This window comes from Anabrus simplex, chromosome 1 (genome assembly GCF_040414725.1).
Source record: "Anabrus simplex isolate iqAnaSimp1 chromosome 1, ASM4041472v1, whole genome shotgun sequence".
NCBI classification, from domain to species: Eukaryota; Metazoa; Arthropoda; class Insecta; order Orthoptera; family Tettigoniidae; genus Anabrus; species Anabrus simplex.
The window spans coordinates 1,774,461,698-1,774,533,786 of record NC_090265.1 but is presented as its reverse complement, the minus strand read 5'-3'; positions in this window follow the sequence as shown (position 1 = coordinate 1,774,533,786).

The following is a 72,089-nucleotide window of genomic DNA, read 5'->3' as shown; positions in this document are numbered from 1 at the left end:
GCCAAGCATTACTCTGCCCCGATCTGCCCCCCCAATCGAGCACGTATGGGACATCACTGGACGACAACTCCAGCGTCATCCACAACCGGCATTAACCGTCCCTGTATTGACCGACCAAGTGCAACGGGCATGGAACTACAGCCCACAAGCTGACATCCAGCATCTGTACGACACAATACAGGTTTGCAAGCCTGCATTCAACAGTCAGGCGATTACACCGGTTATTAATGGACCAGCGTGGCATATTTGCGATGGCTCTTTTCGCGCGGATATTAACCTGTAGTCTTGTACCTTTAATTAATTAAATATGTTACCTCAACAAATTTATTGCCTAAATTTCCGTATTCTACATTCCTTATTTCATGGTGTTTCGATATATTTTTCTGCCAGTGTATTATTAGTAGTCCGTCTCTGTGGTGTAGTGGTTAGTGCCTCACAGATCAACCACTCTTGAATAGGACTCACGAGGCCGAGAGAGTCCATTTGCAGCTCTCAGTTTCCATCTCGAGTGTCCTGGATTCGAGTCCCAGCGGCACAGGGAGGAGGTTTTAACAGGATCAGTGTATGGGAAAACGAAGACCCACCCCCGGAGGCCCGGGTTCGATGCCAGGCTCTGCCACGAAATTTGAAAAGTGGTACGTGGCCTGGAACGGGGTCTACTCAGCCTCGGAAGGTCAACTGAGTAGAAGTGGGTTCGATTCCCACCTCAGCCATCCTGGAAGTGGTTTTCCGTGGTTTCCCACTTCTCCTCCAGGCAAATGCCGGAATGGTACCTAACTTAAGGTCACGGTCGCTTCCTTCCCTGGTCCTTATCTATCCTTTCCAATCTTCCCATCCCCTGATAAGGACCCTGTTCAGCATAACAGGTGAGGCCACCTGAGCGAGGTACTGGTCATCCTCTCCAGCTGTATCCCCAGACCCAGAGTCTGAAGCTCCAGGACACTGCCCTTGAGGCGGTAGAGGTGGGATCCCTCGCTGAGTCCGAGGAAAAAACCGACCCTGGAGGGTAAACAGATTAAGAAGTATTATTATTATTATTATTATTATTATTATTATTATTATTATTATTATTGCACATACAGCCCATACAGACGGCAGGTGATCAGCGTGATGATATCTTCAGTCATATTGCTTGGCTTTCGTGAAAAGGGCCCACTGCCTCACAGATCAACCGCTCTTGAGTAGGACTCACGAGGCCGAGAGAGTCCATTTGCAGCTCTCAGTTTCCATCTCGAGTGTCCTGGATTCGAATCCCAGCGGCACAGGGAGGAGGTTTTAAAAGGATCAGTGTATGGGAACACGAAGAGCATCCTGCCCTAAACCTTGTTAAAGACTTTTATATCCTGGTCTCGCCAGTTTTGGATACACCGTCCACATCTTAATTATTTACAAGAATTCCCATATTGGAACAGGCCTTATAGCTCAGTAACACTCACTGGCTTCTCATCAAGGTGGTCAATGCATCAGGAATTTGTGAAATGACTCGTGTTCTACATAAAACAGGAGATCTCGTGGTTAAGACTTTGTATCAACTGTCACAGAAGACTTTCAGCACAATACGAGGACAATGTTTTACCAGTGGATTGAACAGTTCAAACGTGGTCGCACAATCGTGAAGGATGAGGAAAGATCCGGGCGTCCATCTGCAGCCGTAACTGATGACAATATTGAACAAGTGGGTTATATGTTCCTGAATAACAGACTGTGACTGTTCTATGAATTTCCTCTCCTGGTACACCCTCAGACCACAAAAAAAAAAAAAAAAAAAAAAAAAAAAATTCCTTGGTGGAAACAGAGAGTGGCGCGGCCATCTTTACGTCGAAACAGCGCAAGCTGTACCGATCTGATAACGCTGAAACCTACCACAGACGTAGACAACGGTGCCATCTAGCGGCTGGTGAGCACACAACGCCACAGAGCCCACCTAAAGACAATTAGAGCACAATTGAAGATACTTATTGACTTGCCCTCGTATAATGATACAAGATCCCTTTGCAGAATGGAACACTGATTGAATACGATAGTAGCAGACGGCTGCCTGCGAAGTCGTCAGCCAGAAGGCTCGATCAATCCTCACATAGCTCCACCCAAGGTTATTCTATTGTAGGCACACCACAGAAACTGATAGCAGTGCTATGAGCAGGAGTGAGGTACTGTAGTTTGCAACTGGCTTCCTTAATGGGATTGAAACGGCCCCCTGAGCAGCACCTTCGATAACATCCAGACACAGTAGTTGTGCTCTGAATGTGATACTTATTAGTCAGCACCACTCATGCATGAGCAGCTTCCGTGTACAGCTCCATGACTAAATTGTTAGCGGGATGGCCTTGGTTCCGGGTTCGATTCCCGGTCCGCCGACGATTTTAACCTTAATACAGATTCTTTTCGTGTCTACCAATGTTTCGAGATACTTCTGGCAATGTATCAAATATCTTACCATTGTCCTACCTCATGATTTCAATGACATTAACAACATCTGGTTCATTAGTACCCAGTTCAACTCATAGAGGAATCTCTTTCTTCATATTCTGTTTTCTTCTGCTGGCCCAGAAATGCACCTCAATGTTTTCATTTGAAGATACCAAGCTGTTTTGCATCGTATTTTGACAGAGCCATCTTTTAGTACTGATCATACTCAAACCTTGTAAATCATCATTTTTGTTTCATGGTTCAACAATCAAGTCCTCAAAAGACCTGTTTGCACAGAGAAACTATTTGTAGATTTCATACTAAGAGTTATTTTTACAATTGACTTCTGATCCAATGTAAGTGAAAGAAGCTGCGTAATTTTAACTTTCCCGTCTACTGCCCCAAGTGTTGAAATGAATATTTCAGCTCTGAAGAGTATAAAATAATACCTTCGAGAAACAAAGGACAAATTAATATCAGAATTAATCTCTTTTATCATTAGGAAAGGAGATTCTGGTTTTCCTCAGGAGAACCGAGGAGGAGTGTCATCAGAAAGTTTAGCGAAAAACAAAGACGGCTCGAATTCACGTACAGATAAATTACGTATACGTAAATCAATATTTATTTATTTATTTATTTATTTATTTATTTATTTATTTATTTATTTATTTATTTATTTATTTATTTATTTATTTATTATTAGATTTTAAGAAAGTGTCTTGCGTCAACTTTGCCTGGTTAACATCGAAAAACCTACCAGTAATTCTGTTCGAAATGAAAATCCACAGCCTGTTTCCAGACATTGGACCGGGTCAAATGTGGAATCAATGAAGCTCCATCTAGCGGCGAGGATAGGAATTGTGCCAGCTGCGAAATCCTGCCACACTGCTCTGGGGCAATGATTGATGACTGATAGATGAAAGGAAATGATACTCGAGAGTGTTGCCGGAATGAAGGATGGCAGGAAAAACCGGAGTACCCGGAGAAAAACCTGTCCTGCTTCCGCTTTGTCAAGTACAAATCTCAAATGGAGGTACCGGGATTTGAAAAACAGAACCTAGCGGTAGAGGCCGGCGCGCTGCCGCCGTAGCCAAAATATACCTGTTCAAAATATACTAAGGTAGGTTGCGGTAATAAGGCCCAGCAGATATTAAGACCCACTGTTTGACTTTCGTATTTGCCACTTCTTTGGTCGGTAGTGAACCTACACGTCTGCTTATTGTCTATGCCTGCTACGTGTTGGAGAAAGTGAGATCTCGGCCGTCCTCAGTATTTGGTTGCTAGGCCAGTGTCAAGACTCGAGAAGGGGAGCTGATCTGATTTTAATAACTTTTCTTTGGAAAGGGAAATAGAAAAGGGAATGTTAGTGCTGGGATAGCATTAAAATAATATATGTATCTAATAGTGTATTAAATAAGTAATGAAACGGTGTGCATTTTATCGAATTTGGTTAAGAACTCAAAATGATGCAATCGAAAATCCTCAAAGTCACGAATGCAGGAAATAAGGCCCACGCTTTGCAACATGAGGGCCTTATTCCCTGCAGCTGCAACGAAAGATTAAGTTTCAATTTAATACAAAAATATGCGAACCTAATGTTATTTTAGGTCGTAAAGTTTCATAAGTATACTAAATAGACTAAACTTATTTTAAATAAGCAAATAATTACTGTATATATATATATATATATATATATATATATATATATATTGTATCCAGTGTACACATTGGGACTGATCTGAATTTGAAGTCGAAGGCATGTTCTTACACAAGACTTCTGTATTAAAGATTACCGCGGTAGTCTCAGGGTAGCATGCTAGCTCCTCGGGCTGGATTCGATTCCCAGTATTGGCACGTAATTTAGAAAAGCCAGGAGATCTGGAATGGTGTTATCCCAGCGTTGTGAGAACAATTGTGAGTAGTGGCTTCGGTCAAAAGACCAAGGGAAGCGTTAGGCTTCAGCCACAGTGCAAGTGGCGAGCGGAGCGTTGCGTTGTATGGCGGCATAGGTGAAACTCAAACCAGCGTTAGCAAATGCATGTGGCCATAGTACTAGCGGAGCGTCAGGAGCCGCTCACTCCTGTTCGAGATTTCAGCTGCGCCGCTGGTAGTGACCGTTACTGAATTAACAAGGGAAGAGATGAAAGTGTGTGTTGGACTGACTATAAACGACAAGGAGGATTGTTTTCAGACTTCGTTTTCAAAACACCAAAGATATTCATGCAGAATAAAATGTTATCTTAAAGTAAATAAGTTTTTAAATAAGTGAAAGGAAAAGTTAAAAATGACTGTCTGAAAATTAAGTGTTTTTAGAATGTTTGTGTGATTTAAATTTCAGGAATTTTATATATTTTTTAAAATTTTGTATGGTTATTTCTAGCCGGGTGCAGCCCTTGTAAGGCAGACCCTCCGATGAGGGTGGGCGGCATCTGCCATGTGTAGGTAACTGCGTGTTATTGTGGTGGAGGATAGTGTTATGTGTGGTGTGTGAGTTGCAGGGATGTTGGGGACAGCACAAACACCCAATCCCCAAGTCATTGGAATTAACCAACGAAGGTTAAAATCCCCGACCCGGCCGGGAATTTATAATTATTTATTTGTGATACCTGGTGAAAAGATATATCAAAGAACAGTTTTTATTTGAAACAAATTCTTGTATCTCTCTTACTTTAAGAGCAAACGGCCGTCTATCTGTAAGTGGACCTTATTTGCCCCCATACCTCAGTTAAATTTCTTCCAGCCAACTAGTGGTAGACCATGTCTACATACGTCACCGGCTGCTTTTTTTTTCACGTTCTAAGAAAGTAGATTGCAAGCTTTCAGAGAAGACTGCCATTAAAACCAAGTCGTAGACACAGGCCAAACTGCTCACTACATATTCACTCAGCTGAATCCCTCCCTGCCAATTTGCACCTTTCGGTAAATGATTCATGAACATAACACATTACTAAATAATAAGAATAGCCTGCCTCGCCAGGGTGTTAAAAGCCTGCTCTGTTTGGGAAATTCTGAAAACTTTATCTCATACCTATCAAGGGAATTTGCTCGTGACATTTCTGTAACTCTTATAGGATACTCTACATATGATCGACATGAAATATTACTTCAATTAGCTTTCTTAATAACTTACAACCGACGCTTAAACTTCAGTTTTCTTCCAATTATTTCCATGAGTTTCACGGAAATCTCAGTTTGAAAATAAGGTGAGAATAAATTACTTTGAGTTGCGAATCGCCATTCCTTTATTCCCGAAGAAGAAATTCTAAGAGAGTTTCTCGGGCAGACGAGAAAGTAGTGGGTTGACACGCAGTCAGTCAATCAATCTTGTAGGCTAATTTTAAAGATGGAGTGTGCAGATTTATCGCAGGAAGTAAGTTCTTTGCGAGAACGATCCATCATTTCGTCTCACGCGTGAGTCATTACAGGCTTGCAGCTGTTGGCAAACTGCTCTGGTCGCTTCATTAGTCTGACTAGGGCGGTGGTGGGAAATGTCACTTACCCTTGCTGGCTGATTCATCGCCAGTAGATCTATGTTTTAAGGTTTCACCTTCTAAGACCTAATTAACGGCCATACTAAAAAAAGAGTGGCATACGGAGTCTTTCTTAGTAACAACCGCAGTCATTATATTCAATATTTTAATTTACGGAACTTCTTCAGGACTGAAAAGTTCGTATGAGACCAGGTTCTATACCCTCTTGAACGAAATACAGCGGAACCTCGGTATCACGAATCACCTCGGGAGCTACATTTTATTTCGTGTTATCGAAATTTCAAGGTATAGAGAACATCGTTTTTGAGCATGTTTAGCACATAATTGAATCGTATGTACCTACGGGATTATACTGAACACATTATTCTTAATAGTATTTAAAATATAGAGATAAACTCTATTTTACGGCATCACTTTAATTATAATCCTTATTATAGTAACTTTTTAGAAGACAGGATACAGGAAACAAGAAACATACCTCGGGTAACACCTTTGGAACAATTCTGTTAGTCTCTTCTGTTTGTTTCTGTTAACATTTCCTTCCTTCGCGTTGAAACTTCTCGTCAGTACCACGGAGCCGAGATTCGTAAATGGAGCTTGTCATCCGCGGCTTCGTACGTGACCGGTAATTAATTCACACCTGAGAAACAGCGAGGCTTTGCCGATTTTCCGACCATTACAAGTTTTACTTTTTCGATTCCCGTTATATTAGCTCCCAGCATCACTATAACCCTTTATCTACGTGTTAACTGTTCCTCACAAACCACAAATGCTGTATTGCACAATTAATGTTGCACAAAATTCGAGTTACAAAGGTTGTTTTTTTTCAAGGGAGGAAATGTTTGCTTCAAGAAAGCGAGGAATTCGTGTAACCGAATTTCCAGTAATAGAGAAATAAATACATCTGGACCGGGCGAGTTGGCCGTGCGCGTAGAGGCGCGCGGCTGTGAGCTTGCATCCGGGAGATAGTAGGTTCGAATCCCACTATCGGCAGCCCTGAAGATGGTTTTCCGTGGTTTCCCATTTTCACAACAGGCAAATGCTGGGGCTGTACCTTAATTAAGACCACAACAGCCACTTCCTTCCCACTCCTAGTCCTTTCCTATCCCATCGTCGCCATAAGACCTGTCTGTGTCAGTGCGATTTAAAGCAACTTGTACACTTAAAAAATCCCCAGAAATGCCACCCTGGACTGTTTCGTTCGGCACTTAATTTCTGATGATTGATCCCCAACTGCGTTCATTGATATCTGCAGGTATGTACATATATTGATCCTCATTGCAAGATGATTATTCAACATCATCTGCGCAGGATGACAATAGATATATCTACGGGAATGAACCCGTAAACTTAAGTTAATGGGTCCACTGTGCTAACCATCCACACAACCCCCCCCCCCTCCTCCCTCCACCACGCCCCACCGATGAATCATGCAACACTGGCTATCGCAAACATAAACCGATTATCTGATAAAATTATTTTAACACACTTACGTTGATGGTGTGTGCCTCGAGCATACACTTTCAATAATAATAATAATAATAATAATAATAATAATAATAATAATAATAATAATAATAATAATAATAATAATAATAAGAGGATGAAGGCATACTGGCGCCAAGGAAAACTGAAGTCGTGAAGAGTTATTTATGTGGCCCATAGATGGCCAAAATCAATTAATAATAATAATAATAATAATAATAATAATAATAATAATAATAATAATAATAATAATAATAATAATAATAATGGCGTGTGGCCTTCGAAGAGGGCTGGTGCATGTCTTTCGAGTTGACACCGCATAGGCGACCTGCGCGTCTATGAGAATGGGGCCCTACTTGTGAAAATTCTAATGTTGAAGATGGCACACACACCCAGCCCCCGAGCCATTGGAATTAATCAATGAAGGTTAAAATCCTCGTCCCGGCCGGGAATCGAACCCGGGAAGGCTTCCAGAAACATGTAATTGTTATCTAACGTGGTCTCTAATGGCCGTAAACGAATATATATATATATAATAATAATAATAATAATAATAATAATAATAATAATAATAATAATAATAATCATAATAATAATCATAATAATCATAATAATAATAATAATAATAATAATAATAATAATATTAAAACCAAACACATTTCAGGGTGTATGTTCATAGGATATTTTTTCCCTTGCTTTGATGTTAAGAAATCGCCTCCACCGGTTTCCCACGTACTCCTGATATTTTACATCAAGGTACACAAAAGCAGAAGTATTACACTGCTTGAACACACACTCTGAGGAAAGAGGCGCTGAGCGTACTGCAGATGTAGCTTTGTACCTCCCCATACACAATCCTTCCTCAGAGATAAAGAGCCTCTTGCAGTCCTCACGCTGAAACTGGTCAACATACTATGGAAGGCTAATTAACAACGAACAAGACATTACACCGAGCAGTTGTGTTCTCTCCAGCCTGATTCACTGAGTAAGGTCAAGAGGACTGTTTAGCGCTGCACGTGTACTACTCCACTCGAGACTCCTGTGACGTTTAATCATTGCATGTGGTCACAGCAGCCTCTCTGCAGAACGCAGGGATAGCCACAACTCCAATAAGACAGTGGCGACTATCAGGCAATGGTCGAAAACTATTAATTGAAACAAAATATACCAGGTGACCCGTAAGCGCCGTACGTTCTACTTACAAGTGTCCCGCATGCACTAGTGATGAATGGGTTACCTAATAACTGGTTTCCATAGGAGTATTACTGCCTGCAGGCTATTTACGTCAGAATATGAAGCGGGCTGTTCACTGCATGTTCCTCAGCGCTACTCGTCTAATGCCCCCCTTGGGTTAGTAACCCTCCTTTTGGAACCATCAGTAATAGGCTGATATTCGGTTCAGTAGCACTATGACTGCTGTCAACATATCGACACTGGCTGCTGTGTTCAGCAACAACGAATACACAGCAAAAATTTTAGTCTATGAAGAATTTGGTCACAATGTAGCCGAAGCTCGCACACGGTATGGGCAAGAATTTCCAAATAGCCGCCTGATTTGTATACGCGTATTTCGCCGAACAAAGTTGCAATTAAGAGCTAATGGACCGTTCAAGGCACATACTACAAGCAACATTTTGGTATGGTCTGTACGTGCATAAATTAATGAGTTATTATACACAGGGGAACATGTTTTGTGAACGTTAATTTGGTAGATGAGGTTCCAAAGGTCGTACGGCATACCTTAGCTACTCAGGGTATGTCAAATCGAAGTTATACTCCATTTGTAGGCGTAGTCATGTATTAAACTGTCAGGTGACTCTTCAAAACAAAGTGAATAGCGACGTGTCCGCGTGTCGTTGTGAGGTATACAGACTACTGCGGTCATTTCAGCACGTTGTACGTAAACCAGAACATTCCATGAGACATCTTTACGAGGTTCAAGTCACAAGGACCGTCACTTTGATCCAGGAAGGATGAACTTTTCGTCGTGTTACTGTGGATTTCAATCTCTCTCCGTCAGTTTTTCATTGCTTGTGGAATCGCTACAATGAGACAAACTAGTTCACTAAGAGGGTTGCACAAGGTCGTGGACGCATGACAACCCCGGAGGATGACCGATATCTGACCATCTGTGCGTTGCGCCGTCGTTCAGCAACTGCCAGAGAACTGCAACAAGACCACGAGAGGATCACTGGAGTCAGGGTGTCTGACCAGACAGTAAGGAACAGATTAAGAGAAGTGTCCTTACGACCCAGACGTCCTGTTCGAGTACCCCGTTTAACACAGCAACATCGCGCAGCTCGCCTTCTGTTTGCCCGTACCCACACCAACTGGCAATTTCGCCAATGGAAAGCTTTGTTGTCCGCAGACGAGTCCAGATTTCCCCTGACACAGCGTGATGGACGTCAACGTGCATGGGGACGTCGTGGTGAGCAGTACATGCCAATCGTTGTCCAGGAAGGCGGCCGATTCGGACAAGGTTCTGTGATGGTGTGGAGTGGCATCTGTATTGATGGCCATACGGATGTTGTCGTCGTTCGTGGAAATCTTACCGCTGCGGGGTACATCGAGAAGATACTGCTCCAGCATGTGTTGGTTGCTGCATACGGTGTTGGCCCTGAAATCGTACTCATGCACGACAATGTCAGGGCTCATGTAGCGCGCATCACCAGAGCTGTCTTGCGAGAACTGGACCTTCAAGAAATGGAATGGCCAGCAGTGAGTCCCGATCGTAATCTTATCGAGCATGTGTGGGATAGGCTTGACAGAAGTGTTCGTGGGATCCTGTTCTACCACAGACTCTCCAAGACTACGAACAGGCTCTCATTGAGGAATTGGACCTAGTACCGCAACGTGACCTCCGTCGACTTATACGGAGCATGCCACGTAGGTGCTAGGCTGTGATAAATGCTCGTGGAGGACATACACCATACTGAAGATTTCTAGCTGTGATAAAAATCCACCCTGAAGGACTTTTATCACTTTGTTTTCGCCCCAATTTGGACATTTCAGTTTGTGTTCTGAAAATGAATGCGAATCCATCGATGTTCTTTTGTATACTTCAACGGTAAGGAATAAAGGTGATATCGGTCATCCTCCGGGGTTGTCATGCGTCCACGACCTTGTGCAACCCTCTTAGTGAACTAGTTTGTCTCATTGTAGCGATTCCACAAGCAATGAAAAACTGACGGAGAGAGATTGAAATCCACAGTAACACGACGAAAAGTTCATCCTTCCTGGATCAAAGTGACGGTCCTTGTGACTTGAACCTCGTAAAGATGTCTCATGGAATGTTCTGGTTTACGTACAACGTGCTGAAATGACCGCAGTAGTCTGTATACCTCACAACGACACGCGGACACGTCGCTATTCACTTTGTTTTGAAGAGTCACCTGACAGTTTAATACATGACTACGCCTACAAATGGAGTATAACTTCGATTTGACATACCCTGAGTAGCTAAGGTATGCCGTACGACCTTTGGAACCTCATCTACCAAATTAACGTTCACAAAACATGTTCCCCTGTGTATAATAACTCATTAATTTATGCACGTACAGACCATACCAAAATGTTGCTTGTAGTATGTGCCTTGAACGGTCCATTAGCTCTTAATTGAAACTTTGTTCGGCGAAATACGCGTATACAAATCAGGCGGCTATTTGGAAATTCTTGCCCACAACTCCAATAAGACAGTGGCGACTATCAGGCAATGGTCGAAAACTATTAATTGAAACAAAATATACCAGGTGACCCGTAAGCGCCGTACGTTCTACTTACAAGTGTCCCGCATGCACTAGTGATGAATGGGTTACCTAATAACTGGTTTCCATAGGAGTATTACTGCCTGCAGGCTATTTACGTCAGAATATGAAGCGGGCTGTTCACTGCATGTTCCTCAGCGCTACTCGTCTAATGCCCCCCTTGGGTTAGTAACCCTCCTTTTGGAACCATCAGTAATAGGCTGATATTCGGTTCAGTAGCACTATGACTGCTGTCAACATATCGACACTGGCTGCTGTGTTCAGCAACAACGAATACACAGCAAAAATTTTAGTCTATGAAGAATTTGGTCACAATGTAGCCGAAGCTCGCACACGGTATGGGCAAGAATTTCCAAATAGCCGCCTGATTTGTATACGCGTATTTCGCCGAACAAAGTTGCAATTAAGAGCTAATGGACCGTTCAAGGCACATACTACAAGCAACATTTTGGTATGGTCTGTACGTGCATAAATTAATGAGTTATTATACACAGGGGAACATGTTTTGTGAACGTTAATTTGGTAGATGAGGTTCCAAAGGTCGTACGGCATACCTTAGCTACTCAGGGTATGTCAAATCGAAGTTATACTCCATTTGTAGGCGTAGTCATGTATTGAACCTTCATGTCCTCTCTCAACTTCTCATTCCAGCTATCCAACTTACTATGCAACCTCTCATTACGAACTTTCATGTCCTCCCTCAAACTCTCATTATGAACTTTCATGTCCTCCATCATCTGCCTTAGCAGATCCTGAACCCTTGAACTTACCATTCCATCGTTGGTCGGCCACGGCTGCTATAGTAGAACAATTCAGAACTCTTAAATCTTGGGTCGTTGCGGGAATAAATTCGGTCACGATCTTAACCAAACGATGGGGTTCAGAAGAAAGCCTAACTACTTGAAATGAGGAGCAAAAATGTGCTTACTAACTTTTATTAAACTGAAAGAGCACGATAACATCGTTAATTTAATATACATTCTTGCCACAAAAATATAAAAAAATTTAATTATTGATTTTTGAAAAGTTCCAAACACAGTCACATTACATAACGTCACTTCGTTTCTTCCAATGTCGAAGAGTTGCTTCAGAGAAGCTACTATGTTAGTGGACAGCGAAACTGAAAAACTGAAAAAGGGAAGACCTGAAAACCGGGCACCTATTATTCCAAACGAGAACTGAGAGTTAATCCACACGATCCGTGGAAAATCTGACTTTCAACAAGTAGAACGCCTGATTTTCTCTTAATTAAGGTTATCCACCAGTCAAATACCCTTCACGGATACGGAACATCCGCCGAATGGACCCTTAATCGAACCAAACTGACTATCAGTTGCTTTGGATAGGTTGCGAAATATTATGGGAAAGCATGGTGTTCACTACAAGTTAATGGCATCATTCACAATTGAAATAAAATTCCACCATGTATTTGTCATTCATGACACCCTTAAGTGATACGTTAATCCCGATGCTAACTGTGCATCACCCAAACAACTGTTCGGAAGGAACCAACAACCACATGATCCGGGAGGATCTTACGTTAAGTCGTTCTAAAGGAACAAAACTGCGAAATGCAGGAAACACTTACTAATCATGCATTTAGAAGAAATGCCAAACACTGAAGTTAATCAAAAAGTGAAAAGTCACTTGAAAATATTATTATTGAACCGATTTTCAGGTTAGAAATGGGTTTATTATGCTTAATAAATTTACCAGTCCACGCTAAAATTTACTACAATTTTAAGGAATTCTTTCCCTTGAAAAACAATGCTACCAGTACAGATCTCTCTATTTACTGTCTGTCCCAATACACTACTGGTAAAGTGATTACTTACTTATTTACTATGAATAAGAATGAAAATACGACAAGGTGAAAATAAAATAAAATACTGGCTGACGAATCGAAACCGCATTCGCAACTCAAGTCTCATTCTAAAACACTGAGTGTCAATATGCCCACCATCAAACGAAAACGGACGTTAAAACGAGAAACAATGAAGTTCGTAAAAATAAATTAACATCTCAAAGTCATACAGCTTAACACGCACGAAGAAACACAGTAAGAATATTTAATCTAGATCGGGTCGGTGTCCCGCACTTGGACAGCCCTCGTTTATCAACAACAGTCCCGTTATCTCAATGAGAGCTTCGCATAGACCCTCTACAATAAATCATATCGTACTGTAACTGCTACCTTCCCCCAGGCCACTTCACAAAAGAAATAAAAGACAGGAACATCTAAACCGAGACTTGAGTGTGTACAGCTACCATCCCAGACCTATCGTCGGGCTCACTTGAAATCTGTACACCCTAAACCTAATCAGTATATACATGATGCCTTCCAAATCCTATCGTCGGGCGTGACCTAGGACGTCTCATCATCAATGACTCCAAGAATAAACACGTGACGTCCTAAATCTATCGTTGGGCGTCAAAGTGGGTCGCACCACGTCTCCCTTAACATATCAGGCGAACCGCAATTTCCAACAAACCTCCAACAGTAACACTGAATCTGGTCAGACAAAAATACGCACGACGGAACTACGTCTCTATTATCAAAAGAATGCAAGTCGAAACACAGTAAGTACCTACCTCTCGAAAAAAATACAACAAGTGTCTACCTCATCATAATATGTGAACTCAAAAATAAATAGACGTGACGAACGATTCTCCACCTCGAACACAATCTCAGCCTGTGCACTGAAGTGTCAGGGCAGCCAATGAAAATTCCCAACACACGTTTCCCTTTTAGTGGATGCCTTCAAAATAATAATCATCACCATCACATTCGAAATTCTCAGATCGCCTATCATCAATTCCAACCATCTTATCCATGACCTCTCCAATGAACAAATTAAATATGACCCAACCGTGTGTCAAAATTGCTCTTCAATCCGTGAGGCCGTACCTTATCTTAACAAAAATCACCGAATGTTTACTACCCAGACCTTTACATTTTACTAGAGTCGTTTACACTTGGAATCGTTCTATAAATTTACAATGCTTCACATCATAGTCGTCTCAAGTTCGGATTGATTGCGGAAAACAATACAGCCTGTTTCAACACAGCCTGTTCCTCAATACTTCCTCTACACAAATGTCTCAACACTCTTTCTCATCGCTTTATTCCAGCGGTAACACTTCTCTCTCATCTCCACGTACATATAAATCCATCGCTCTCAATCCCTTTTCCTTCAAGACCCTTTTTCATACTTCGATCCCCTGGTGAAAACGACGACCATTTTTAAGCACATCTCTGACTTTACTATAATTACGACTTTCGAACCTCAAAAATCCAAGAGCACACATCGACCTTTCGCAACATTGGTATACACGATGTCTCAAAATTTTCTTCCCATTAACGACTGTAACTCTAACAAATTTCGTTGACATTATCTAAATATGCTTACGATCCTTGTAAAAATAACTGGTTAAATGCAACTTGACATAGAAGAATTTCCTTATCCCGCGGTAGACATTATTATTATTATTATTATTATTATTATTATTATTATTATTATTATTATTATTATCGACCAGCATTTCTGAATGCAACTGACACCTGAAATTACAATATTCGCCACGACAAATTTACACTTATAACGTTCACAAATCCGCACTTTGAATGATATCTCATCTCAACACAAAATTTTAAGCGTCGCATTTTACCGTTCTTGACATGAACTTTACACACTGAAATTTTCACACGCTGACCAAAATTTACAACGCCTTTCGCCTGATAATTACGAATCTCACCCGACAATCATCTGGAAATTTGGTTAGGACAGACAGTAACTAACTACTAACTACAACATAATATAAAATAGACAGACCTGCACATTGGTGACATTCTCAGCATCCTGATTGCATCATCCCAGCAACCTCGTACTTAGCCCCTCATTTTCACAGATAACATTTTCATATTTAAAAACTCACTCATCCAAACACTACCCTTCACACACACACGAGATTAAAATTACCATAAATAATGCATTTTCTTTGTAACTTGCACCACGAACTTCCCTCGTTCTGCAGTCGGCTATAACTGTCTGATGCGTCTCCCAGAGTGGTTTCTCTCCCCGTTGTTTCAACAAGAACAGGTGTTCGGCCGATAAGGGAATCGAACTATTTTGAATCGCTTCCCCCAGACCTTCTTCACTTACAAGAGTACAGGAAATGATAAAAATAAAATCTGCTGTGTATTTTTCAACCAGCCTACACCTTCCCAGTTCGTCTGCAAACGTTCACAGCTTCTCCAATTCACTTTTCTTCTTACTAAATATATGGACTTTAGCCACGAACATGTATTGAATTATTGTCGGTCAATCTGGCGCGAATTTCTAATGACGACGGGCACGAGCTCCCGCGGCTTCAAGTTCCAGATCGACACTGAAAAATCTACGGTGGGGGGTTTCTTTTATAATTTCCGGAAGGACGCTATCCCCTCTATGAGGCTCGGTTGTGAAATCTGCCAAATTTGCTTCTAGTAGACCAATTTTGATAAGACTTGTCCCAGAACTCCGGACAGACTTGCACTTATGTTCGATGTTAATTTTATAATTTTTCTGCACTCACAACAGGAGAAATAAATTGTTTCTGCCCGTGCGTTTCGCGCGTTTTTCTTCTGCCCACGACCTTGGCACGTGTAACTAGCTCGCTGTTCTCACGCTAACACACACTTGGGCTTAACTGCATCTAAATTGTCCCTGGTGTCACTACCTCCACAGAGGGTATATGAATAATTTTGCTTATTTATTTCTTCCTTTACTATCTTGTCAAAATCCCTCGTTGTGCAGAATTCATTAATTTAGAAAATTGTCGGGCACTCGAGTTCCACCGAGGTGTCCCGGCAATCCACGAGCTCGCCTTGCGGGAACCTTCCCACGCAACATCGGGCTCTTGGGGAGCGCAAAATGGCTGCCCTCAAACATACAGTAGTTTCTGAATACCAAATAAATATTTGAGAAAAATAAAAAATTTCTCACCGTAGAATTATGGGTTCATAATCCACCTACAACAACGAAATGTTTACCCAGAAAGGGGAAATATTTAAACAAATATATTCCTTCAAAATTCTAAAGTATACATGGGAATTTTGATACAGATGAACCATGATTCTACGTAAAATTTCCCAGCCGATCTCACTCTTGACGTAGGGCTCTGTTATTTTCACGTATTTCCCTGTTTTCTTCTTCCAACAATAGGATTGCGTTACAGATGTCATCAACAAAGTCTTCTCTTAAGAATGAACATTGTAAACATTCAGCGTCTTCCTCTTCTTTACTCCCACTGCTTGCCTGTCCTTGGAGTGGTGCCTCGACCTGTCTTCCTCTCGACGTGACGATCATATTTACTGGTTGTACCTCTTCTTCTTCTTCTTCTCCTTCGGTGACCATTTCCCCAGCTGGTAAGACTGCGTCATCCTGTAGTGGAATTCTTTCTTCTGCTCTATGATAAACCTTTGATCTTCTTATCGGGTTGCGGTCATCATTTAATTGGGAGTTGCTCGAAGTCTGTTTCTTGATGTTACTGATGATATGTGCGTCATTTGGTTGTCTTTCCTTCAGAATCTGGGATGAAAGACTCTGAACCTTTTCCTACTGGGAATTTGAAGTTGTTTTTCTTCTATCAAGAGTAGACATTGACTCTTGCTCGAAATTCGGCGCAAACGGGTTCAGACCGGAGTTTCGTTGGTCTTGCCTATGTGCCTTCTGGAATTCCAAACTTTCAGCCCCGAAACAATCGGTGTTGACGTCCTGGCGCTGAATAGCCCCCTGCCATTTTTTCCTTTCGTGGTCCTTCCTCAACCCGTCGGCGTACTGAACACGTTCACGGTACCGTTCATCCTCATCACGGCGGAAGTTCTGGGTTCGATTATTTCCCCAGTCCCTGCGGTTATTAAGTCCATTCCTGAAATTCCTCTGGTTTTCTCTGTCCCCATCGTATCGCCTCCAGTAAGGGTTCCTCCTTTGTGGATAATTCCAATTACCCCTACGCCTTTTCCAATCCTCATTTCGTGGATGCGAGGGTTCCCAGTTATTCCGAAACTCACGCCTCCGCTCAGTCGGCTGTGGTTTTCCCTGCTCAGGTGCCTCTGGACTTCCCTCTGGGACCTGGCTAACAGTGTTTACATGTTGCTCGTGCGATCGTCCCCCTCTGGGTGCTATTTGATTATGGGTATGATCCAATTGCCTAAGGATCATTTCTGCCTGCATGGGGGTCTCTACCTTTGATGCAATGAGCATCCTTTGTACTTCAGGAGGTAGCTGCTTCTGGATGGCCTGTACCAACTCTTGCTCCGAGGGCGGCGCCTCAAGTTCTCTGAACTTTACCATTTGTGCAATAAAGTATTCACTGAACTTAGTAGGGCCTATTGCATTATACCGACGTGAGTATAGCTCTAATCTAAGACTCTGCTGAATTTCCGTACTCCAAAATTTATTAAGAAACGCCCTCTGGAACTCATCAAAGGTATCAAAGTGGTATCGGAAGCCTTTAAACCATAAAAGTGGTGCCCCCTCTAAATATCTTTCAGCTACCCTCAACTGACGTTCCTCAGGAATCTTGGCGTCCCGGATGTACTCCCTGAGATCCTTAAGAAACCCCTTCGGCGTGGTATGTGGACCTCCATTAAATTTCTTAGGCTGGTCCTCATGTAACTTGATCATGTTAATAACGTTGGTGACCCCTGAGCTTTGAGATCGACTGGTATCTACATTCGAGCTCTGACCGTTATTATTCACATGATTGATATTTGGCAATTGACCACTGAGGTCAGAGTTAACAGCTGTCGATGCTTGACTCAATACTTTGTCCACCTTGGACTGCATATCTACCACGCTGCTAATCCAACTGCTTACTTCGCTCTTAATGAACCCAACTTTCTTGTCTGTCTCTTCCTGGGCTGACGTGATTTCCCTTAAGTCCTGTTCTATACTAATTTGCCTGTCGTTGAATTCCCTGGTGTGTTCATTTTTCATTTCAACTAACTCCTCTTGAATTTCTTTAATTAAAACTTCAGAGTACTCATTAGCCGCTTGGAGTTTACTAATTGCTTCCTCATTAACTTGCAACAATTTCTTCTCCATGATTTCGGTTTTTGACAATACCTGACTCTCCCATTCCACACTAATTTTATCTACCTTGTTATTCAGTGACTGAATGTCCGCAGATAATATTTGACGTTGTTCCTCTATTATGGTTAGCGTTTTCCCCTTTTCCTTATCACTGGAGATCCGCATCTCTACGACCTGTTGTGTAATGTCGTCCTTAAATTCAACCTGACTGTTAATCAGCTGTTTATGCGCCGCCTGGCTCTCCAGTAAATGCTTGTCAAGTTCCTTTCTCATCTCATCCTGACTATCGCATAACCTACTGTACATGTCGTGGCTTTCGTCAAAACGCTTGTCCATATCGGTTCTTAAACTGTCATGGATTTTAGAAAACTGTTTGTCGAAATCGTTCTTTAAACTGACCTGCACTTCCGCAAATTGTTTATCAATCTCATTCCTAATTTCCACTCGGCTATCATCAAAACGCTGGTTGAGTTTACCTATCTCACCCCTAACTTCCTCTTTAAGTTCGGTGCACATAGTGTATGTCTCACGAACTACGTTCTTCAATCCAGCCTTCAACTCATCACTAGACTCTTTACACCTAGCCTGGGTATCCTCGATACTACTCTGTAACTCCTCACGAGTGTCTTTCAAACTCGACTGCAACTCCTCAATCTTACCATCCAAACTTTCATTATGAGCCTTCATGTCCTCTCTCAAATTCTCACTCTGGACTTTCGCGTCCTCCATCTTACTATCCAAACTATCTATCTTACTATCCAAACTATCTAACATTTGCCCTTTCGTATCCTCCATCTTACTACTCAAATTCTCATTCTGGACTTTCATGTCCTCTATCATCTGCATTAACTTCTCCAAGGTCGCCTGACCTTCCATCTCACAACACCACAAAGAATACAATAATGAGTACGCTGGCTGTTGATGCAACCAGAATACTCCAAACTACTAAGGAAAGAATTCACTATCTACTGCGTTTTCACATACAAACGCTATTATAATTTAATACCGAAACTGACAACATTCCAACAGTTGTCTTATAAAATTTTGTTTACATGGCTGGTATCACAAACTTGTTTAATGAAAAGAAAATTCTAAAGTTAATAAGTTACTCTGGATAAATATCCCAAATAGTTTCGCTTCCGTAAATTAAGTAAATAAAGAACATGTTAGCGCATAAACTTTGAATGTAATTCAGCATTACCACTTCCAAAACTTATATTGGCAACATGACATAAGCTTCAATACAGCTTTAAATACTGGTTTCCTAAAATGCATTGTGACTGTTATTATTATTATTATTTACCAAGTAGTTACGCTCCTCATTAAACGTGTTAATATCTAGCACTCTCATTGGGCATAATTCGTTTAACTGTGGCTCAGCCATAATTTTCACCCGCTTGTATTATTTATAATGTGGCTTAAGCCTCAACATTATTTTATATTTTTCTAACATTTATTTTCAATGGATAATTTCATTATCGTTATCGTGGCATCATATCGTTATCGTGACTTTGGGCTCCTCATCGTTATCGTGACATTAAAGCCCCAAAGTTGATGGCGCCACTTCTACTGAGGCCCAACGTGTACTATTATTCTACAATTGGTCATCATTTTACTGATGTCAACCAACATGACTCGTAGTTCTTCCTTTAATGCACTCAAGCCCTCTCTGCTAAGTGACTTAAGCCATCACGTTGGTGTTATTTCTTACTGTCCTCCAACGTGGAATATTATCGTCCTCCTCATCGTGACTTAAGCCCCACAGTTGGCGCGACACTTCTACTGAACCCTTGAACTTACCATTCCATCGTTGGTCGGCCACGGCTGCTATAGTAGAACAATTCAGAACTCTTAAATCTTGGGTCGTTGCGGGAATAAATTCGGTCACGATCTTAACCAAACGATGGGGTTCAGAAGAAAGCCTAACTACTTGAAATGAGGAGCAAAAATGTGCTTACTAACTTTTATTAAACTGAAAGAGCACGATAACATCGTTAATTTAATATACATTCTTGCCACAAAAATATAAAAAAATTTAATTATTGATTTTTGAAAAGTTCCAAACACAGTCACATTACATAACGTCACTTCGTTTCTTCCAATGTCGAAGAGTTGCTTCAGAGAAGCTACTATGTTAGTGGACAGCGAAACTGAAAAACTGAAAAAGGGAAGACCTGAAAACCGGGCACCTATTATTCCAAACGAGAACTGAGAGTTAATCCACACGATCCGTGGAAAATCTGACTTTCAACAAGTAGAACGCCTGATTTTCTCTTAATTAAGGTTATCCACCAGTCAAATACCCTTCACGGATACGGAACATCCGCCGAATGGACCCTTAATCGAACCAAACTGACTATCAGTTGCTTTGGATAGGTTGCGAAATATTATGGGAAAGCATGGTGTTCACTACAAGTTAATGGCATCATTCACAATTGAAATAAAATTCCACCATGTATTTGTCATTCATGACACCCTTAAGTGATACGTTAATCCCGATGCTAACTGTGCATCACCCAAACAACTGTTCGGAAGGAACCAACAACCACATGATCCGGGAGGATCTTACGTTAAGTCGTTCTAAAGGAACAAAACTGCGAAATGCAGGAAACACTTACTAATCATGCATTTAGAAGAAATGCCAAACACTGAAGTTAATCAAAAAGTGAAAAGTCACTTGAAAATATTATTATTGAACCGATTTTCAGGTTAGAAATGGGTTTATTATGCTTAATAAATTTACCAGTCCACGCTAAAATTTACTACAATTTTAAGGAATTCTTTCCCTTGAAAAACAATGCTACCAGTACAGATCTCTCTATTTACTGTCTGTCCCAATACACTACTGGTAAAGTGATTACTTACTTATTTACTATGAATAAGAATGAAAATACGACAAGGTGAAAATAAAATAAAATACTGGCTGACGAATCGAAACCGCATTCGCAACTCAAGTCTCATTCTAAAACACTGAGTGTCAATATGCCCACCATCAAACGAAAACGGACGTTAAAACGAGAAACAATGAAGTTCGTAAAAATAAATTAACATCTCAAAGTCATACAGCTTAACACGCACGAAGAAACACAGTAAGAATATTTAATCTAGATCGGGTCGGTGTCCCGCACTTGGACAGCCCTCGTTTATCAACAACAGTCCCGTTATCTCAATGAGAGCTTCGCATAGACCCTCTACAATAAATCATATCGTACTGTAACTGCTACCTTCCCCCAGGCCACTTCACAAAAGAAATAAAAGACAGGAACATCTAAACCGAGACTTGAGTGTGTACAGCTACCATCCCAGACCTATCGTCGGGCTCACTTGAAATCTGTACACCCTAAACCTAATCAGTATATACATGATGCCTTCCAAATCCTATCGTCGGGCGTGACCTAGGACGTCTCATCATCAATGACTCCAAGAATAAACACGTGACGTCCTAAATCTATCGTTGGGCGTCAAAGTGGGTCGCACCACGTCTCCCTTAACATATCAGGCGAACCGCAATTTCCAACAAACCTCCAACAGTAACACTGAATCTGGTCAGACAAAAATACGCACGACGGAACTACGTCTCTATTATCAAAAGAATGCAAGTCGAAACACAGTAAGTACCTACCTCTCGAAAAAAATACAACAAGTGTCTACCTCATCATAATATGTGAACTCAAAAATAAATAGACGTGACGAACGATTCTCCACCTCGAACACAATCTCAGCCTGTGCACTGAAGTGTCAGGGCAGCCAATGAAAATTCCCAACACACGTTTCCCTTTTAGTGGATGCCTTCAAAATAATAATCATCACCATCACATTCGAAATTCTCAGATCGCCTATCATCAATTCCAACCATCTTATCCATGACCTCTCCAATGAACAAATTAAATATGACCCAACCGTGTGTCAAAATTGCTCTTCAATCCGTGAGGCCGTACCTTATCTTAACAAAAATCACCGAATGTTTACTACCCAGACCTTTACATTTTACTAGAGTCGTTTACACTTGGAATCGTTCTATAAATTTACAATGCTTCACATCATAGTCGTCTCAAGTTCGGATTGATTGCGGAAAACAATACAGCCTGTTTCAACACAGCCTGTTCCTCAATACTTCCTCTACACAAATGTCTCAACACTCTTTCTCATCGCTTTATTCCAGCGGTAACACTTCTCTCTCATCTCCACGTACATATAAATCCATCGCTCTCAATCCCTTTTCCTTCAAGACCCTTTTTCATACTTCGATCCCCTGGTGAAAACGACGACCATTTTTAAGCACATCTCTGACTTTACTATAATTACGACTTTCGAACCTCAAAAATCCAAGAGCACACATCGACCTTTCGCAACATTGGTATACACGATGTCTCAAAATTTTCTTCCCATTAACGACTGTAACTCTAACAAATTTCGTTGACATTATCTAAATATGCTTACGATCCTTGTAAAAATAACTGGTTAAATGCAACTTGACATAGAAGAATTTCCTTATCCCGCGGTAGACATTATTATTATTATTATTATTATTATTATTATTATTATTATTATTATTATTATTATTATTATTATTATCGACCAGCATTTCTGAATGCAACTGACACCTGAAATTACAATATTCGCCACGACAAATTTACACTTATAACGTTCACAAATCCGCACTTTGAATGATATCTCATCTCAACACAAAATTTTAAGCGTCGCATTTTACCGTTCTTGACATGAACTTTACACACTGAAATTTTCACACGCTGACCAAAATTTACAACGCCTTTCGCCTGATAATTACGAATCTCACCCGACAATCATCTGGAAATTTGGTTAGGACAGACAGTAACTAACTACTAACTACAACATAATATAAAATAGACAGACCTGCACATTGGTGACATTCTCAGCATCCTGATTGCATCATCCCAGCAACCTCGTACTTAGCCCCTCATTTTCACAGATAACATTTTCATATTTAAAAACTCACTCATCCAAACACTACCCTTCACACACACACGAGATTAAAATTACCATAAATAATGCATTTTCTTTGTAACTTGCACCACGAACTTCCCTCGTTCTGCAGTCGGCTATAACTGTCTGATGCGTCTCCCAGAGTGGTTTCTCTCCCCGTTGTTTCAACAAGAACAGGTGTTCGGCCGATAAGGGAATCGAACTATTTTGAATCGCTTCCCCCAGACCTTCTTCACTTACAAGAGTACAGGAAATGATAAAAATAAAATCTGCTGTGTATTTTTCAACCAGCCTACACCTTCCCAGTTCGTCTGCAAACGTTCACAGCTTCTCCAATTCACTTTTCTTCTTACTAAATATATGGACTTTAGCCACGAACATGTATTGAATTATTGTCGGTCAATCTGGCGCGAATTTCTAATGACGACGGGCACGAGCTCCCGCGGCTTCAAGTTCCAGATCGACACTGAAAAATCTACGGTGGGGGGTTTCTTTTATAATTTCCGGAAGGACGCTATCCCCTCTATGAGGCTCGGTTGTGAAATCTGCCAAATTTGCTTCTAGTAGACCAATTTTGATAAGACTTGTCCCAGAACTCCGGACAGACTTGCACTTATGTTCGATGTTAATTTTATAATTTTTCTGCACTCACAACAGGAGAAATAAATTGTTTCTGCCCGTGCGTTTCGCGCGTTTTTCTTCTGCCCACGACCTTGGCACGTGTAACTAGCTCGCTGTTCTCACGCTAACACACACTTGGGCTTAACTGCATCTAAATTGTCCCTGGTGTCACTACCTCCACAGAGGGTATATGAATAATTTTGCTTATTTATTTCTTCCTTTACTATCTTGTCAAAATCCCTCGTTGTGCAGAATTCATTAATTTAGAAAATTGTCGGGCACTCGAGTTCCACCGAGGTGTCCCGGCAATCCACGAGCTCGCCTTGCGGGAACCTTCCCACGCAACATCGGGCTCTTGGGGAGCGCAAAATGGCTGCCCTCAAACATACAGTAGTTTCTGAATACCAAATAAATATTTGAGAAAAATAAAAAATTTCTCACCGTAGAATTATGGGTTCAGTATTAAACTGTCAGGTGACTCTTCAAAACAAAGTGAATAGCGACGTGTCCGCGTGTCGTTGTGAGGTATACAGACTACTGCGGTCATTTCAGCACGTTGTACGTAAACCAGAACATTCCATGAGACATCTTTACGAGGTTCAAGTCACAAGGACCGTCACTTTGATCCAGGAAGGATGAACTTTTCGTCGTGTTACTGTGGATTTCAATCTCTCTCCGTCAGTTTTTCATTGCTTGTGGAATCGCTACAATGAGACAAACTAGTTCACTAAGAGGGTTGCACAAGGTCGTGGACGCATGACAACCCCGGAGGATGACCGATATCTGACCATCTGTGCGTTGCGCCGTCGTTCAGCAACTGCCAGAGAACTGCAACAAGACCACGAGAGGATCACTGGAGTCAGGGTGTCTGACCAGACAGTAAGGAACAGATTAAGAGAAGTGTCCTTACGACCCAGACGTCCTGTTCGAGTACCCCGTTTAACACAGCAACATCGCGCAGCTCGCCTTCTGTTTGCCCGTACCCACACCAACTGGCAATTTCGCCAATGGAAAGCTTTGTTGTCCGCAGACGAGTCCAGATTTCCCCTGACACAGCGTGATGGACGTCAACGTGCATGGGGACGTCGTGGTGAGCAGTACATGCCAATCGTTGTCCAGGAAGGCGGCCGATTCGGACAAGGTTCTGTGATGGTGTGGAGTGGCATCTGTATTGATGGCCATACGGATGTTGTCGTCGTTCGTGGAAATCTTACCGCTGCGGGGTACATCGAGAAGATACTGCTCCAGCATGTGTTGGTTGCTGCATACGGTGTTGGCCCTGAAATCGTACTCATGCACGACAATGTCAGGGCTCATGTAGCGCGCATCACCAGAGCTGTCTTGCGAGAACTGGACCTTCAAGAAATGGAATGGCCAGCAGTGAGTCCCGATCGTAATCTTATCGAGCATGTGTGGGATAGGCTTGACAGAAGTGTTCGTGGGATCCTGTTCTACCACAGACTCTCCAAGACTACGAACAGGCTCTCATTGAGGAATTGGACCTAGTACCGCAACGTGACCTCCGTCGACTTATACGGAGCATGCCACGTAGGTGCTAGGCTGTGATAAATGCTCGTGGAGGACATACACCATACTGAAGATTTCTAGCTGTGATAAAAATCCACCCTGAAGGACTTTTATCACTTTGTTTTCGCCCCAATTTGGACATTTCAGTTTGTGTTCTGAAAATGAATGCGAATCCATCGATGTTCTTTTGTATACTTCAACGGTAAGGAATAAAGGTTTAGTTGCTAATATACCTGGGTGTGAGGTATTGATTTGTGGAGCATGACATACGTTCAAAAACTTGTTCCCCTATTTTTTTTAACCGAGTACTTTATTTTTTGCGTCTTTTGTGTGTTTTGAAGTGCACCCCGTTACAGAACGTGTGTGGTAAAATGACTGCTATTTGTTTCACATCCGAAATACAGCACGTTGTACTTCTACTTTGTAAAGCAGAGATTAGGCATCCTATTCATCAGTAGTGCATGCCGGACACTCGTAAGTAGGAAGTATGGGGCTGAAGGGTCACCTCATATAAGGAAAGACATCTAGATTAGCTGTAGAAAATACAGAAGAATATTACCAGCATCGTATCAGAAACATAGCTGTAGTAGAACATTTCTGTTTAGCCAAATAAGATGATGAGAAAAATCCACATGCAAGCAATTCCATATTGAAAACATGCCAGGGATATAAGCTACGAATCAAAAAGAAAACGAGTAGAGAAACAAGCTTTTTTAAGCGAGTGTTTTTACTTTAATGAGATATCCAAAAACTCACAATTTGATACCTTTTCGGGCACAATGAGGAAATTGCTAGTTGACAAATTTTACGCTTTTCGGAGTATGGGGACCTGTACTTTGTCTCCTAAGAAATGTTTTTAATATTAAGACCGAAACGATCATCCCGTTTAAATCTCAAAGGAAAAGAATGGCGGCAACTATAGCATGAAAAACAGGCCAGGAGTAAAGCTGTGGCAATCGACTGGAAGTTGAAATATCGAGACACGTCCTCGAAACTCAGGTTTAAATTATATGGAATTTCGTGAGCCAAATTGTCAGCACCAGCGCAAGAACCACCTGATTCCCCCATCACTAAAATGCTTGATCAGAACACAGACCACACATTCTTGGAACGAATTGTCGCACATATATCTGTAAACATTAGTTTTTTCATCTACCACTTTGTCCGGCTCCATGGCTAAATGGTTAGCGTGCTGGCCTTTGGTCCAGAGGGCCCCGGGTTCGATTCCCGGCCGGGTCGGGGATTTTAACCTTCATTGGTTAATTCCAATGGCTCGGGGGCTGGGTGTGTATGTCGTATTCAGCATTAGAATTCATCACAGGTAGGGCCCCATTCTCATAGACACGCAGGTCGCCTATACGGCGTCAACTCGAAAGACCTGCACACGGCCTCTTCGGAGGCCACACGCCATTATTTAATCTACCACTTTTCCCACATCTGTGGGGTTAAGGGTGCGAACTGTATAGCACATGTAGATCCGGCCCTGTTTTACGGCCGGATGCCCTTCTTGACGCCAACTATATGTGGAGGGGTATAATCACTATTGCGTCTTTCTGTGGTGGTTGGTAGAGTGGTGTGTTGTCTCAATATGAAGAGGAGAGTGTTGGGACAAGCACAAACACCCAGTCCCCGAGCTGGAAGAATTAAACACATGCTATTCAAATCCCCGACCCGGCCGAAATCGAACCCGGGACTCTCTGAACCGAAGAGGCCTCAACGCTGACCGATTAGCTAATGAGTCGGAGAATAGTAAATGTTAGTCTTACGATAAAATCGAAGTAAGAGTGTTTAAATTATTCGGTAGCAATTTTTTTTTTTACCACGAACTGAATCCGAGTTTCAGTATGACAGCTAGTAGTGCTACATGGGTACACTAAGGACAATATTAAACTGTAAGTAAGTTACGGCTCTTATATGCGATAAACACCTACATGTTCATCATAGGCTGCTATACCATTCAGTTAACAAGCCTCTGAATTAACTACGTGCCTTCACTTCTATTCTCAACTAGCTCTGTGGCTTTGTTTAGTTCTACACGTCTTATAAGTGAATTATTCAAATCTGGTTTTAAAAACATCATCACCTTAGTCTCCCTCTTCATCTCTTACCCTCCACGACCATGTTCATTATTCTCTTGGGTACTGTATCACTTTCCCTTCACATCACATGACCTCGTCAACAAAGCCGGTTTATGTGCGCAGCTTCATCCATTCAGTTTATTGATAACTTCGGTTTTATTTCGTCATTCCTACAACCTTCCTACAATTGTTCCCACATATCTGTACATGAGTCATTCTCGCTACCTTCATGTCTGTTACCTTTACCTTGTCATGTGTCAACTCAGTTTTCATTTCCGAACAGCAAAGACGGTCTAATTGATGTAAAGGTAGTTTCGTCCGAGGACCTACTTCTTTCTTGCAGAATACCGCTGAACCATGCTCGAATTCACTTAGTATACTAGCATCCTTGGAGGATCCACATTCTTAGTACTGGAAATGATGCACCTGTTCCAGTGTGGTATTCCCTAGCTGATATTCAATCCTCTTAGTTTTCTTCCCTCACATGTTAATGATAATGTCGCATTCGCTAAACCTCTTCACAAGCTCGAAGATATTAGATGCAGACATATTATATGTAAGCTACAGTGAAATATCCTTCCTGATCCAGTGACCTCTAAAGAATGTAGAGGTTAAAACTCCACGGTTCTTGACATTCAGAACAGGAAATAGCCGTGTTGCAAGCACTATATCGCGTCCAGCCCTTTCAAGGCTGCCAAATCCACGGCATGGAAATCCTCTAATTGCTCTTAAAACCTCCAACCATGACAAAAAAAACCTCCTGACCGTTCGACTAGCGACATAAAATTATTATTGTAGTTATTATTCTTTTACATCGTTATGCCCTACTTAGGAGCTCGTTTGAACCAGCTTAGCCGATATGTTGGCTTTCTTTTACTCCCAAACTCTCTTCATCCTTTCGCCGAGCTTCTTCCTTCGTTCTTCTGACCAAGGTATAGCGGCTCTAGTGTTGGGTTTGTTTTCAAACTGGCGATTGTCGATTTTGGTTCTGAATTTACATCTGTCCTGTACAATGTCTTCCGAGATGTCGATTTCCTGAAGATCTGTTTCAATTTCACGACGCCAGCAGATTTTGGTTTTAGATGAAAGGGCCAGGTTGAGAATTATTTTAGTTAGTCTGTTACTGTTCATTCTGATAATGTGCCCATAAAATTTCAATCGTCTTTTCCGAAGAGTGTGAGATATTTTTCAGAATGACAATATATTTTCTGGGATTAATTTTTCCTCCATATTCCTACTATACAAAATGGGTCAAAAATGTTTCTTAAAATTTGCCTTTCCTGACTCTCTATGTCTTTGGTTAGAATAATAATAATGTTATTTGTTTTACGTCCCACTAACTACTCTTTTACGGTTTTCGGAGACGCCGAGGTGCCGGAATTTAGTCCCGCAGGAGTTCTTTTACGTGCTATTAAATCTACTGACACGAGGCTGACGTATTTGAGCACCTTCAAATATCACCGGACTGAGCCAGTATCGAACCTGCCAAGTGGGGTCAGAAAGCCAGCGCCTTAACCGTCTGAGCCACTCAGCCCGGCTCTTTGGTTAGAGACCCGCCACTAATGATTAAGGCTTCTGAAGCATATAACGCTTCAGGTTTGATTACTGTATTAGTGTCTTAAGTTTTGCTTTCCGAGATATTGATTTTTTATTATACCTGTACCAAGTGATCCTGCAAGCTTTCTGTAATTTGGAAATTCTTACTGTATTTGCTTCGCGAATTAAACGAAAGGGCTCAATAATTTCTCCCAAATATTTGAATTGGTTCACCTGGAAGATTTTGCTGAATTTGGTTATCACAGGTTGCCCATCTAAGTTTCATGAAGCTCCTTCCATGTATTGAGTTTTCTCACACGAGATTTGAAGTCCCGTTTCGATGGCAATTTCATGTAATTTTTCAATGGAATTAATTGCTCCTTTTCTGTTAATGGAAGGGATTGCTATGTCATCAGCAGAGACCAGACATTGCAAGTGAATTCTATATTTAAGGCTCTGATGACTTTCTCAAGTATGAGATTGAACAGTAACGGAGATATTCCATCTTCTTGACGGACCCTGGTCTTAATAGTAAAAAGCTCAGACATTTCGCCTAGGAATTTAACTTTTAAAGTAGTGCCACTTAATATTTGTCTGATTAATTCCCTTGTTTTTTAATCTACTTGAAATTCTTCTATAGTACTGAAAAGTGTTTGACGGTCTATAGAGTCATATGCTTTTTTTTTTTAAAAAAAATTACCGTTTGTTTGGTTTTGCGTATTTGTAGGATAGTTTTAAGATAAGGATTTGTTCTGTATAAGAACATCCTTTTCGGAAACCTGCTTAGTATTCACCAATTAGATGGTTTGTTTGTTTCTCAAATCTAGTGAGCAGGGCTTTGGAAAATATTTGTAAGTAACTGGTATTATTATTATTATTATTATTATTATTATTATTATTATTATTATTATTAATATAATATCTGTTTCTCTACTGTATGACTGTGGATCCAAGAAACGCTGGCTTGATCGGCTGAAGCTGGACATGAAACACGCCGGTGTCACTCTCAATTATGTCCTCAGTCAGCAGATGTTGCGATCAGCACGAAGTGAGGAGGATCCCGCGCCTAGACGGGACGACCGCTAGGAAGAAAAATGTCCGCTTCTATGGCTAAGTGGTCAGGATCTCTACCTTCTATCCTCGGGGCCTCGGGTTCAATTTCCAGCCGGGACTAGGAATTTTAATGTTAAGCGGTTAATTCCCTTGGCCCGGGAACTGGGTATCTGTGCTATCCCCTACATTTCCGAAGCTCACACAACACTTATCTTCCACCACAAACACGGCAGATGCCACCACCCTCCTCGTAGTGTGTACCTTCCCAAGACTGCACCAGGCTAACAAGAGAAACATGAAATTATTATTATTATTATTATTATTATTATTATTATTATTATTATTATTATTATTATTATTATTATTATTATTATTATTATTATTATAATTCTCTGGGGCCATCAAGGACCACGTTAAGTCTGGTTGCATTTGACACTGAACTTGGCCTTCTTTAGAGCCCAAATTTCCCTCATTCTTTGTGAGTGGGCCTGCTTACGCTCCTCTGTCCAAGGGGTACCGTGTCTTCTCTTCGGTTGCTCGTCTCGGTTTAGCCCGTTCGTCAATATTTTCTTGCGGAAGAGATCTCTGTTAAGGGCGTCTTCAGCTGAGATATGTAGCATTTGCAGGTCTTCTTTGGTATTTCTAAACCAGGGAATTGTGGTTTTGGGGTTTGAATCAAGAAAGTGAAAGATTTCTTTAGTTAACTTTCTTCCGTCCATTCTTTTCAGATGACCGTAAAATCGTGCCCGTCTTTTTCTGATTGTGTCGGTAATTTTCTCTATTTTGCTGTAGACTTCCTTGTTGGATCTCTTTTGATGGATTCCATTTCTGTCCTTTGATCCCAAGATTTCTCTCACAATTTTGCGTTCTCTTTTCTCCAGTTCTTCAAGGAGTCCTTTGTTGGCATTTAGAGACAGGGTTTCGGCTGCATATATTTATTATTATTATTATTATTATTATTATTATTATTATTATTATTATTATTATTATTATTATTTACAACTTGCATTAGGTCGCACCGACACAGATAGATCTTATGGTGACGATGGGATAGGACATGGCTAGGAGTTGGAAGGAAGCGGCCGTGGCCTTTGCATTTGCCTGGTGTGAAAATGGGAAAACACGGAAAACCTTCTTCAGGGCTGCCGACAGTGGGGTTCGAACCCACTATCTCCGTGATGCACAGCTGCAAACCCGTATCCGCACGGTCAACTCGTCCGGTAAATCATTATTTTACACTACAGTAGTTTACACTTTCACCGGTCCCATGGTCTAGGGGAGGCGAAGCTGCCTTTTACCTGCATAAACATGGTTCGATTACTAGCCAGATTAGGGAGTTTTACCCAGATCTTATGTCTGATTCGAGGTCCTCTCAGCCTTCGTGATAACTATTGCGAGCGACCCCGGTCTAGAAACCCAGGAATAACGGCCGCGATGATTCGTCACAGCTGAGTACGAGTTACACCGTAATCTGCACGCCTTCGAGCAGATTATGAGGCGAAGGTCGATCAGAGCTGTAATGCCATAAGGATGAGGGAGCGGGGGAGGTTATGATAAACGAACGAACGATACTTTGAGTTGCGGAATCTTATCCTTTAAATTGAGCATCTGTTGGCAGAAGCTGCATTTCAAGAAATGAAGGAAAACTAGTCACTGGAATTTAATAGATCGTTTGAGTAAGATGGTTAGATTTATAATCAGAAGAACACTCGTCAGTGGATACCTGTTTATTCTAGTAGTAATTTGACAGTATCTTTACTGAAGAGTAAAGCGAATCGTACTCATTCATAACAGCTAATTAACTTATATATAGAACAGTAAATCCAACTAACACTGTAGTTACAGATCACTGAAAACCAGGGTTCTACAACACAGGAAGATTCAGCAACAAAGAGTGCGTGTTCCACGTGCAGGGCAGTATATTTGAACGGCGAAACGCACAACTCTAAATGAAGAGTGTGATTGCAAGTTCTATTGAATTTGAGAATGTTGACTTTCCCTTCAGAGGACGGATCACAGAAGCCGTTCTCCCGTAAACAAACAAGCTCGTGTTTGATTCCAGGACGCTTCAAAAGAATTAGCCAGTCTCTTTGAACGGCAAACAGGAAACCATTCTGCAGCCACCTGCTGTCTGGCACAGTATGTTCCAAAAGGTGGGAGAGAATGACTTAAGACGAGAACTACCGCAGTATGTTCCGAAAGGCTAAGAGTAGAGTATTTCTTAAGACGATCTAACACAGTATGTTCGGAGAAGCGAGAGAGAATGATTTAAGGCGAAGTAACACAGTATGTTCGGAGAAGCGAGAGAGAATGATTTAAGGCGAAGTAACACAGTATGTTCGGAGAAGCGAGAGAGAATGATTTATGACGATCTAACACATTATTATTGTCCGACTCGTTGGCTGAACGGTCAGCGTACTGGCCTTCGGTTCAGAGGGTCCCGGGTTCGATTCCCGGCCGGGTCGGGGATTTTAACCTTAATTGGTTGATTCCAATGGCACGGGGGCTGGGAGTGTGTGCTGTCTTCATCATCATTTCATCCTCATCACGACGCGCAGGTCACCTACGGGTGTCAAATAGAAAGACCTGCACCTGGCGAGCTGAACCCGTCCTGGGATATCCCGGCACTAAAAGCCATACGACATTTCATTTACATTATTATTATTATTATTATTATTATTATTATTATTATTATTATTATTATTATTATCATCATCAGATGCGAGAAAGACCAGAAAACTGATCACGCAAAGCTCACTTAGAAGTTGTGCATTTCCTTCTTTGCCAGGCAGCCTTCAATTTTTCTCTCATCGTGGTTCTTCGTTCCTCTGTCCACTTAGCTCCTGTCTTCTTCTTGCGGTTTCTCTCTGACTCTACTTCCCACTTGCTGATTTTCGTTCTGTAGTAGTTTCGGTCAGCGATGTCGGCCACTTGGAATCCTGATTTTTCCAGGTCTTGGTGGATTTCCGTTGTCCACTTATTTCTTTTGATGTTTCCTGTTGCCTCAAGAAAGATTCTTGTCAGTCTGTTTTCTGGAAGGCGTTTGATGTGTCCGTCAAATTTCAGGCGTCTTTTTCTGTTGTCGGCCCCAACGTTTGAGAGCTCGTCGGGTTTTTGTACGAGATTGCAGTCGGTATCCTTCGTCAGTCAGTTTTGGGCCGAGAATTTTTCTGATGATTTTACGTTCCTCTTTCAGGATGTCTTCGAGTACTTTTTTTCTGTGGAGATCTAGTGTTTCACTCGCGTATAGTATTTAAGGTTTGATCACAGTGTTGTAATGTTGAATTTTGGTGAAGATTGAAAGGCATTTTTTGTTGTAAATGTTTTGCGTTCGGCTGAGGGCTCTCTTCATTTTCTGGATGCGGACCTTGAGGGCCTTCTGTTCTTTTCCTGTTGGTACTACAATTTCTCCGGGATATCGCAACTCAGTTACTTTTTCGATTGTGCCATACTTCGTGTTCAAATTCTGGAGGCTGCAGTGGTTGCACATAACCTTGGCTTTTGTGAAGGAGATGTCTAGGCCGAATTTTTCTGAGCATTTCTTGAGGTTTTGAATTTGGCTGATTGCCTGTTGTTCGTTTGTTGCGAGGATCGCGAGATCATCTGCAAAAGCGAGACAGGATATTTTTACATGTTTTCTTGTCATACTTAATGGTTTAAAGTTAAAAACTTCATAAATGATCCGTGTTGATACTTAATGGTTGTCAATTTCCTTTAGCTTTTAGAGCTTGTTCCCATTCTCTCATGATTTTGTCCAGGGCTATGTTAAAGAGTAGTGGGTAAAGTCCATCTCCTTGTCGGACACCGTTTTTATCTGAAAATTTTCAGATAATTTCCCATGAATTTTACTTGGGAGGTTGTGTTGATGAGAGTTAGTCTGATGATTTTTTGAGTCTTGTTGTCCAGCCCGTATTCACTCAGTGTTTGGAAGAGGGATTGCCGGTCAATGGAGTCATAAGCTTTTTGGAAGTCCACGAAGGTGCAGATTGTGGGTTGTTTTCTTGTGTGTCGTAGTTTCAAGATGGTTTTCAGACTGAGTATCTGTGGGGCCTGAAGCTCGCTTGGTATTCGCCTATGAGTGGTTCTAGTTGTTCCTGTGTTCTATGGAAGAGGGCTGCGGAGAGGATTTTGTATGCGACTTGCACCAGTGAAATTCCCCTGTAATTCTTCACATCTGTTCGGTCACCGTTTCTGTGAAGTGGAACGAGGAGGGCGTTTGTCCAATTTTCTGATAGTTTTCCGTTGTCCAAATTTCTTGTATGATTTGTGTGAGTTCTTCGAGTGAATTCTTTCCTAGATGTTGGATGCCTTGTTGTTTTTCAGTCGTTGTATGTGTCGGTGTATTTTCTCTTGTGTAGATGGGGATGAGTCTGGGTTTGGGTTCGGGTGGGGTTTATGTGGAAACCTTTCAGTTGGTTCTGGGCAGTTGAGTAGTGACTCGAAGTATCTCGCGAGTTCCTTGGTGTTTTAGTCATTTGTGAGTGCCAATTTTCCATTTTGTTTTCTGAAGCAGAGGTTCTTGGGCGTGTACCCATTTAATCTGTTACGGAAGACGCTGTAAAAATCTCTGGTGTTGTAGTTGCGGAAGTCCTGCTTGGCCGACTTCACTTGGTCTTCCAGGTATTTCCTCTTGGTTTGTCTGATGAGTTTAGAGGTCTGTCTGCGGACTTCGCGGAATTCTTCGTTTTCAGGTGTACGGTTGCTGATGAACTTCTGGTATGCGTTTTCTCTATTCAATATGGCTTGGTCACATTCGGTGTTCCAAAAAGGGTGTCTGCTCTTTTTCTGTAGTGGGATTTGCTCTGATACACTCTTCATGATTTTGTCGTGGAATTCGTTCCAAGTTTTGGCTGGGATTTTTTTCCACGTTTCCCTGAGATTTGATGTTTTTATTTGCGTTGTATCCAATTTTATGTTTGCCTTGGATTTCTGGTAGAGGCGTTTTCAGGTAAATTTCACTTTGATTCTCGTTAGATGATGGTCCGAGTCAATGTTGGCTCCTCTGCGGATTTGGACGTTGTGTACTTCTTTTTGTGCTGGGAAGGAGATGGCGACATGATCGATCTAGTGTTTGCCGCAGCAGGTGTTGGATGATTCCAATGTGAAAAGTTTATTGGGGTTTTTCCGTAGGGATGTTGACTTAATTTTCAGGTCATCTTGTTGACAGAGCTCAATGAGGCATTTGCCGTTTTTGTTAGTCTTTTCGTGTGCTGAAAATCTTCCTGCGGTTTTTCTGTAGCACTTTTCTTCACCAATTTTACCGTTGAAATCGCCCAGGAGAATGATTGTGTATTTTTCAGGGATTTTGATGAGTGTGGTTTCAAGTTTGTTCCAGAAGTTTTCTGTTTGTTTCCGATCTTTGCAGTCGTTGGTGGGTGCGTGGGCATTTACAAAGGTGTAGTGGCGATTTGCACAGCGAAGTCGCAAGGTATGGCCATCCCTAACATTGGTGTGGCTTTTCCTACCGTTTGTGTAGTTCTGCTCTTGAAAATGCGGTAGTTACAATAGTCTGATGTCTCCGACTCAGTGAGTCTGGTCTCTTGTACGGCGAGTAGCTGGATTTTTTTCTGATCTAATTCTGATGTTAATCTGAGAAGTTTGCCAGAGAGCTCCGACTCTCTCTTTCGTGTCAGCCCGGCACCTCCAGAATCCAAGTGGCCGGTTGCCGCCTTCGTTTTCAGTTGACGAGTGGATTACCTGGAGTAATGATGTTATTACTTGCACGATTCATGGTGTGCTTGTTCTCAAGCGACTGGGATGATCTCGAGGGATCGGAGTATAATCAGGTGGGCGAGTTTCTGAAGGTTTTCTGAAGCAGCCGCTCCGACTCGGAGTACAGGCGCTGACCAATTGCCGCACAAAGTAGGTGAACAGGCGCTACTGGATTTATTATTATCCTATGTCGTTAGCCATCTAGTGGCTCTTCCGCCTTTAGGGACAGTTTCCCACCCCAAGGGCAAGAGGGTGCCCTGAACCTCTACCCGCTCATCCACCCTCCGAAGAGGCCGTTGGCACTTGGTAGAGGAGGACCACTTATACCAGTGGTCACTCGGTTTGTGGACGCAGTTTAACAGTTTATTATTGTAACAATTTAAGTTGTTTGACCTGCGTTCTAAATGCTAACGGTCTTAATACAAATTCCAGCATGTTGGAATTTTGACCGATAGGAATTCCTTACCGTACCCAAAGCCTAAAGCATAGAGTTGAACATCATTAAATGCCTCAGCCGGAATCACGCCACCATACTGTTAACAGAACTAACCGACTGTGCCGCTAAGGCTGACGTGTCTTGTAGGTATTACAATGGGCAAAATATGTATAATTCACAATGTTATCAGTTCGTTTGAACTTACAATGGCAGTCTTACAGGAAGTACAAAAACAATAGTGTTGTGTTGTATCCGACCTTGTTATCAGTTAAGTACATTGCTGAGATGTGCTTGCATACCCACATAATGAGCTCACAGGTGTTCGCGTCACGTCTCGTTCTAGCGCGATTAGCAATACACGACAAAGATCAACTGGCTGACAACATTGCAAACAAACCTATCTCTAAAGAAGACACGTAGGTACATATTATAAACAATTTCTAATACGTCTGACGCAGGAAGCACAGTCAGTAAACATGTTTTCCATGTAAGATGACGAAGAGGCTTAACTTCATAGTTATTTATAAGTAAGAATGGAACCTGTCCGCCTCTGTGGTGTAGTAGTTAGTGTGATTAGCTGCTACCCGCGGAGGCCCGGGTTCGATTCCCGGCCTTGCCACGAAATTTGAAAAGTGGCACGATCGTTGGAACTGGGTCCACTCAGCCTCGGGAGGTTAACTGAGTACAGGGGGTTCCATCCCCACCTCAGCTATCCTCGAAGTGATTTACCGTAGTTTCCCATTTCCCTTTCAGCCAAATGCCGGGATTGTACCTAACTTAAGGCCACGGCCGCTTCCTTCGCTCTTGCTTGGCTATCCCTTCCGATCTTTCCATCCCCCACAAGGTCCCTGTTCAGCATAGCAGGTGAGGCCGATTGGGAGAGGTACTGGTCCTTCTTCCCAGTTGTAACCCCGCTCCAATATCTGACGCTCCAGGACACTGCACTTGAGGTGGAATCCCTTGCTGATTCTGAGGGGAAAACCAACCATGGAGGGTAAACAGTTTAAGAAAGACAGAAAGAAAGAAGAAAAGAAAGAAAGACTTTTACAATAAATGAAGTCGATGTGCTCTACTTTGTATCTGTAAAAGATTGATCCCGAAAAAAAAAGTTGAAGATAATTGGTTGCTTTGACTGACCAACACCCGCAGCGTCATGAAACACTTGATATCTAAATGAATGTTCTTAAACTGCCTCTTACAGTTCACCTCAAGATGAGAAGTTAACAAGCATGTGTTGCAGAGAGCTGTCTGAGAAACCATCTGGAAACGATGGGAACTGTTTGAAGACGAGGGATTTGTGCCAAGATCCTCTTCCAGCGGGAAAAACAAGTAGCCCACCCTGAAGAAGACACATTAGCACGGCTGTGTGATTTCCTTCCAATAGATGTGCACTACCGAAAACGTTTCATCGTCTTGATAGGCTAATAGAATTGTCAGAGACTGAATTTAAAAACGGCATGAAGTGTGAAATATACAGGGTGGCGCTAAAGTCACTGGGCACTGATTTAAACAAAAGATTCAATTTATGTTTCATTACAAATACAAACAATTATGTTCAAACTCTTTTCCGTCTGTTACATACAGTCCTCAATGAAAATGGGAAACCTCGGAAAAATATCTGCATATCCCTAACCTTACGGTCAACTCGCTCAGTTTTGTAGGGAACTTCCCATACACTCATTCTTTCTTTGGGTGACTGTAAATTTAGACAGGAATGAACATGCTTGTAGAAAGTTTTAAAACATCTGTTGATGCATTTTGTTGTTATGCACAGTAGTCATTTATACTGTATTATTATTATTATTATTATTATTATTATTATTATTATTATTATTATTATTATTATTTGCTATTTGCTTTACGTCGCACCGACACAGATATGTCTTATGGCGACGATGGGATGGGAAAGGCCTAGGAATGGGAAAGAAGTGGCCGTGGCCTTAATTAAGGTACAGCCCCAGCATTTGCGTGGTGTGAAAATGGGAAACCACGGAAAACCATCTTCAGGGCTGCCGACAGTGGGGGTTCGAACCCACTATCTCCCGATTACTGGATACTGACCCCACTTAAGCGACTGCAGCTCTTGTGCTCGGTATACTGTAATCTACCTTTTTAAGATATGACATAAAGGATGCTATGATATGAGAGAGTAATAATGTTCTTAAAATAAACATTGTGTTAAATAATACCGGGTGACTTGGCCGTGCGGTTAGGGGCGGCCAGCTGTGAGCTTGTATTCGGGAGATAGTGGGTTCGAATCCCACTGTCGGCAGCCCTGAAGGTGGTTTCAGTGGTTTCCCATTTTCACATCAGGCAAATGCTGGGGATGTACCTTAATTAAGGCCACGGTCGCTTCCTTTCCACTCCTAGCCCATCGTCGCCATAATACCTACCTGTGTCGGTGAGACGTAAAGCCAATTTTAAATAATAATAATAATAATAATAATAATAATAATAATAATAATAATAATAATAATAATAATAATAATAATAATAATGGTTAATGGAACCAGAATATCCAAAGATCCCCACTACAGACAAATTATGGAATAATCACACAGGTCCTTTTCTTGAAATATCTAGAAGAAATCATTGTACCATCTGGATTGGACAGGAAATCTACTGTAATTTAGAAAGAGCCGCCAAACTCCTGAAAGCATACCAAATAACATGGAACCACTACAATAAAAGAGTGATGTCACGAAATGCAAAACTTCGGCATTACAAGACTGTTGTTCTTCCGGAAGCCTTGTAAGCCTCAGAAACCACATCCGTAGGAGGGCACTCTAAAATTGATAAAATTGAAAAACAAGAACGAAAAATTCTTAAGAAAATATATGGCCCCGTTCATGTAAATGGTATATGGATCAAAAGGAAAACTGTAGATTTGTACAAAGCAATCGACAAGTTCACCGATACCTTATGCAGGAGACGATTGAAATTCTATGGCCACATCTGTAGAATGGACGACACTAGATATGAAAAAAAAAAAAGCTTGTTATAATTAAATCAAAGAAGGTCAAAATAAGCTGGGTAGAGGAAATAAAGCAGGACTTGAAAGAAATGAATATCTCAGAAGAAATCATCAGGGATCGCAAGGCTTTTGGGAATCTGCTTTGCTAAGCACACATTCACGGAAAAGGCTAAAAGAACCACAGGGAACAATGGACGGAAGAACGCAAGAAACAGTATAGCGAGTTCATGAAGAGATTTTGGGAGGAGAAGAAGAAAGGAAAACCATCCTCAAGCTAACAAGTTCCAACGCGCTCTGCAAACGGGCATAACGATGAAAGAAATAATAATAATAATAATAATAATAATAATAATAATAATAATAATAATAATAATAATAATAATAATGTCAAGAAAGATTTGGAAAGAAACAACAAAGGATGAAGAATTGAAATTGTCACGTGGCTCTTAGAAGTCACTAACAGAGAAATAATAATAATAATAATAATAATAATAATAATAATAATAATAATAATAATAATAATAATGTTGGTTTAATAATCCAGTAACTACTTTTACGGTTTTCAGAGACGCATAAATGACGGAATTTTGTTCTGCAGGTTATTTTTTTTACGTGGCGGTAAAGCTCCGACACGAGGCTGACGTACCACAGGACCGAACTCCTGCTCTACCGTCTGAACTACTGAGCACGGCTATAATAGAAATATATTTCTATGTTACGCAAAATACTAGACAATAGTCACGTTCTGAGGTGGTGTATATCACCGGAACTAAGAACATTAAAAATACTGTTCATATTTTCGCATTTGTAATCATGCGGATATTTCTTCCCAAATATTAACTATTAGTTATTAGGTTAACTACAATGGTTGAAGTATCTTACGTATAGCGGTAACAACAACAACAACAACAACAACAACAACAACAACAACAACAACAACTCTGAGCAAGTCGGCTGCACAGTGCGGGTTGTGTAGCTGTAATATTGTGTTCGGAAGATGTTTTTTCGAACCTCACTATCTGCAGCCCTGTTGTGTCCGTAGTTTCCCATTTTCACACCAAGAAAGTGTACCTTAATCAAGGTAACAGCCCCTATCTTCCAGGCCCTATAGTATCATAGTATCATTCCCAAAATCGTGTCTCAGTGCGACATTAAGCCACTAGTAAATAAGAAAACAGTCTAATAAAACTACGAAAATTGAGTTTGAAGAGAGCTCATTATTTTAGTTAGCTATCGCGAGTAGACGTTTTATTACAACTTGAAATAATTTTTGATTAAGTTCCTATGTGACATATATACATTTAACCATTTTATCAAGTAGAACGATGAACGAATAACTGGAACTACAACACCAGTGAAACGCTTGCCTTCTTTATTTGCTTGACAGACTAGAGCGACCTCTTTGATTGAAGTTCGTACCCCTGAGAGATGTATATTACCTGATGTGTCCCTACCAGAGTGATGTGTCTCTGGGGACATATGACAAGTGTCATGTAGATCAGCAGCGAGTTATCTCGAGCGTCTTCATCCGCGAGCAAGGACGTGCTTAGCCTGACGAGCGTCGCATCGGTGTGCGCTTCCACGTGAAGCGTCGGGTTCACCGAGGGCAAACAGTTTGAGAACTCTTCAGAGCACCAGGTCCACGGGGACGGCTACGGATGAAAGTGGTGGACAAAGTGCTCGGGAGTTTTGTTGCTAACTACTTGGAAGTTATAGGGAAGTATATTTTAGAGCGGTCGATGGAGATGTAATTACCATAAGGACTTAAGCCCGAAGCCTCTGTCCTTCAGACGGGCGCATTACCGGTTACCTTAGAATGATCCAAAACAGAGGGGAGTACGTACTGCCTAAGCTGACAATGGTGATTTCTCCATTTTTAGGTACGCTCAGGTAAAAGGTCCTTTGTCCTACAGATTTGAAACTTTATAGTGTTATTGTATGACCTTTATTCTTTACATTGCTGTCTTTAGTTTTAGGATTAGATGCACGGTTATTTTTTGGGATTTTGATTTTTCCAATTAAAAAAAATATTCACGTTAAATTTGAGTAATAATCATTTTTTCTGGTCTCATAAGTAGTATAATTGGATGGTTCTGCGGCCTCCTCCTCCTCCGGCTCCCAGTGGCCACCTCCTCCTCCACCTCAGCCAGTGGCCTCCCAGTGGCCACCTCCACCTCCACCTCAGCCAGCGGCCTCCCAGTGGCCTCCTCCACCTCAGCCAGAGGCCTCTTCCAGTGCTGCCAACTTAACCTAACTAGCGCGAGATAAACAAAGCCACGTGCTTTTTGACAGACAACAACGCACCGCTAACCTCAGTACTGCCATCTTGACGGGCCTAAACCTCAGTAGTGCCAACTTAACCTCACAAGCGCGAGGTAAACAAAGCCACGTGCTTTTTGACAGCCACGTGCTTTTTGACAGATTTGTAAACAAAGCCACGTGCTTTTGACAGCTGTCATCGACAACAACGCATCGCAAACCTCAGTACTACCATCTTGACGGGCCTAAACCCCAGTAGTGCCAACTTAACCTAACTAGCATGAGGTAAACAAAGCCACGTGTTTTTTGACAGCCACGTGCTTTTTGACAGATTTGTAAACAAAGCCACGTGCTTTTTGACAGACAACAACGCATCGCTAACCTCAGTACTGCCATCTTGACGGGAATAAACCTCGGTGGTACCAACTTAACCTAACTAGCTCGAGATAAACAAAGCCACGTGCTTTTTGACAGCCACGTGCTTTTTGACAGCTGTCATCCGCCATCTTTAAACTACAGAGCGCTGTGCTGCCCTCTTTCGTCACCTGTCATCGGCAGTGCTGCCATCTTGGCGGGCCTAAACCTTAGTGCTACCAACTTAACCTCACTAGCTCGAGATAAACAAATCCACGTGCTTTTTGACAGCCACGTGCTTTTTTGACAGCTGTCATCCGCCATCTTTAATCCATAGAGCACAGTGCTGCCCTCTTTAGCTACTTACCTTTGAAATGTGGTGGCGGATAATTTGAAAAATGCTTTTTGACAGCAGCCATCTTGCATCGCAAACCTCAGTGCTGCCCTCTTTAGCTAGATACCTGTGGTAGCAGACAATTCCACGTGACAGCAGCCATCTTTAATCAAGAGAGCACCGTGCTGCCCTCTATGTGGTGGCGGCAAATTGAAAAATTCCACGTGCTCTTGTTTGGAAACAAACTCACGTGCTTTTTTGACAGCTACCATCCACCATCTTTAATCAACAGAGCACAGTGCTGTACTCTTTAGCTAGATACCTTTGAAATGTGGTGGCGGCAATTTGAAAAATTCTATGTGCTCTTGTTGGGAAACAAAGCCACGTGCTTTTTTGACAGCTGTCATCCGCTATCTTTAATCAATAGAGCACCGTGCTGCTATCATGCGGGCAATTTCGTCACCTATCACCCGCCATCTTTAATCTACAGAACACCGTGCTGCCCTCTTTATGGCTACTACCTTAAGCATGTAGTAGCGGGCAATTTGAAAAGTTCTGTTAGCTATCATCCGCCATCTTTAATCAAGAGAGCACCGTGCTGCCATCTTTAGCTAGATACCTTTGAAATGTGGTGGCGGCAAATTGGAAAATTCCACATGCTCTTGTTTGGAAACAAACTCACGTGCTTTTTGACAGCTACCATCCGCCATCTTTAATCAACAGAGCATAGTGCTGCCCTCTTTAGTTTGAAATGTGGTGGCGGCAAATTCCACATGGTCTTGTTTGGTAAACATAGCCACGTGCAGCTATCATCCGCCATCTTTAATCCAGAGAGCACCGTGCTGCCCTCTTTATCGCAGTAGATGTAAATTCGTCACCTGTCATACGCAGTGCTGCTATCTTTAGCTAGATACCTTTGAAATGTGGTGGTGGATAATTTAAAAAGAAAAATTCTACAGCAGTCCTCTCTCGACGCTAATTGCATAAGATGGCGGCTATACATGACTCCTTAAGGGTGCTTACGCAAGACGGCTGCTATACAAAGGTTCTTATGAGACGCCCTTGGGATGCTTGCGCAAGATGGTGGTTATACAAGGCTCCTTATGAGACACCCTAGTGATGCTTGCGCAAGATGGCGGTTGCTCTTATGAGGTGGCTTAAGGGTCCTTGCACAAGATGGCTAGAGACGTCCTAAGGATGCTTGCGCAAGATGGCGGACACAAGATGGCGGCTATACACGTCTCCTTATGAGACGCCTTAAGGGCGTGGCGGTTGCTCTTATGAGGCGGCTTAAGGGTCCTTGCACAAGATGGCTAGAGACGCCTTAAGGATGCTTGCGCAAGATGGCGGACACAAGATGGCGGCTATACACATCTCCTTATGAGACGCCTTAAGGGTGCTTGCGCAAGATGGCTGCTGCTCTTAGCTTAGAGGCTAACGTGTCGTGCTAGTTCGATTCATTAAATTTAGGGCTTAAATGCAAAATGTTAAATATCTCGAAAGCAGTGCACCGTAGAGCAAAACGGACAAAATTTTTCTGCCTAATACCCAGGTTCGCAGTATGAGGAACAAGAAAATCATAGTCTAATGATGGGATCAACGGTTCGGTTCCTACTTAGGCCCTTTGGCATTTGCTCTGTTTTAGCTTGTATTGAAGCGAGTCTTCGTAACATGATCAGGTTTAGCTATGGTAGAGAGTATAACGTGCCGTGCAGGTTCGATTCATTAAATTTGGAGGCTTAAATGCAAAATGTTAAATATCTCGAAAACGATGCATCGTAGAGCAAAACGGACAAAATTTTTCCGCCTAATACGTAGGTTCGTAGTATCAGGAACAATAAAAAACATAGTCTAATGATGAGATCAACTGTTCGATTCCTACTTAAGCCCTTTGCCATTCGCAGCTATCTATTTCTACAAGATGGTGGCTGCTCTTATGAGAAACAAGATACCTTGAGACGTCCTAGGGATGCTTACGCAAGATGGCAGACACAAAATGGTGACTATACATAGCTCCTTATGAGACGGCCTAGGGGTGCTCGCACAAGATGGCGGCTACTCTTATGAAGAAAGCTAGCTTAGAGGCTACTGCGCAAGATAACAGCTGCTGTTATGCATGTGGTGGAGGGCAATTTGAAATTCTATGTGCTTAAACAACAGAGCACCCTGCTGCCCTCTTTAGCTGAAATGTGGTGGTGGATAATTTGAAAAATTCTTTTGACAGCTATCATCTTTAAACAATGGTGACTATACATAGGCTGTTAAGGCCTTATCATTCTCCTCCTCCTCCTCCTCCTCCTCCTCCTCCTCCTCCTCCCCTCCTCCTCCTCCTCCTTCTCTACCTCCTCCTCCGCCTCTTATGTCAAGGCATAGCTTTATATCGAACAAGTTTAAACCTGCATCGCGAAGGCAAGCGTGTGCAGCGATAACATTATTGTGCATGTTTAGAATTTCGAAACATGAGAAGAGTAGAATCAAACGCTGTACTCGATACGACATGTGATCAGAACATTGATTGATGCGTTCAGAAAACAAAATAAGTGATCAAGACTAGAATCGAACGATGTACTCAATACATCATGTGTTTAGAATATGTCAGGGGATACGCTTGTTCTAAGAAGATCAGATTGAAACATAACAAGACTAGAATCGAACACTGTAATCGATGTTGTTAACTTCAACATGTGATCAGAACATTGATTGATGTGTTCAGAACACAAAATAAGTGATCATGACTAGAATCGAACACTGTACTCGGTACAACATGTGATCAGAACATTGATCGATGTGTTCAGAACACGAAATAAGTGATCAAGACTAGAATCGAACACTGTACTCAATACAACATGTGTTTAGAACATGTTAGGGGGTACCCTTGTTCTAAGAAGATCAGAATGAAACATAACAAGACTAGAATCGAACACTGTAATCGATGTTGTTAACCTCAACATATGATCAGAACATTTGTTTGATGTGTTCAGAGCAAAAGTACAATTTTGATGATTTGCGCAGCTAACTCGCTCGGTAAACGATGTGGCCAAAGTATAACTTCAAATTATTTACCTTCCATCATTCGTCTTGTGTGTAAAAATCAGTCGAACAAGCTATCGCATAAACATAGCTAAAAAAAAATCGTGATAGGGTATGGAACCCAGGGGTTACATCTTGTCAGAAGAGCAAAAAGGATGAAAGGACTCTTCCTCCTCCTTACCGCACATTCCTTGGCTAAAGGGCTAATGGGCTAAAGGGCTAATGGACTAAAGGGCTAATGGGCTAAAGGGCTAAAGGGCTAAAGGTGCAACAACCTCGTCGATCGCTATCAGCAAGAACGCTTGTACTTTGTAGAAAATTAATCTTTATTTGTAAATGGTTTCATGTTCAGAACAAGGAATGGAACCTAGGGGTTACGTCTTAACGTAATAAAATCCCCGAGGTGCGATGAGTTACGTTTTTCGAACTAGTGTTTGGAACACTGAACTTTTCAAGATGATAGCAGAGAGTTTAGCAATGTTCTGTTGTTGGATTTTAAATTCCGCGCTACAGCATGCATAAGGTGGCAGCCTTGAGGTTTACCGCCGTAAAGATGGCAAGAGTGAGGTTAACAATGTTCTGTTGTTGGATTTTAAATTCCGCGCTATAACATGCATAAGGTGGCAGCCTTGAGGTTTACCGCCGTAAAGATGGCAGCAGTGAGGTTAGCGACGCTCTATTGTCCTTCAAAGTGAGGTTAGGGTTCGTCAAGAAGACAGCTGTCAAAAAAGCACGTGGCTATGTTTACCAAACAAGAGCACGTGATCGTGACGTCACGGTCACGTAATCAATCCTTAGCTCGACGTCGCTAAGAGCAGCATTAGGATTAGCTATTCTTAAAAGTCTTGGGAACAGAGCAGCAGTATGAATTGCTATGTTTTAAAGCGTGTACACATTACCTATCGACTTTGCATGCATCGACCATCGAACTAAACTTCACCCGCTAGATCGTGCTGCTATCTTAGCATAACCTATACCCATTAAATTAAAGTACAATGAATAGCCATGTTTCAAAGCGTGTACACATCACCTATCGATTTTGCACACATCGACTCTTGTACTAAACTTCTTCCGCTAGATTGTGCTGCTATCTTAGCATAACCTATACGCGTGACCTTAAGGTACAAAGAATAGCCATGTTTCAAAGCGTGTACACATTACCTATCGACTTTGCATGCAACAAATATCGTACTAAACTTCTTCCGCTAGGTTGTGCTGCTATCTTAGCGTAACTTATACACATGAACTTAAAGTACAAAGAATAGCCATGTTTCAAAGCGGGTACACATTACACATTATTATTGCATGCATCAAATATCGTACTAAATTTCTTCCGCTAGATTGTGCTGCTATCTTAGCATAACCTATACCCATGAACTTAAAGTACAAAGAATAGCCTTGTTTCAAAGCGTTTACACATTACCTAATGATTTTGCACGAAACGACTATCATACTAAACTTTTTCCACTAGATTGTGCTAAAATCATGTAAGTGTGCTGCTATCTTAGCATAACCTATCGATTTTACATGCATCGACTATCGTACTAGACTTCTTCCGCTAGAGCATATAGCAATCGCTTTTGTGTATCCCAAACCCATGTGCACGAACTTAAAGCATAAAGATGAGCTATGTTCTAAAGCGTGTACACATCACCTATCGATAATGTATGCATCGACTGTCGTACTAAACTTCTCCTGCCAGAGCGTACGACTATCGCTTGTGTGTGCACGAACTTAAAGCATAAAGAATAGCAATGTATAAAAATCTTGTAAACAAAGCAGCAGCATTACGTATAGTCAAGTTTAAATGCGTACACACATCATGTATCCATGATGCACATAGTACTAAACTTATTCCATTAGAATGTATAAAGTTCGCATGTGTTTGTGCTGCTATCTTAGCGTAGCCTATGTGAATGAACTTAAAGCATAAAGAATAGTTATGTGTAAAAAATCTTGTGAACATAGCAGAATGTTTACTACGTAGTTGTAGACATTAAACTTTGCATGGTGAGGCGGTATACTACGTGAAAGTGACGTCACAGCCACGTGCTCTTGTTTGGTAAACATAGCCACGTGCTTTTTTGACAGCTGTCTTCTTGACGAACCCTAACCTCACTTTGAAGGACAATAGAGCGTCGCTAACCTCACTGCTGCCATCTTTACGGCGGTAAACCTCAAGGCTGCCACCTTATGCATGTTATAGCGCGGAATTTAAAATCCAACAACAGAACATTGTTAACCTCACTCTTGCCATCTTTACGGCGGTAAACCTCAAGGCTGCCACCTTATGCATGCTGTAGCGCGGAATTTAAAATCCAACAACAGAACATTGCTAAACTCTCTGCTATCATCTTGAAAAGTTCAGTGTTCCAAACACTAGTTCGAAAAACGTAACTCATCGCACCTCGGGGATTTTATTACGTTAAGACGTAACCCCTAGGTTCCATTCCTTGTTCTGAACATGAAACCATTTACAAATAAAGATTAATTTTCTACAAAGTACAAGCGTTCTTGCTGATAGCGATCGACGAGGTTGTTGCACCTTTAGCCCTTTAGCCCTTTAGCCCATTAGCCCTTTAGCCCATTAGCCCTTTAGCCCATTAGCCCTTTAGCCAAGGAATGTGCGGTAAGGAGGAGGAAGAGTCCTTTCATCCTTTTTGCTCTTCTGACAAGATGTAACCCCTGGGTTCCATACCCTATCACGATTTTTTTTCAGCTATGTTTATGCGATAGCTTGTTCGACTGATTTTTACACACAAGACGAATGATGGAAGGTAAATAATTTGAAGTTATACTTTGGCCACATCGTTTACCGAGCGAGTTAGCTGCGCAAATCATCAAAATTGTACTTTTGCTCTGAACACATCAAACAAATGTTCTGATCATATGTTGAGGTTAACAACATCGATTACAGTGTTCGATTCTAGTCTTGTTATGTTTCATTCTGATCTTCTTAGAACAAGGGTACCCCCTAACATGTTCTAAACACATGTTGTATTGAGTACAGTGTTCGATTCTAGTCTTGATCACTTATTTCGTGTTCTGAACACATCGATCAATGTTCTGATCACATGTTGTACCGAGTACAGTGTTCGATTCTAGTCATGATCACTTATTTTGTGTTCTGAACACATCAATCAATGTTCTGATCACATGTTGAAGTTAACAACATCGATTACAGTGTTCTATTCTAGTCTTGTTATGTTTCAATCTGATCTTCTTAGAACAAGCGTATCCCCTGACATATTCTAAACACATGATGTATTGAGTACATCGTTCGATTCTAGTCTTGATCACTTATTTTGTTTTCTGAACGCATCAATCAATGTTCTGATCACATGTCGTATCGAGTACAGCGTTTGATTCTACTCTTCTTATGTTTCGAAATTCTAAACATGCACAATAATGTTATCGCTGCACACGCTTGCCTTCGCGATGCAGGTTTAAACTTGTTCGATATAAAGCTATGCCTTGACATAAGAGGCGGAGGAGGAGGTAGAGAAAGAGGAGGAGGAGGAGGGGAGGAGGAGGAGGAGGAGGAGGAGAATGATAAGGCCCTAACAGCCTATGTATAGTCACCATTGTTTAAAGATGATAGCTGTCAAAAGAATTTTTCAAATTATCCACCACCACATTTCAGCTAAAGAGGGCAGCAGGGTGCTCTGTTGTTTAAGCACATAGAATTTCAAATTGCCCTCCACCACATGCATAACAGCAGCTGTTATCTTGCGCAGTAGCCTCTAAGCTAGCTTTCTTCATAAGAGTAGCCGCCATCTTGTGCGAGCACCCCTAGGCCGTCTCATAAGGAGCTATGTATAGTCACCATTTTGTGTCTGCCATCTTGCGTAAGCATCCCTAGGACGTCTCAAGGTATCTTGTTTCTCATAAGAGCAGCCACCATCTTGTAGAAATAGATAGCTGCGAATGGCAAAGGGCTTAAGTAGGAATCGAACCGTTGATCTCATCATTAGACTATGTTTTTATTGTTCCTGATACTACGAACCTACGTATTAGGCGGAAAAATTTTGTCCGTTTTGCTCTACGATGCATCGTTTTCGAGATATTTAACATTTTGCATTTAAGCCTCCAAATTTAATGAATCGAACCTGCACGGCACGTTATACTCTCTACCATAGCTAAACCTGATCATGTTACGAAGACTCGCTTCAATACAAGCTAAAACAGAGCAAATGCCAAAGGGCCTAAGTAGGAACCGAACCGTTGATCCCATCATTAGACTATGATTTTCTTGTTCCTCATACTGCGAACCTAGGTATTAGGCAGAAAAATTTTGTCCGTTTTGCTCTACGGTGCACTGCTTTCGAGATATTTAACATTTTGCATTTAAGCCCTAAATTTAATGAATCGAACTAGCACGACACGTTAGCCTCTAAGCTAAGAGCAGCAGCCATCTTGCGCAAGCACCCTTAAGGCGTCTCATAAGGAGATGTGTATAGCCGCCATCTTGTGTCCGCCATCTTGCGCAAGCATCCTTAGGGCGTCTCTAGCCATCTTGTGCAAGGACCCTTAAGCCGCCTCATAAGAGCAACCGCCACGCCCTTAAGGCGTCTCATAAGGAGACGTGTATAGCCGCCATCTTGTGTCCGCCATCTTGCGCAAGCATCCTTAGGACGTCTCTAGCCATCTTGTGCAAGGACCCTTAAGCCACCTCATAAGAGCAACCGCCATCTTGCGCAAGCATCACTAGGGTGTCTCATAAGGAGCCTTGTATAACCACCATCTTGCGCAAGCATCCCAAGGGCGTCTCATAAGAACCTTTGTATAGCAGCCGTCTTGCGTAAGCACCCTTAAGGAGTCATGTATAGCCGCCATCTTATGCAATTAGCGTCGAGAGAGGACTGCTGTAGAATTTTTCTTTTTAAATTATCCACCACCACATTTCAAAGGTATCTAGCTAAAGATAGCAGCACTGCGTATGACAGGTGACGAATTTACATCTACTGCGATAAAGAGGGCAGCACGGTGCTCTCTGGATTAAAGATGGCGGATGATAGCTGCACGTGGCTATGTTTACCAAACAAGACCATGTGGAATTTGCCGCCACCACATTTCAAACTAAAGAGGGCAGCACTATGCTCTGTTGATTAAAGATGGCGGATGGTAGCTGTCAAAAAGCACGTGAGTTTGTTTCCAAACAAGAGCATGTGGAATTTTCCAATTTGCCGCCACCACATTTCAAAGGTATCTAGCTAAAGATGGCAGCACGGTGCTCTCTTGATTAAAGATGGCGGATGATAGCTAACAGAACTTTTCAAATTGCCCGCTACTACATGCTTAAGGTAGTAGCCATAAAGAGGGCAGCACGGTGTTCTGTAGATTAAAGATGGCGGGTGATAGGTGACGAAATTGCCCGCATGATAGCAGCACGGTGCTCTATTGATTAAAGATAGCGGATGACAGCTGTCAAAAAAGCACGTGGCTTTGTTTCCCAACAAGAGCACATAGAATTTTTCAAATTGCCGCCACCACATTTCAAAGGTATCTAGCTAAAGAGTACAGCACTGTGCTCTGTTGATTAAAGATGGTGGATGGTAGCTGTCAAAAAAGCACGTGAGTTTGTTTCCAAACAAGAGCACGTGGAATTTTTCAATTTGCCGCCACCACATAGAGGGCAGCACGGTGCTCTCTTGATTAAAGATGGCTGCTGTCACGTGGAATTGTCTGCTACCACAGGTATCTAGCTAAAGAGGGCAGCACTGAGGTTTGCGATGCAAGATGGCTGCTGTCAAAAAGCATTTTTCAAATTATCCGCCACCACATTTCAAAGGTAAGTAGCTAAAGAGGGCAGCACTGTGCTCTATGGATTAAAGATGGCGGATGACAGCTGTCAAAAAAGCACATGGCTGTCAAAAAGCACGTGGATTTGTTTATCTCGAGCTAGTGAGGTTAAGTTGGTAGCACTAAGGTTTAGGCCCGCCAAGATGGCAGCACTGCCGATGACAGGTGACGAAAGAGGGCAGCACAGCGCTCTGTAGTTTAAAGATGGCGGATGACAGCTGTCAAAAAGCACGTGGCTGTCAAAAAGCACGTGGCTTTGTTTATCTCGAGCTAGTTAGGTTAAGTTGGTACCACCGAGGTTTATTCCCGTCAAGATGGCAGTACTGAGGTTAGCGATGCGTTGTTGTCTGTCAAAAAGCACGTGGCTTTGTTTACAAATCTGTCAAAAAGCACGTGGCTGTCAAAAAACACGTGGCTTTGTTTACCTCATGCTAGTTAGGTTAAGTTGGCACTACTGGGGTTTAGGCCCGTCAAGATGGTAGTACTGAGGTTTGCGATGCGTTGTTGTCGATGACAGCTGTCAAAAGCACGTGGCTTTGTTTACAAATCTGTCAAAAAGCACGTGGCTGTCAAAAAGCACGTGGCTTTGTTTACCTCGCGCTTGTGAGGTTAAGTTGGCACTACTGAGGTTTAGGCCCGTCAAGATGGCAGTACTGAGGTTAGCGGTGCGTTGTTGTCTGTCAAAAAGCACGTGGCTTTGTTTATCTCGCGCTAGTTAGGTTAAGTTGGCAGCACTGGAAGAGGCCTCTGGCTGAGGTGGAGGAGGCCACTGGGAGGCCACTGGCTGAGGTGGAGGTGGAGGTGGCCACTGGGAGGCCACTGGCTGAGGTGGAGGAGGAGGTGGCCACTGGGAGCCGGAGGAGGAGGAGGCCGCAGAACCATCCAATTATACTACTCTCATATATTAACATATCTAAAATAAACCGGTAGCTTTACAGAGAGAAGGTATGGCAGTACCACTGATAATTATTAATTATTAACTTTAAAGTTGAGCTTATACAAATCTTACTTGAGATGTAATCTACAACCCTCCTGCTGCATATTCGTCATCCTCCTTGTCCTCCAGACTCCTTTTTATTGCTCTCCTTGACTTCCACTATAAACAGCTTTATATCCTCCATTTTGATCTGACGAACTCAAAAGCTTGAAACGCGCCGAGCAAATTCCACCCTGGTTGCATCCCCAGCTCTTCTAGTAGCTCAATTCTGCCTGAATTTCTCATATTAAGTGATAAAACAGGATCATGTAATCCTAATTTTAAGGTTTAATATCCAACAAAAATATTTTTAGGTACACGGCTCCAAATAACACTGTTAAAAGACTCGTTTACATTTTGGGTTTTCCCATGCAAACATTTCTTCAATAAATCGGGTTGGGCAAGATCCTTATAAATGGGTTTAATCAGAATCATCACGTCTTCTGGAAGTCCATGGTGTTTGCAGATTTCCTTGTCTTTATTATACGTGCACCAAGAACCATGACAAGCAACTCAGTAACCCGAAATAATAAGCTAACATAAAAACCTTGAAGAAAAATCTAATATTGCTATAACTTGAGTGGTATTTTTAAAGATAGGAAAGATCATAATATGAAGATAAAGTTGAATTCAAGAGGTGAAATTTTGGCAAATAATGCTTTATTGGAAGGGAAGTTAGGGATTGGAATAATTTACCAAGAGAGATGTTCAATAAATTTATAACTTCTTTACAATTATTCAAGAAAAGCCTAGGTAAACAACAGATAGAGAATCTGTCACCCGCGCGACTGCCCTAAATGCAGATCAGTAGTGATTATGTGACAGTTGCACATAAAACGTTACTGTCTTGTGTGAAAGAACAAATTTTTACGGTATGTTAATAGCTTTTTTCCTAAAATGTCGATAATAATTACTCCATGTAAAGTTCGGAATACTTGGCTGAATTGCCAGCGTACTGGTCTTTAATAGTAGTATAATTGGACAGTTCGGCGGCCACCTCCACCTCAGGCTCCCAGAGGAAACCTCCACCTCCACCTCAGCCAGAGGCCTCCCAGATGCCCCCTCCACCTACACCTCAGCCAGAGGCCTCCCAGAGGCCCCTCCACCTCCCGCGGGAAATTTGAATTTGTAAACAAAGCCACGTGCTTTTTGACAGCTGTCATCGACAACAACGCATCGCTAACCTCAGTACTGCCATCTTGACGGGCCTAAACCTCAGTAGTGCCAACTTAACCTAACTAGCGCGAGGTAAACAAAGCCACGTGCTTTTTGACAGCCACGTGCTTTTTGACAGATTTGTAAACAAAGCTACGTGCTTTTTGACAGACAACAACGCATCGCTAACGTCAGTACTGCCATCTTGACGGGCCTAAACCTTAGTGGTACCAACTTAACCTAACTAGCGCGAGGTAAACAAAGCCACGTGCTTTTTGACAGCCATGTGCTTTTTGACAGATTTGTAAACAAAGCCACGTGCTTTTGACAGCTGTCATCGACAACAACGCATCGCTAACCTCAGTACTGCCATCTTGACGGGCCTAAACCGCAGTAGTACCAACTTAACCTAACTAGCGCGAGATAAACAAAGCCACATGCTTTTTGACAGCCACGTGCTTTTTTGACAGCTGTCATCCGCCATCTTTAAACTACAGAGCACCGTGCTGCCCTCTTTCGTCACCTGTCATCAGCAGTGCTGCCATCTTGACGGGCCTAAACCTTAGTGCTACCAACTTAACCTCACTAGCTCGAGATAAACAAATCCACGTGCTTTTTGACAACCACGTGCTTTTTTGATAGCTGTCATCCGCCATCTTTAATCTATAGAGCACAGTGCTGCCCTCTTTAGTTTGAAATGTGGTGGCGGTAAATTCCACGTGCTCTTGTTTGGAAACAAAGCCACGTGCAGCTGTCATCCGCCATCTTTAATCAACAGAGCACCGTGCTACTATCATGCAGGCAATTTCATCACCTGTCATCCGCCATCTTTAATCCACAGAACACCGTGCTGCGCTCTTTATGACTACTACCTTAAGCATGTAGTAGCGGGCAATTTGAAAAGTTCTGTTAGCTATCATCCGCCATCTTTAATCAAGAGAGCACCGTGCTGCCATCTTTAGCTAGATACCTTTGAAATGTGGTGGCGGCAAATTGAAAAATTCCACGTGCTCTTGTTTGGAAACAAACTCACGTGCTTTTTCGACAGCTACCTTCCGCCATCTTTAATCAACAGAGCATAGTGCTGCCCTCTTTAGTTTGAAATGTGATGGCGGCAAATTCCACGTGCTCTTGTTTGGTAAACATAGCCATGTGCTTTTTTGACAGCTGTCATCCGCCATCTTTAATACAGAGAGCACCGTGCTGCCCTCTTTATCGTAGTAGATGTAAATTCGTCACCTGTCATCCGCAGTGCTGCCATCTTTAGCTAGATACCTTTGAAATGTGGTGGCGGATAATTTAAAAAGAAAAATTCTACAGCAGCCCTCTCTCGACGCTAATTGCATAAGATGGCGGCTATACATGACTCCTTAAGGGTGCTTACGCAAGATGGTTGCTATACACAGGTTCTTATGAGACGCCCTTGGGATGCTTGCTCAAGATGGTAGTTATACATGGCTCCTTATGAGATGCCCTAGGGATGCTTGCTCAAGATAGCGGCTGCTCTTATGGGACGGCTTAAGTGTCCTTGCACAAGATGGCTTGAGACGCCCTAAGGATGCTTGCGCAAGATGGCGGACACAAGATGGCGGCTATACAAGTCTCCTTATGAGACGCCTTAAGGGTGCTTGCGCAAGATGGCTGCTGCTCTTAGCTTAGAGGCTAACGTGTCGTGATAGTTCGATTCATTAAATTTAGGGCTTAAATGCAAAATGTTAAATATCTCGAAAACGGTGCATCGTAGAGCAAAACGGACAACATTTTTCTACCCAATACCTAGGTTCGCAGTATGAGGAACAAGAAAATCATAGTCTAATGATGGGATCAACGGTTCAGTTCCTACTTAGGCCCTTTGGCATTTGCTCTGTTTTAGCTTGTATTGAAGCGAGTCTTCGTAACATGATCAGGTCTAGCTATGGTAGAGAGTATAACGTACCGTGCAGGTTCGATTCATTAAATTTGGAGGCTTAAATGCAAAATGTTAAATATCTCGAAAACGATGCATCGTAGAGCAAAACGGACAAAATTTTTCCGCCTAATACGTAGGTTCGTAGTATCAGGAACAAGAAAAAACATAGTCTAATGATGAGATCAACGGTTCGATTCTTACTTAAGCCCTTTGCCATTCGCAGCTATCTATTTCTACAAGATGGTGGCTGCTCTTATGAGAAACAAGATGCCTTGAGACGTCCTAGGGATGCTTACGCAAGATGGCAGACACAAAATGGTGACTATACATAGCTCCTTATGAGACGGCCTAGGGGTGCTCGCACAAGATGGCGGCTACTCTTATGAAGAAAGCTAGCTTAGAGGCTACTGCGCAAGATAACAGCTGCTGTTATGCATGTGGTGGAGGGCAATTTGAAATTCTATGTGCTTAATCAACAGAGCACCCTGCTGCCCTCTTTAGCTGAAATGTGGTGGTGGATAATTTGAAAAATTCTTTTCACAGCTATCATCTTTAAAAACAATGGCGACTATACATAGGCTGTTAAGGCCTTATCATTCTCCTCCTCATCCTCCTCCTCCTCCCCCTCCTCCTTCTCTACCTCCTCCTCCGCCTCTTATGTCAAGGCATAGCTTTATATCGAACAAGTTTAAACCTGCATCGCGAAGGCAAGCGTGTGCAGCGATAACATTATTGTGCATGTTTAGACTTTCGAAACATAAGAAGAGTAGAATCAAACGCTGTACTCGATACGACATGTGATCAGAACATTGATTGATGCGTTCAGAAAAATAAAATAAGTGATCAAGACTAGAATCGAACAATGTACTCAATACATCATTTGTTTAGAATATGTCAGGGGATACGCTTGTTCTAAGAAGATCAGATTGAAACATAACAAGACTAGAATAGAACACTGTAATCGATGTTGTTAACTTCAACATGTGATCAGAACATTGATTGATGTGTTCAGAACACAAAATAAGTGATCATGACTAGAATCGAACACTGTACTCGATACAACATGTGATCAGAACATTGATCGATGTGTTCAGAACACGAAATAAGTGATCAAGACTAGAATCGAACACTGTACTCAATCCAACATGTGTTTAGAACATGTTAGGGGGTACCCTTGTTCTAAGAAGATCAGAATGAAACATAACAAGACTAGAATCGAACACTGTAATCGATGTTGTTAACCTCAACATATGATCAGAACATTGTTTGATGTGTTCAGAGCAAAAGTAAAATTTTGATGATTTGCTTAGTGTAAAATCAAAAACTATGGAAACACACTGTGCACATATCGCGTAGCTAACTCGCACAGTAAGCAATATTGCAAAACTACAACTTCAATGATTTGCATAGTGTAAAAATCAAAAACACACTGTACCCATACTGCGCAGCTAACTCGCTCGGTAAACGATATAGCCAAAGTATAACTTCAAATTATTTAGCACCGGGCGAGTTGGCCGTGCGCGTAGAGGCGCGCGGCTGTGAGCTTGCATCCGGGAGATAGTAGGTTCGAATCCCACTATCGGCAGCCCTGAAGATGGTTTTCCGTGGTTTCCCATTTTCACACCAGGCAAATGCTGGGGCTGTACCTTAATTAAGGCCACGGCCGCTTCCTTCCAACTCCTAGGCCTTTCCCATCCCATCGTCGCCATAAGACCTATCTGTGTCGGTGCGACGTAAAGCCGCTAGCAAAAAAAAAATTATTTACCTTCCATCATTCGTCTTGTGTGTAAAAATCAGTCGAACAAGTTATCGCATAAACATAGCTGAAAAAAAATCGTGATAGGGTATGGAACCCAGGGGTTACATCTTATCAGAAGGGCAAAAAGGATGAAAGGACTCTTCCTCCTCCTTACCGCACATTCCTTGTAGGGCTAATTGGCTGAAGGGCTAATGGGCAAAAGGGCTAAAGGGCTAAAGGGCTAATGGGCTAAAGGGCTAATGGGCTAAAGGGCTAAAGGAGCAACAACCTCGTCGGTCGCTATCAGCAAGAACGCTTGTACTTTGTTAAGTGTAGAAAATTAATCTTTATTTGTAAATGGTTTCATGTTCAGAACAAGGAATGGAACCTAGGGGTTACGTCTTACGTAATAAAATCCCCGAGGTGCGATGAGTTACGTTTTTCGAACTAGTGTTTGGAACACTGAACTTTTCAAGATGATAGCAGAGAGTTTAGCAATGTTCTGTTGTTGGATTTTAAATTCCGCGCTACAACATGCATAAGGTGGTAGCCTTGAGGTTTACCGCCGTAAAGATGGCAAGAGTGAGGTTAACAATGTTCTGTTGTTGGATTTTAAATTCCGCGCTATAACATGCATAAGGTGGCAGCCTTGAGGTTTACCGCCGTAAAGATGGCAGCAGTGAGGTTAGCGACGCTCTATTGTCCTTCAAAGTGAGGTTAGGGTTCGTCAAGAAGACAGCTGTCAAAAAAGCACGTGGCTATGTTTACCAAACAAGAGCACGTGGTCGTGACGTCACGGTCACGTAGTATGTTGCCTCAGCATGTAAAGTTCAATGTCTACACCTACGTAGTTAACACTCTGCTATGTTCACAAGATATTTTACACATAACTATTCTTTATGCTTTAAGTTCATGCACATACGCTATGCTAAGATAGCAGTACAAACACATGCGAACTTTGTACATTCTAATGGAATAAGTTTAGTACTGTGTGCATCATGGATACATGATGTGTGCACGCATTTAATCTTGACTATACGTAATGCTGCTGCTTTGTTTACAAGATTTTTATACATTGCTATTCTTTATGCTTTATGTTCGTGCACACACACACAAGCGATACTCGTACGCTCTATCAGGAGAAGTTTAGTACGATATTCGATACATACATTATCGATAGGTGATGTGTACACGCTTTAGAACATAGCTCATCTTTATGCTTTAAGTTCGTGCACATGGGTTTGGGATACACAAAAGCGATTGCTACATGCTCTAGCGGAAGAAGTCTAGTACGATAGTCGATGCATGTAAAATCGATAGGTTATGCTAAGATAGCAGCACACTTACATGATTTTAGCATAATCTAGTGGAAAAAGTTTAGTATGATAGTCGTTTCGTGCAAAATCATTAGGTAATGTGTAAACGCTTTGAAACAAGGCTATTCTTTGTACTTTAAGTTCATGCGTACAGGTTATGCTAACATAGCAGCACAATCTAGCGCAAGAAGTTTAGTACGAGACATGCAAAATCGATAGGTGACGTGTACACGCTTTGAAGCATGGCTATTCTTTGTACTTTAAGTTCATGGGTATAAGTTATGCTAAGATACCAGCACAATCCAGCGGAAGATGTTTAGTACGAGATTCGATGCATGCAAAATCGATAGGTGATGTGTACACACTTTGAAACATAGCTATTCTTTGTACTTTAAGTTCATGTGTATGAGTTATGCTAAGATAGCAGCACAACCTAGCGGAAGAAGTTTTGTACGAGAGTCGATACATGCAAAGTCGATTGGTAATGTGTACACGCTTTGAAACATGGCTATTCTTTGTACCTTAAAGTCATGCGTATAGGTTATGCTAAGATAGCAGCACAATCTAGCGGAAGAAGTTTAGTACGATATTCGATACATACATTATCGATAGGTAATGTGTACACGCTTTGAAACAAGGCTATTCTTTGTACTTTAAGTTCATGCGTCTTAGTTATGCTAAGATAGCAGCACAATCTACCTGAAGAAGTTTTGCACGAGAGTCGATACATGCAAAATCGATAGTTGATGCGTACACGCTTTGAAACATGACTATTCATTGTACTTTAAGTTCATGGGTATAGGTTATGCTAAGATAGCAGCACAATCTAGCGGAAGAAATTTAGTACGAGATTCGATGAATGCAAAATCAATAAGTAATGTGTACACGCTTTGAAACATGGCTATTCTTCATACTTTAAGTTCATGTGTATAAGTTATGCTAAGATAGCAGCACAACCTAGCGGAAGAAGTTTAGTACGATATTTGTTGCATGCAAAGTCGATAGGTAATGTGTACACGCTTTGAAACATGGCTATTCTTTGTACCTTAAGGTCATGCGTATAGGTTACGCTAAGATAGCAGCACAATCTAGCGGAAGAAGTTTAGTACGAGAGTCGATGCTTGCAAAATCGATAGGTAATGTGTACACGTTTTGAGACATAGCTATTCTTTGTTCTTTAAGTTCATGCGTCTTAGTTATGCTGAGATAGCAGCACAATCTACCTGCAGAAGTTTAGTACGAGTCGATACATGCAAATTCGATAGTTGATGTGTACACGCTTTGAAACATGACTATTCATTGTACTTTAAGTTCATGGGTATAGGTTATGCTAAGATAGCATCACAATCTAGCGGAAGAAATTTAGTACGATATTTGATGCATGCAAAATCAATAAGTAATGTGTACCCGCTTTGAAACATGGCTATTCTTTGTACTTTAAGTTCATGTGTATAAGTTATGCTAAGATAGCAGCACAACCTAGCGGAAGAAGTTTAGTACGATATTTGTTGCATGCAAAGTCGATAGGTAATGTGTACACGCTTTGAAACATGGCTATTCTTTGTACCTTAAGGTCACGCGCATAGGTTATGCTAAGATAGCAGCACAATCTAGCGGAAGAAGTTTAGTACAAGAGTCGATGTGTGCAAAATCGATAGGTGATGTGTACACGCTTTGAAACATGGCTATTCATTGTACTTTAATTTTATGGGTATAGGTTATGCTAAGATAGCAGCACGATCTAGCGGGTGAAGTTTAGTTCGATGGTCGATGCATGTAAAATCGATAGGTCATGTGTGCACGCTTTGAAACATAGCAATTCATACTGCTGCTCTGTTCCCAAGACTTTTAAGCATAGCTAACCCTAATACTGCTCTTAACGACGTCGAGCTAAGGATTGATTACGTGACTGTGACGTCACGACCACGTGCTCTTGTTTGGTAAACATAGCCACGTGCTTTTTTGACAGCTGTCTTCTTGACGAACCCTAACCTCACTTTGAAGGACAATAGAGCGTCGCTAACCTCACTGCTGCCATTTTTACGGCGGTAAACCTCAAGGCTGCCACCTTATGCATGTTATAGCGCAGAATTTAAAATCCAACAACAGAACATTGTTAACCTCACTCTTGCCATCTTTACGGCGGTAAACCTCAAGGCTACCACCTTATGCATGTTGTAGCGCGGAATTTAAAATCCAACAACAGAACATTGCTAAACTCTCTGCTATCATCTTGAAAAGTTCAGTGTTCCAAACACTAGTTCGAAAAACGTAACTCATCGCACCTCGGGGATTTTATTACGTAAGACGTAACCCCTAGGTTCCATTCCTTGTTCTGAACATGAAACCATTTACAAATAAAGATTAATTTTCTACACTTAACAAAGGACAAGCGTTCTTGCTGATAGTGACCGACGAGGTTGTTGCTCCTTTAGCCCTTTAGCCCATTAGCTCTTTAGCCCATTAGCCCTTTAGCCCTTTAGCCCTTTTGCCCATTAGCCCTTCAGCCAATTAGCCCTACAAGGAATGTGCGGTAAGGAGGAAGAAGAGTCCTTTCATCCTTTTTGCCCTTCTGATAAGATGTAACCCCTGGGTTCCATACCCTATCACGATTTTTTCAGCTATGTTTATGCGATAACTTGTTCGACTGATTTTTACACACAAGACGAATGATGGAAGGTAAATAATTTGAAGTTATACTTTGGCTATATCGTTTACCGAGCGAGTTAGCTGCGCAGTATGGGTACAGTTTTTTTTTGATTTTTACACTATGCAAATCATTGAAGTTGTAGTTTTGCAATATTGCTTACTGAGCGAGTTAGCTACGCGATATGTGCACAGTGTGTTTCCATAGTTTTTGATTTTACACTAAGCAAATCATCAAAATTGTACTTTTGCTCTGAACACATCAAACAATGTTCTGATCATATGTTGAGGTTAACAACATCGATTACAGTGTTCGATTCTAGTCTTGTTATGTTTCATTCTGATCTTCTTAGAACAAGGGTACCCCCTAACATGTTCTAAACACATGTTGTATTGAGTACAGTGTTCGATTCTAGTCTTGATCACTTATTTCGTGTTCTGAACACATCGATCAATGTTCTGATCACATGTTGTATCGAGTACGGTGTTCGATTCTAGTCATGATCACTTATTTTGTGTTCTGAACACATCAATCAATGTTCTGATCACATGTTGAAGTTAACAACATCGATTACAGTGTTCTATTCTAGTCTTGTTATGTTTCAATCTGATCTTCTTAGAACAAGCGTATCCCCTGACATATTCTAAACACATGATGTATTGAGTACATTGTTCGATTCTAGTCTTGATCACTTATTTTGTTTTTCTGAACGCATCAATCAATGTTCTGATCACATGTCGTATCGAGTACAGCGTTTGATTCTACTCTTCTTATGTTTCGAAAGTCTAAACATGCACAATAATGTTATCGCTGCACACGCTTGCCTTCGCGATGCAGGTTTAAACTTGTTCGATATAAAGCTATGCCTTGACATAAGAGGCGGAGGAGGAGGTAGAGAAGGAGGAGGGGGAGGAGGAGGAGGAGGAGGAGGAGAATGATAAGGCCTTAACAGCCTATGTATAGTCGCCATTGTTTTTAAAGATGATAGCTGTGAAAAGAATTTTTCAAATTATCCACCACCACATTTCAGCTAAAGAGGGCAGCAGGGTGCTCTGTTGATTAAGCACATAGAATTTCAAATTGCCCTCCACCACATGCATAACAGCAGCTGTTATCTTGCGCAGTAGCCTCTAAGCTAGCTTTCTTCATAAGAGTAGCCGCCATCTTGTGCGAGCACCCCTAGGCCGTCTCATAAGGAGCTATGTATAGTCACCATTTTGTGTCTGCCATCTTGCGTAAGCATCCCTAGGACGTCTCAAGGCATCTTGTTTCTCATAAGAGCAGCCACCATCTTGTAGAAATAGATAGCTGCGAATGGCAAAGGGCTTAAGTAGGAATCGAACCGTTGATCTCATCATTAGACTATGTTTTTTCTTGTTCCTGATACTACGAACCTACGTATTAGGCGGAAAAATTTTGTCCGTTTTGCTCTACGATGCATCGTTTTCGAGATATTTAACATTTTGCATTTAAGCCTCCAAATTTAATGAATCGAACCTGCACGGTACGTTATACTCTCTACCATAGCTAGACCTGATCATGTTACGAAGACTCGCTTCAATACAAGCTAAAACAGAGCAAATGCCAAAGGGCCTAAATAGGAACCGAACCGTTGATCCCATCATTAGACTATGATTTTCTTGTTCCTCATACTGCGAACCTAGGTATTGGGTAGAAAAATGTTGTCCGTTTTGCTCTACGATGCACCGTTTTCGAGATATTTAACATTTTGCATTTAAGCCCTAAATTTAATGAATCGAACTATCACGACACGTTAGCCTCTAAGCTAAGAGCAGCAGCCATCTTGCGCAAGCACCCTTAAGGCGTCTCATAAGGAGACTTGTATAGCCGCCATCTTGTGTCCGCCATCTTGCGCAAGCATCCTTAGGGCGTCTCAAGCCATCTTGTGCAAGGACACTTAAGCCGTCCCATAAGAGCAGCCGCTATCTTGAGCAAGCATCCCTAGGGCATCTCATAAGGAGCCATGTATAACTACCATCTTGAGCAAGCATCCCAAGGGCGTCTCATAAGAACCTGTGTATAGCAACCATCTTGCGTAAGCACCCTTAAGGAGTCATGTATAGCCGCCATCTTATGCAATTAGCGTCGAGAGAGGGCTGCTGTAGAATTTTTCTTTTTAAATTATCCGCCACCACATTTCAAAGGTATCTAGCTAAAGATGGCAGCACTGCGGATGACAGGTGACGAATTTACATCTACTACGATAAAGAGGGCAGCACGGTGCTCTCTGTATTAAAGATGGCGGATGACAGCTGTCAAAAAAGCACATGGCTAAGTTTACCAAACAAGAGCACGTGGAATTTGCCGCCATCACATTTCAAACTAAAGAGGGCAGCACTATGCTCTGTTGATTAAAGATGGCGGATGGTAGCTGTCGAAAAAGCACGTGAGTTTGTTTCCAAACAAGAGCACGTGGAATTTTTCAATTTGCCGCCACCACATTTCAAAGGTATCTAGCTAAAGATGGCAGCACGGTGCTCTCTTGATTAAAGATGGCGGATGATAGCTAACAGAACTTTTCAAATTGCCCGCTACTACATGCTTAAGGTAGTAGTCATAAAGAGGGCAGCACGGTGTTCTGTGGATTGAAGATGGCGGATGACAGGTGATGAAATTGCCCGCATGATAGTAGCACGGTGCTCTGTTGATTAAAGATGGCGGATGACAGCTGTCAAAAAGCACATGGCTTTGTTTCCAAACAAGAGCACGTGGAATTTACCGCCACCACATTTCAAACTAAAGAGGGCAGCACTGTGCTCTATAGATTAAAGATGGCAGATGACAGCTGTCAAAAAAAGCACGTGAGTTTGTTTTCAAACAAGAGCACGTGGAATTTTTCAATTTGCCGCCACCACTTAGAGGGCAGCACGGTTCTCTCTGGATTAAAGATGGCTGCTTGTCGAAAAGCATTTTTCAAATTATCCGCCACCACATTTCAAAGGTAAGTAGCTAAAGAGGCGCAGCACTGTGCTCTATAGATTAAAGATGGCGGATGACAGCTATCAAAAAAGCACGTGGTTGTCAAAAAGCACGTGGATTTGTTTATCTCGAGCTAGTGAGGTTAAGTTGGTAGCACTAAGGTTTAGGCCCGTCAAGATGGCAGCACTGCTGATGACAGGTGACGAAAGAGGGCAGCACGGTGCTCTGTAGTTTAAAGATGGCGGATGACAGCTGTCAAAAAAGCACGTGGCTGTCAAAAAGCACGTGGCGTTGTTTATCTCGCGCTAGTTAGGTTAAGTTGGTACTACTGTGGTTTAGGCCCGTCAAGATGGCAGTACTGAGGTTTGCGATGCGTTGTTGTCGATGACAGCTGTCAAAAGCACGTGGCTTTGTTTACAAATCTGTCAAAAAGCACATGGCTGTCAAAAAGCACGTGGCTTTGTTTACCTCGCGCTAGTTAGGTTAAGTTGGTACCACTAAGGTTTAGGCCCGTCAAGATGGCAGTACTGACGTTAGCGATGCGTTGTTGTCTGTCAAAAAGCACGTAGCTTTGTTTACAAATCTGTCAAAAAGCACGTGGCTGTCAAAAAGCACGTGGCTTTGTTTACCTCGCGCTAGTTAGGTTAAGTTGGCACTATTGAGGTTTAGGCCCGTCAAGATGGCAGTACTGAGGTTAGCGATGCGTTGTTGTCGATGACAGCTGTCAAAAAGCACGTGGCTTTGTTTACAAATTCAAATTTCCCGCGGGAGGTGGAGGGGACCTCTGGGAGGCCTCTGGCTGAGGTGGAGGTGGAGGAGGCATCTGGGAGGCCTCTGGCTGAGGTGGAGGTGGAGGTGGCCTCTGGGAGCCTGAGGTGGAGGTGGCCGCCGAACTGTCCAATTATACTACTTTTAATTCACAGGGTCCTGGGTTCGATTCCTAGTAAAGCTGAGGAGTTTAATTGTGTATGGTTCTTTCGAGAACTGGGTGTTCGCCCTTTTCTTAATACAGTTTGCTTTATCTAAATACATCTCACTTCCAGCAATACACAATAATGAATATACTGTAACAACCGCAGTAGAGCTGGCATCAGGAAAGGCATCCGTCCGCGAAAATAGGCCAAATCTACAACATATGCCAACCACAATAAATTCCGGAAGAGGTCCGGAAGAAGAATAATAAAAATTATCCCATTTAATACTAAAATGCAAATTACAAAGTGAAATGGTTGGTGAACCTTGGGAAAAATATCAACTCAATATCATATCGTATCTAATAATTTCATAAAATATTTAATATCACAGACAGTGTTTCCGTGGCTCAGGCGGCACCGCGACGGCATCTCACCACTAGATTCCATGGTTCAAATTCTGTGAGATTTGTGCTGGACAAAGCGGAGGTGGGGAGGTTTATCTCCGGGTACTCCGGTTTTCCCTGTCATCTTTCATTTCATCAACACTCTTCAATATAATTTAATCTGTCAGTCAATAATTATTGCCGCAGATAAGTGCGACAGGCTTCGGCAGCCGGCACGGTTCCTATTCTCGCCGCTAGATGGGGACTTCATTCATTCCATTCCTCACCCGGTCAAATGACTGGAAACAGGCTGTGGATTTCATTTACTTAATATCACAGAAAATATATGAGTAATTCGGTTGAAGTTTTTAGATTAGTTCATGAAACTAATAGCAATTAGTCAGATAGGATAAATAGCCTCTAGCTTTCAAATTTCAATCACAGACTCACAAAATCTGAAGATGAATACTTGATTTGAAAAATATATTCTTCTAGTTTAATAATACGATGGGACAGGAAAGGGCTAGGAGTGGCAAGGAAGCGATCATGGCCTTAATTAAGGAACAGATCCATCATTTGCCTGGGGCGAAAATGGGAAACCGCGGAGAATACCTTCTTCAGGGCTACAGAGACTGAGGTTCGAACTCACTATCTAACTGCAAAGCCAACTCGCCCGGTGAAATGGCTTCTATTCACTGGAGGACGACTATAAATGTCTCGGAATGGATATGTTAAATTCTTGGCACATTTACAGATGTGTATGTATGTTTAGTCCTCAGCCCGAAGGCTGGTTGGATCCTCAACAGCTCCGCCATCAGCTGTCATAAATGGCCTAGGCATCACTGAAGAGGCGTACTAGGGAAATGAGGAGTGAGGTAGTTTCCCGTTGCTTTCCTCACCGAGCCATCCGTTGCTATTACATATCAGTCTGCCAAGCCCACTGAAATGCATGCACCAACTGACCCTATGAGCAACATTTTCACACCATTCATAGCAGGGACTGGCTGCATAAGGAATGACATTACTAGCATCACTCATACCTCAGTCACTTTCATCTTGTCAAAGCCAAGGATAAAGCTGAGGCAGATCAATGAAAGTAACAATATTGCTCTAGCCCATACCAGAAGACATAGTGCACCGTAAACACAACGTCCTGCCAGCAAAGGCATCATTTACAGATATGAGACATAAAGTTTTGACCTCTAAGTGAACACTTCATAATAACAATTAGTATACAATTAAACAGAAATATGCTCTGTAATTAAAGGTACAAGCTACCTGAGGCCAAGAGTGAACTATGTACATGAGGTAATCATACTAGACAAAGGTGGCTTTGATCAGAACTGGTTCAGGTACAATACGTAATTGAGGTTAGTGTCGTGTCTGATTGCTACGGTACAATTGCTATCAAATGAAGGGATCCACATTTCAGTTCATCGACAGCTCGTTTACATTACGGAGGTTTGTTCCGTTATTATACACTGTAGGAATGTTTCTTGACTATGTTCACTTCCGCCTATGGCACAGTCATATTGAAAAATCGGATTCTGTAAGATCGCTGGAGGTAAGCAACATGGGACGTGTTAATACTTTGGTGGAATGCCGGGTGCGGCTGAAGGACGGAGCAGAGAAAAGGAGCTGCAAGTAAACTACGACTTAGGAATAATTTTAAAAGTTGTTTTACGACGCACCGAGATAGGTCATATGGCGATGGGAAAGGAAAGGGCTAGGAGTGGGAAGGAAGCGGTCGTGGCCTTAATTAAGGTACAGACCCAGCATTTGCCTGGTGTGAAAGTGAGGAACCACGGAAAGTATCTTCAGGGGTTCGGACTCACTATATCCCAAAAGCAAGCTCGCAGCTGTGCGATCCTATCCGCACGGCCAACTCGCTCGGTGAGACTGAATAAGATATTATTTCTTCTTTAATATCCAGGTATTAATAATAATAATAATAATAATAATAATAATAATAATAATAATAATAATAATAATAATAATACAAGAACATGTTTTAGAAAACAATGCTGTAGAAGAAAGGGTACACAAGACGGAAAGAGCGTATGGCATCACTACGAATTTTTACAAGGTGTGCTCATATAGGTAAGGGTTTTTCTGCCTGAAGGCAGGTCCGGACCTCCGCAGAGGTGTTCCTGAGCCGGAGTTTACGTGCGGTAGGGTGGCCAGTTCCTTTCCGCTCCTCCATTCCCTTACCCCCCACCAACAGCGCGTGGCAACCCATCCAACTCCTGACCACGCCCAATGTTGCTTAACCTCGGAGATCTCACGGGATCCGGTGTTTCAACACGGCTACGGCCGTTGGCTGTGATCTTAAAATAAGGCTCTGCAATACAGTGGTGAAACCAGAATGTCTTTACGCAAGTGAATGTCTGGTTTTGAACTATAGTTTAGATAAACTGCAAGTACCAGAAAGGAGAAACATGACAAAAATATTACGACCAAGGAAAACAACAGAACAATGGAAAATAAGAAGTAATAAGGAAATATACCAGAACATGTAATGTCATCATCATCATCATCATCTGTTTACCCTCCAGGGTCGGCTTTTTTCTCGGACACAGCTAGGGATCCCACCTCTACCGCCTCAAGGGCAGTGTCCTGGAGCTTCAGACTCTTGGTCGGGGATACAACTGGGGAGAATGACCAGGATCTCGCCCAGGCGGCCTCACCTGCTATGCTGAACAGGGGCCTTGTGGAAGGATGGGAAGATTGGAAGGGATAGGCAAGGAAGAGGGAAGGAAGCGGCCGTGGCCTTATGTTAGGTACCATCCCGGCATTCGCCTGGAGGAGAAGTGGGAAACCACGGAAAACCACTTCCAGGATGGCTGAGGTGGGAATCGAACCCACCTCTACTCAGTTGACCTCCCGAGGCTGAGTGGACCCCGTTCCAGCCCTCATACCACTTTTCAAATTTTCGTGGCAGAGCCGGGAATCGAACCAGGTCCTCCGGGGGTGGCAGCTAATCACGCTAACCACTACACCACAGAGGCGGACACATGTAATGTAAAAGAAACAATTAGAAAAAGGAGATTGCTATTTTTGGATATATCTATAGAATGCATGATAACATATTGACAAAACGGATATTCAAGTACCTTTAGGAGAAAAAGTCAACAACGAGCTGGACAGATGAGGTCAAACCGGGCGAGTTGGCCGTGCGGTTAGGAGCGCGCAGCTGAGAGATCGCATCCGCGAGATAGTGGGTTCGAACCGCACTGTCGCCAGCCCTGAAGATGCTTTTCCGTGGTTTCCTATTTTCACACCAGGCAAATGCTGGGGCTGTGCTTTAATTAAGGCCACGGCCGCTTCCTTCCCATTCCTATTCCATCGTCGCCATAAGGCCTATCTATGTCGGTGCGACGTAAAGCAAGTTGTAAAATTGACCTACCAGCAGATACCAGGTAGTCTGAAGAAATTCGACTGCGTCAGAAATATGGGACACTGAAGAAGGCAGTGAAAATCTATAAGTAATATTTAACACGTTCTGCAAAATGACAACTGGTCTACCACAAATTATAACTAAAAATATAGTTAGAATTCTCTGTGAAGATAAAAGTATACAAACTGACATAGGCTAGCTAAAGAGGTAATAATAATAATAATAATAATAATAATAATAATAATAATAATAATAATAATAATAATAATAATAATAATAACACAATATTGGATAAGATTAAAAAGGGACCGAGCAGAGTGGCCACGCGTCTTAACGTCAAGCTCTTCGTACGGCAGACGCGTGGGTTCGAATCCTGAGAATAGTTTTCTATGGTTTCCCATTTTCACTTCCGGATAAATGCCTGGCCGGTTCCTATTCTTAGCCCACAGCCGATTCCTTCCACGCCTTTACCCAATTTCATTCACGATCTTCACTACCTCCTCAACTGAGGTTAGCGTCAGAAAGGGCATCCGGACGTAAAACACGTCATATAATTTCATCTCACCTCTTTCCCCACCCCGTATCAAGAAACGGTAAATTAAAGACATTCATAAAAGGTTAAGGAAGGCAATCGAGACGGAAATATTGACTTTAGCATGCCAGCGTCAGGTGAAGCATCTACACAATGTATAATCGTAAACAAGATGAAAAGATTCCTAGACTTAAGGAGAGACCAACACCTTTGACCGACAAAAAGTGCGATTTCGCAATAGTTTTTCATTTAAAATTGAACTTTTCTCTTTATAGCAGTGGAAATATGTTGTTAATCTCTCCAATGCTTTCAGAGTTAGGACCAAAACCGTGAAGCCCTTTATAGGTACGTTTGTTGCTCTTTTCCTGTAACTCTTGTTTTTCAGAACCGTTTCCCTGATAACTCTGAAAGTTTTTAAGATATTAAGATGAAATTTTTCATGCTGGTATATTTCATAGAGAAAAATAATAACTACTAGAAGTATTGCGCTAGCTTCACTGGTTAATGGAAATTAACGAAGAATTTGACTATTTGAAAATGACTTCATGAAAAGAATATTTATGCTTGATGGACTTCACTCATTATTTTTATTTTTAGAATCGTGTTTATGTCACACCGACACAGATATGCCGACGGTGGGATAGGAAAGGCCTAGGAATGGCAAGGAAGTGGCCGTGGCCTTAATTAAGGTACAGCCCCAGCATTTACCTGGCGTGAAAATGGGAAACCACGGAAAAGCATCTTCAGGGCTGCCGACAGTGGGGCTCGAACCCACTATCTCCCGGGTGCAAGCTTACAGCTGCGCGCTCCTAACCCCACGGCCAACTCGACCGGTGTACTCATTCTAGAGCATGCTCTGGCTATATAACGTCACGAATCATAATAAAAAGCAATCATAGGAAAATATGCACGTGTTCGGAAATTATTAGCGAAACGGCAAAATAATGGCCATGATACACCGCCATTATATCGTAGGTTTATATGATTTATAAATATGAAGGCATATTATTAAGGAATGATGTGTTTGTCATATTAACTTTCCTTTTAGAATTAATTTCCACTGACCGGGCCAGTTGGCCGTGCGGTTAGGGGCACGCAGCTGTGATCTCGCATCCGGCAGATAGTGGGTTCGACTCCCACTGTCGGCAGTCCTGAAGATGGTTTTCCATGTTTTCCCATTTTCACACCAGGCAAATGCTAGGCCTTTCCTGTCCCATCGTCGCCATAAGACCTATCTGTGTCGGTGCGACGTAAAGCAAATAGCAAAAAGGAATAATAATACTAATAATAATAATAATAATAATAATAATAATAATAATTTCCATTGCTGCGGAAAGAAAGTTTAGTACACCCCATTTTCCTATGTTCAAAGGTATAGGTCCCCCCTTAATAGGAGTGGGAGACTGCTGGGTTAAAATTCTAGTGTTAGTGAGCAAAATATTTGTTGGGGTCATTTCTCATTTAGAAACGTATATAGTTCTGCTCAGGAACATTTTAAGTAACATCAGTATCATATTACATTGCGTGAGTGCGTCGAGGTCTTTTTTAATGCTTTGTTCATAGCCGCAGAACTTGACTTTCAACTCTAGAGGTCATAGCACTGGTGGGATCTCTCTTTTAAATGATATTCATGCAGAGGACCTTTGTGATCCTCGCAACTCATTAGCGTCACCACACATGGACACTCGCATACGGTCAGTCTGAAAAATACTCTCACAATTTGCATCTCCTTACACTTAGAATAAATTGCAAGCCTATTTCAGGCAGAGTATCATAATCAGCAGACCTTCAAAGGACACGTGAGTGCTGTTAGACCAGGTGAACTGTTGTTGTTGAGTCGGAGAGTTCCATATAAAACAAGCAACGTTTTAGTACTCCGCGACTGTTGATCGTAGCCACAGGCTAACTGTTCTACGTGGAATTTCAAAACTCACGGAATTTTGTTTGTCCTACAAGTATTCTTTACCGTAACGGAAGCAAAAGATATAGGGGACATTATTAGGCGGTAATGAAAACTTTGTCCACAGAAAAACAGTCTACCAACGACACAGAGCACAAAACCAGGTGTATGCATAAGTTTTTGCCGGTTTCTGTGATAAAGAAAAACACGTAATTTTAAAGAGAAATTCATTTTTAGTTTATTCAAAATATTAGCCATCGGCTTCTACACAATTCGTCCATCTTTCAGGTAAGTTATGAATACCATGCCAGAAAAACTGCTTGTCTTTTGCAGCAAACCATTCGTCGAGCCATTTTCCAACTTCCTAGAAATTACTGGAGTGCTGCTCTGCGAGCGCGTGCCCCGTTGATGCGAAGAAGCGATAGTCAGATGGCGCCATGTCGGGGTAGTACGGCGGGTGCGCAAGGATGTCCCATCCAAGCGATTTCAAGGTGTCTTTCATTGGTTTTGCTGTGTGAGACGGCACATTGTCGTGTAACAAAATCACTTCGCTACATCTTCAGGCCATTCAGGTCGCCTTTCGATCAATGCGTGATTTAAATTAATCATTTGTTGGCGGTAGCGTTGACTTTAAGTTGAGTCATAATCCAGTAACGCCTGCAATTGCTCATCTACGCACTTGTGTGGTCTACCAGAGCGCGCACTGTCTTTCACACCACGTTAAATTGTCGAAACCATGTCTCTCATGTTCTAATCGATGGCGGGTGTTCAACTGTTCACCATATGTTTCTGCTAGTAAACGATGACATTTCCTTTTGATTAAATTAGAAAAGCAATGCGTGCCGCAAATGTTTTTTGTTCAGGCACAAACGTCTACATGATCACTGAACGATATAACACAGACGCTAGACTCAACTTGTGTGTGTTGGTAGGTTAATGTGAGACGAACAAACTGACGTATGTGCCAAATTCATACGCTGCGTACTGTTCGCTTGCGCCATCTCTTAGTTAAGCCGGGAAAGACTTATACATACATTTGGTATAAGCTTCTAATGGAACGTTGTCTCTACAGGAGAACAGTTTACCAACGGCACAGAGCACAATATTAAATGCTACTGGAAACCTATCTCCTCAAGATAACAGATAACGTTCGGGTGGTACGACAAGCATCTAACTACGACAAGACTGACTACAGGAAACAAAGTGTTAGATTTCATAAGTAGTCATGATCACAGTTTACAAAATGGTTAAGTACAACAGACTTGTAACTTACACCATGAGCAGCGAATGAAGGACCAATCACTGTTATGATCACAAAAATTTACTCCATCCACATTCAAAGCAAATTCCTTCGCTGAGGCTAACCATTCAGATCA